This window comes from Rattus norvegicus, chromosome 5, assembly GCF_036323735.1.
Source record: "Rattus norvegicus strain BN/NHsdMcwi chromosome 5, GRCr8, whole genome shotgun sequence".
Taxonomy (NCBI): domain Eukaryota; kingdom Metazoa; phylum Chordata; class Mammalia; order Rodentia; family Muridae; genus Rattus; species Rattus norvegicus.
The window spans coordinates 1,243,376-1,315,464 of NC_086023.1; positions in this window are offsets into that span (position 1 = coordinate 1,243,376).

Consider the following 72,089-nt stretch of genomic DNA (forward strand, 5'->3'; position numbering starts at 1 on the left):
GTTCGTTAAATGTTGCTCTATCTTGAATAACAATCTTATTACATGTGAATCCTATTGGGAACCTACTGATTTCACCATGATACTTAGATTCCTTTCCTTAAAATGTTGCTCTGTATTGAAAAGCAAACTCATACAAGCATGTCCCATTGGGAACTCACTGAATTCGCCTAGAAATTTTGATTCCATTCGTGAAAATTTTTCTATATCCCGAACAGTCCACTTATTACTACTGCGTCGAATTTGGAACTAACTGAACTCACCATGTTACTCAGATTCGGCTCGCCAAATTTTGATAAATCTTTAAAAGTACACATATTATAAGAGCCTGCTACTGGGAACTAACTGAATTCACAAAGAAACAGTGTTTCAGTTCGTTAAAACGTTGCTCTATCTTGAATAACAAGCCTATTACATGCGAATACTATTGGGAACATACTGAATTCACAATGATACTTATATTCCTCTCCTTAAAGTGTTGCTCTATATTGAAAAGCAAACACATACAAGTATGTCCCATTGGGATCTCACTGAATTCGAGTAGAAATTTTGATTCCATTCGTGATATTTTTTCTATATCCCAACATACCACTTTTACTACTGCGGCCTATTGGGAACTAACCGAATTCACCATGTTACTCAGATTCGGCTCACCAAATTTCGATAAATCTTTAAAAGTACACATATTACAAGAGCTTGCTACTGGGAACTAACTGAGTTCACAAAGAAACAGTTTTTAAGTTCGTTAAAACGTTGCTCTATCTTGAATAACTAGCTTATTACATGCGAATCCTATTGGGAACATACTGAATTCACCATGATACTTAGATTCCGTTCCTTAAACTGTTGCTCTATATTGAAAAGCAAACTAATACAAGCATGTCCCATAGGGAACTCACTGAATTCGCCTAGAAATTTTGATTCCATTCGTGAACAATTTTCTATATCCCAAACAGTCCACTTATTACTAATGCGGCCCATTGTGAACTAACCGATTTCACCATGTTACTCAGATTCAGCTAACCAAATTTTGATAAATCTTTAAAAGTACACATATTACAAGAGCCTGCTACTGGGAACTAACTGAATTCACAAAGAAACAGTGTTTCAGTTCGTTAAAACGTTGCTCTATCTTGAATTACAAGCTTATTACATACGAATCCTATTGGGAACCTACTAAATTCACCATGATACTTAGATTCCATTCCTTAAAATGTTGCTCTATATTGAAAAGCAAACTCATACAAGCATGTCCCATTGGGAACTCACTGAATTCGCCTAGAAATTTTGATTCCATTCGTGAAAATTTTTCTATATCCCGAACAGTCCACTTATTACTAATGGGGCCCATTGTGAACTAACCGAATTCACCATGTTACTCAGATTCAGCTAACCAAATTTTGATAAATCTTTAAAAGTACACATATTACAAGAGCCTGCTACTGGGATCTAACTGAATTCACAAAGAAGCAGTGTTTCAGTTCGTTAAAACGTTGCTCTATCTTGAATAACTAGTTTATTACATGTGATTCCTATTGGGAACCAACTGAATTCACCATGATACATAGATTCCTTTCCTTAAAATATTGCTCTGTATTGAAAAGCAAACTCATACAAGGATGTCCCATTGGGAACTCACTGAATTCGCCTAGAAATTTTGATTCCATTCGTGAAATTTTTTCAATATCCCGAACAGTCCACTTTTACTACTGTGGCCTATTGGGAATTAACCGAATTCACCATGTTACTCCGATTCAGTTCACCAAATTTCGATAAATCTTTAAAAGTACACATATTACAAGAGCCTGCTACTGGGAACTAACTGACTTCACAAAGAAACAGTGTTTCAGTTCGTTAAAACGTTGCTCTATCTTGAATAACAAGCCTATTACATGCGAATACTATTGGGAACATACTGAATTCACAATGATACTTAGATTCCTCTCCTTAAGGTGTTGCTCTATATTGAAAAGCAAACTCATACAAGTATGTCCCATTGGGATCTCACTGAATTCGAGTAGAAATTTTGATTCCATTCGTGAAATTTTTTCTATATCCCAACAAACCACTTTTACTACTGCGGCCTATTGGGAACTAAACGAATTCACCATGTTACTCATATTCGGCTCACCAAATTTCGATAAATCTTTAAAAGTACACATATTACAAGAGCTTGCTACTGGGAACTAACTGAGTTCACAAAGAAACAGTTTTTAAGTTCGTTAAAACGTTGCTCTATCTTGAATAACTAGCTTATTACATGCGAATCCTATTGGGAACATAATGAATTTACCATGATTCTTAGATTCCGTTCCTTAAAATGTTGCTCTATATTGAAAAGCAAACTAATACAAGCATGTCCCATTGGGAACTCACTGAATTCGCATAGAAATTTTGATTCCATTCGTGAACAATTTTCTATATCCCGAACAGACCACTTTTACTACTGTGGCCTATTGGGAACTAACCGAATTCACCATGTTACTCAGATTCAGCTCAACAAATTTCGATAAATCTTTAAAAGTACACATATTACAAGAGCCTGCTACTGGGAACTAACTGACTTCACAAAGAAACAGTGTTTCAGTTCGTTAAAACGTTGCTCTATCTTGAATAACAAGCTTATTACATGCGAATCCTATTGGGAACCTACTGAATTCACCTTGATACTAAGATTCCGTTCCTTAAAATGTTGCTCTATATTGAAAAGCAAACTAATACAAGCATGTCCCATTGGGAACTCACTGAATTCGCCTAGAAATTTGGATTCCATTCGTGAACAATTTTCTATATCCCGAACAGTCCACTTATTACTAACGCGGCCCATTGTGAACTAACCGAATTCACCATGTTACTCAGATTAGGCTCACCAAATTTTGATGAATCTTTAGAAGTACACATATTACAAGAGCCTGCTACTGAGAAATAACGGAATTCACAAAGAATCAGTGTTTCAGTTCGTTAAATGTTGCTCTATCTTGAATAACAAGCTTATTACATGTGAATCCTATTGGGAACCTACTGATTTCACCATGATACTTAGATTCCGTTCCTTAAATGTTGCTCTGTATTGAAAAGCAAACTCATACAAGCATGTCCCATTGGGAACTCACTGAATTCGAGTAGAAATTTTGATTCCATTCGTGAAAATTTTTCTATATCCCGAACAGTCCACTTATTACTACTGCGTCCAGTTTGGAACTAACTGAACTCACCATGTTACTCAGATTCGGCTCGCCAAATTTTGATAAATCTTTAAAAGGACACATATTACAAGAGCAGGCTACTGGGAACTAACTGAATTCACAAAGAAACAGTGTTTCAGTTCGTTAAAACGTTGCTCTATCTTGAATAACAAGCCTATTACATGCAAATACTATTGGGAACATACTAAATTCACAATGATACATAGATTCCTCTCCTTAAAGTGTTGCTCTATATTGAAAAGCAAACTCATACAAGTATGTCCCATTGGGATCTCACTGAATTCGAGTAGAAATTTTGATTCCATTCGTGAAATTTTTTCTATATCCCAACATACCACTTTTACTACTGCGGCCCATTGTGAACTGACCGAATTCACCATGTTACTCAGATTCGGTCACCAAATTTTGATAAATCTTTAAAAGTACACATATTACAAGAGCCTGCTACTGGGAACTAACTGAATTCACAAAGAAACAGTGTTTCAGTTCGTTAAACGTTGCTCTATCTTGAATAACAAGCTTATTACATGCGAATCCTATTGGGAACCTACTGAATTCACCATGATACTTAGATTCCGTTCCTTAAAATGTTGCTCTATATTGAAAAGCAAACTCATACAAGCATGTCGCATTGGGAACTCACTGAATTCGCCTAGAAATTTTGATTCTATTCGAGAAAATTTTTCTATATCCCGAGCAGTCCACTTATTACTACTGCGGCCCATTGTGAACTAACCGAATTCACCATGTTACTCAGATTCGGCTCACCAAACTTTGATAAATCTTTAAAAGTACACATATTACAAGAGCCTGCTACTGGGATCTAACTGAATTCACAAAGAAGCAGTGTTTCAGTTCGTTAAAACGTTGCTCTATCTTGAATAACTGGTTTATTACATGTGATTCCTATTGGGAACCTACTGAATTCACCAAGATACATAGATTCCCTTCCTTAAAATGTTGCTCTGTATTGAAAAGCAAACTCATACAAGCATGTCCCATTGGGAACTCACTGAATTCGCCTAGAAATTTTGATTCCATTCGTGAAATTTTTTCTATATCCCGAACAGTCCACTTTTACTACTGTGGCCTATTGGGAACTAACCGAATTCACCATGTTACTCGGAATCAGCTCACCAAATTTCGATAAATCTTTAAAAGTACACATATTACAAGAGCCTGCTACTGGGCACTAACTGACTTCACAAAGAAACAGTGTTTCAGTTCGTTAAAACGTTGCTCTATCTTGAATAACAAGCTTATTACATGCGAATCCTATTGGGAACCTACTGAATTCACCATGATACTAAGATTCCGTTCCTTAAAATGTTGCTCTATATTGAAAAGCAAACTAATACAAGCATGTCCCATTGGGAACTCACTGAATTCGCCTAGAAATTTTGATTCCATTAATGAACAATTTTCTATATCCCGAACAGTCCACTTATTACTAATGCGGCCCATTGTGAACTAACCGAATTCACCATGTTACTCAGATTAGGCTCACCAAATTTTGATAAATCTTTAAAAGTACACATATTACAAGAGCCTGCTACTGAGAAATAACGGAGTCACAAAGAATCAGTGTTTCAGTTCGTTAAATGTTGCTCTATCTTGAATAACAATCTTATTACATGTGAATCCTATTGGGAACCTACTGATTTCACCATGATACTTAGATTCCCTTCCTTAAAATGTTGCTCTGTATTGAAAAGCAAACTCATACAGCATGTCCCATTGGGAACTCACTGAATTCGAGTAGAAATTTTGATTCCATTCGTGAAAATTTTTCTATATCCCGAACAGTCCACTTATTACTACTGCGTCTAGTTTGGAACTAACTGAACTCACCATGTTACTCAGATTCGGCTCGCCAAATTTTGATGAATCTTTAAAAGGACACATATTACAAGAGCAGGCTACTGGGAACTACCTGAATTCACAAAGAAACAGTGTTTCAGTTCGTTAAAACGTTGCTCTATCTTGAATAACAAGCCTATTACATGCAAATACTATTGGGAACATACTGAATTCACAATGATACTTAGATTCCTCTCCTTAAAGTGTTGCTCTATATTGAAAAGCAAACTCATACAAGTATGTCCCATTGGGATCTCACTGAATTCGAGTAGAAATTTTGATTCCATTCGTGAAAATTTTTCTATATCCCAACATACCACTTTTACTACTGCGGCCTATTGGAAACTAACCGAATTCACCATGTTACTCAGATTCGGCTCACCAAATTTCGATAAATCTTTAAAAGTACACATATTACAAGAGCTAGCTACTGGGAACTAACTGAGTTCACAAAGAAACAGTTTTTAAGTTCGTTAAAACGTTGCTCTATCTTGAATAACTAGCTTATTACATGCGAATCCTATTGGGAACATACTGAATTCACCATGATACTTAGATTCCGTTCCTTAAAATGTTGCTTTATATTGAAAAGCAAACTAATACAAGCATGTCCCATAGGGAACTCACTGAATTCGCCTAGAAATTGTGATTCCATTCGTGAACAATTTTCTATATCCCAAACAGTCCACTTATTACTAATGGGGCCCATTGTGAACTAACCGAATTCACCATGTTACTCAGATTCAGCTAACCAAATTTTGATAAATCTTTAAAAGTACACATATTACAAGAGCCTGCTACTGGGAACTAACTGACATCACAAAAAAACAGTGTTTCAGTTCGTTAAAACTTTGCTCTATCTTGAATAACAAGCTTATTACATACGAATCCTATTGGGAACCTACTGAATTCACCATGATACTTAGAATCCATTCCTTAAAATGTTGCTCTATATTGAAAAGCAAACTCATACAAGCATGTCCCATTGGGAACTCACTGAATTCGCCTAGAAATTTTGATTCCATTCGTGAAAATTTTTCTATATCCCGAACAGTCCACTTATTACTACTGCGTCCAATTTGGAACTAACTGAACTCACCATGTTACTCAGATTCGGCTCGCCAAATTTTGATAAATCTTTAAAAGTACACATATTATAAGAGCCTGCTACTGGGAACTAACTGAAATCACAAAGAAACAGTGTTTCAGGTCGTTAAACTTTTCACTATCTTGAATAAAAAGCTTATTACATGCGAATCCTATTGGGAACCTACTGAATTCACCATGATACTTAGATTCCGTTCCTTAAAATGTTGCTCTATATTGAAAAGCAAACTCATACAAGCATGTCGCATTGGGAACTCACTGAATTCGCCTAGAAATTTTGATTCTATTCGAGAAAATTTTTCTATATCCCGAGCAGTCCACTTATTACTACTGCGGCCCATTGTGAACTAACCGAATTCACCATGTTACTCAGATTCGGCTCACCAAACTTTGATAAATCTTTAAAAGTACACATATTACAAGAGCCTGCTACTGGGATCTAACTGAATTCACAAAGAAGCAGTGTTTCAGTTCGTTAAAACGTTGCTCTATCTTGAATAACTGGTTTATTACATGTGATTCCTATTGGGAACCTACTGAATTCACCAAGATACATAGATTCCCTTCCTTAAAATGTTGCTCTGTATTGAAAAGCAAACTCATACAAGCATGTCCCATTGGGAACTCACTGAATTCGCCTAGAAATTTTGATTCCATTCGTGAAATTTTTTCTATATCCCGAATAGTCCACTTTTACTACTGTGGCCTATTGGGAACTAACCGAATTCACCATGTTACTCGGAATCAGCTCACCAAATTTCGATAAATCTTTAAAAGTACACATATTACAAGAGCCTGCTACTGGGCACTAACTGACTTCACAAAGAAACAGTGTTTCAGTTCGTTAAAACGTTGCTCTATCTTGAATAACAAGCTTATTACATGCGAATCCTATTGGGAACCTACTGAATTCACCATGATACTAAGATTCCGTTCCTTAAAATGTTGCTCTATATTGAAAAGCAAACTAATACAAGCATGTCCCATTGGGAACTCACTGAATTCGCCTAGAAATTTTGATTCCATTCGTGAACAATTTTCTATATCCCGAACAGTCCACTTATTACTAATGCGGCCCATTGTGAACTAACCGAATTCACCATGTTACTCAGATTAGGCTCACCAAATTTTGATAAATCTTTAAAAGTACACATATTACAAGAGCCTGCTACTGAGAAATAACGGAGTCACAAAGAATCAGTGTTTCAGTTCGTTAAATGTTGCTCTATCTTGAATAACAATCTTATTACATGTGAATCCTATTGGGAACCTACTGATTTCACCATGATACTTAGATTCCCTTCCTTAAAATGTTGCTCTGTATTGAAAAGCAAACTCATACAAGCATGTCCCATTGGGAACTCACTGAATTCGAGTAGAAATTTTGATTCCATTCGTGAAAATTTTTCTATATCCCGAACAGTCCACTTATTACTACTGCGTCTAATTTGGAACTAACTGAACTCACCATGTTACTCAGATTCGGCTCGCCAAATTTTGATGAATCTTTAAAAGGACACATATTACAAGAGCAGGCTACTGGGAACTACCTGAATTCACAAAGAAACAGTGTTTCAGTTCGTTAAAACGTTGCTCTATCTTGAATAACAAGCCTATTACATGCAAATACTATTGGGAACATACTGAATTCACAATGATACTTATATTCCTCTCCTTAAAGTGTTGCTCTATATTGAAAAGCAAACTCATACAAGTATGTCCCATTGGGATCTCACTGAATTCGAGTAGAAATTTTGATTCCATTCGTGAAAATTTTTCTATATCCCAACATACCACTTTTACTACTGCGGCCTATTGGAAACTAACCGAATTCACCATGTTACTCAGATTCGGCTCACCAAATTTCGATAAATCTTTAAAAGTACACATATTACAAGAGCTAGCTACTGGGAACTAACTGAGTTCACAAAGAAACAGTTTTTAAGTTCGTTAAAACGTTGCTCTATCTTGAATAACTAGCTTATTACATGCGAATCCTATTGGGAACATACTGAATTCACCATGATACTTAGATTCCGTTCCTTAAAATGTTGCTTTATATTGAAAAGCAAACTAATACAAGCATGTCCCATAGGGAACTCACTGAATTCGCCTAGAAATTTTGATTCCATTCGTGAACAATTTTCTATATCCCAAACAGTCCACTTATTACTAATGGGGCCCATTGTGAACTAACCGAATTCACCATGTTACTCAGATTCAGCTAACCAAATTTTGATAAATCTTTAAAAGTACACATATTACAAGAGCCTGCTACTGGGAACTAACTGACATCACAAAGAAACAGTGTTTCAGTTCGTTAAAACGTTGCTCTATCTTGAATAACAAGCTTATTACATACGAATCCTATTGGGAACCTACTGAATTCACCATGATACTTAGAATCCATTCCTTAAAATGTTGCTCTATATTGAAAAGCAAACTCATACAAGCATGTCCCATTGGGAACTCACTGAATTCGCCTAGAAATTTTGATTCCATTCGTGAAAATTTTTCTATATCCCGAACAGTCCACTTATTACTACTGCGGCCCATTGTGAACTAACCGAATTCACCATGTTACTCAGATTCGGCTCACCAAACTTTGATAAATCTTTAAAAGTACACATATTACAAGAGCCTGCTACTCGGATCTAACTGAATTCACAAAGAAGCAGTGTTTCAGTTCGTTAAAACGTTGCTCTATCTTGAATAACTAGTTTATTACATGTGATTCCTATTGGGAACCAACTGAATTCACCATGATACATAGATTCCTTTCCTTAAAATGTTGCTCTGTATTGAAAAGCAAACTCATACAAGGATGTCCCATTGGGAACTCACTGAATTCGCCTAGAAATTTTGATTCCATTCGTGAACAATTTTCTATATCCCGAACAGTCCACTTATTACTAATGCGGCCCATTGTGAACTAACCGAATTCACCATGTTACTCAGATTCAGCTAACCAAATTTTGATAAATCTTTAAAAGTACACATATTACAAGAGCCTGCTACTGGGAACTAACTGACATCACAAAGAAACAGTGTTTCAGTTCGTTAAAACGTTGCTCTATCTTGAATAACAAGCTTATTGCATACGAATCCTATTGGGAACCTACTGAATTCACCATGATACTTAGAATCCATTCCTTAAAATGTTGCTCTATATTGAAAAGCAAACTCATACAAGCATGTCCCATTGGGAACTCACTGAATTCGCCTAGAAATTTTGATTCCATTCGTGAAAATTTTTCTATATCCCGAACAGTCCACTTATTACTACTGCGGCCCATTGTGAACTAACCGAATTCACCATGTTACTCAGATTCGGCTCACCAAACTTTGATAAATCTTTAAAAGTACACATATTACAAGAGCCTGCTACTCGGATCTAACTGAATTCACAAAGAAGCAGTGTTTCAGTTCGTTAAAACGTTGCTCTATCTTGAATAACTAGTTTATTACATGTGATTCCTATTGGGAACCAACTGAATTCACCATGATACATAGATTCCTTTCCTTAAAATGTTGCTCTGTATTGAAAAGCAAACTCATACAAGGATGTCCCATTGGGAACTCACTGAATTCGCCTAGAAATTTTGATTCCATTCGTGAACAATTTTCTATATCCCGAACAGTCCACTTATTACTAATGGGGCCCATTGTGAACTAACCGAATTCACCATGTTACTCAGATTCAGCTAACCAAATTTTGATAAATCTTTAAAAGTACACATATTACAAGAGCCTGCTACTGGGAACTAACTGACATCACAAAGAAACAGTGTTTCAGTTCGTTAAAACGTTGCTCTATCTTGAATAACAAGCTTATTACATACGAATCCTATTGGGAACCTACTGAATTCACCATGATACTTAGAATCCATTCCTTAAAATGTTGCTCTATATTGAAAAGCAAACTCATACAAGCATGTCCCATTGGGAACTCACTGAATTCGCCTAGAAATTTTGATTCCATTCGTGAAAATTTTTCTATATCCCGAACAGTCCACTTATTACTACTGCGGCCCATTGTGAACTAACCGAATTCACCATGTTACTCAGATTCGGCTCACCAAACTTTGATAAATCTTTAAAAGTACACATATTACAAGAGCCTGCTACTCGGATCTAACTGAATTCACAAAGAAGCAGTGTTTCAGTTCGTTAAAACGTTGCTCTATCTTGAATAACTAGTTTATTACATGTGATTCCTATTGGGAACCAACTGAATTCACCATGATACATAGATTCCTTTCCTTAAAATGTTGCTCTGTATTGAAAAGCAAACTCATACAAGGATGTCCCATTGGGAACTCACTGAATTCGCCTAGAAATTTTGATTCCATTCGTGAACAATTTTCTATATCCCGAACAGTCCACTTATTACTAATGCGGCCCATTGTGAACTAACCGAATTCACCATGTTACTCAGATTAGGCTCACCAAATTTTGATAAATCTTTAAAAGTACACATATTACAAGAGCCTGCTACTGAGAAATAACGGAATTCACAAAGAATCAGTTTTTCAGTTCGTTAAATGTTGCTCTATCTTGAATAACAAGCTTATTACATGTGAATCCTATTGGGAACCTACTGAATTCACCATGATACTTAGATTCCGTTCCTTAAAATGTTGCTCTGTATTGAAAAGCAAACTCATACAAGCATGTCCCATTGGGAAATCACTGAATTCGAGTAGAAATTTTAATTCCATTCGTGAAAATTTTTCTATATCCCGAACAGTCCACTTATTACTACTGCGTCCAATTTGGAACTAACTGAACTCACCATGTTACTCAGATTCGGCTCTCCAAATTTTGATAAATCTTTAAAAGGACACATATTACAAGAGCAGGCTACTAGGAACTAACTGAATTCACAAAGAAACAGTGTTTCAGTTCGTTAAAGCGTTGCTCTATCTTGAATAACAAGCCTATTACATGCGAATACTATTGGGAAAATACTGAATTCGCAATGATACTTAGATTCCTCTCCTTAAAGTGTTGCTCTATATTGAAAAGCAAACTCATACAAGTATGTCCCATTGGGAACTCACTGAATTCGAGTAGAAATTTTGATTCCATTCGTGAAATTTTTTCTATATCCCAACATACCACTTTTACTACTGCGGGCTATTGGGAACTAACCGAATTCACCATGTTACTCAGATTCGGCTCACCAAATTTCGATAAATCTTTAAAAGTACACATATTACAAGAGCTTGCTACTGGGAACTAACTGAGTTCACAAAGAAACAGTTTTTAAGTTCGTTAAAACGTTGCTCTATCTTGAATAACTAGATTACTACATGTGAATCCTATTGGGAACCTACTGAATTCACCATGATACTTAGATTCCGTTCCTTAAAATGTTGCTCTATATTGAAAAGCAAACTAATACAAGCATGTCCCATAGGGAACTCACTGAATTCGCCTAGAAATTTTGATTCCATTCGTGAACAATTTTCTATATCCCAAACAGTCCACTTATTACTAATGCGGCCCATTGTGAACTAACCGAATTCACCATGTTACTCAGATTCAGCTAACCAAATTTTGATAAATCTTTAAAAGTACACATATTACAAGAGCCTGCTACTGGGAACTAACTGAATTCACAAAGAAATAGTGTTTCAGTTTGTTAAAAGTTGCTCTATCTTGAATAACAAGCTTATTACATGCGAATCCTATTGGGAACCTACTGAATTCACCATGATACTAAGATTCCGTTCCATTAAATGTTGCTCTATATTGAAAAGCAAACTCATACAAGCATGTCCCATTGGGGACTCACTGAATTAGCCTAGATATTTTTATTCCCTTCGTGAAAATATTTCTATATCCCGAAGAGTCCACTTATTACTACTGCGTCCTATTGGGAACTAACCGAATTCACCATGTTACTCAGATTCGGCTCACAAAATTTCGATAAATCTTTAAAAGTACACATATTACAAGAGCCTGCTACTGGGAACTAACTGAATTCACAAAGAAACAGTGTTTCAGTTCGTTAAAACGTTGCTCTATCTTGAATAACAAGCTTATTACATGCGAATCCTATTGGGAACCTACTGAATTCACCATGATACTTAGATTCCGTTCCTTAAAATGTTGCTCTATATTGAAAAGCAAACTCATACAAGCATGTCGCATTGGGAACTCACTGAATTCGCCTAGAAATTTTGATTCTATTCGAGAAAATTTTTCTATATCCCGAGCAGTCCACTTATTACTACTGCGGGCCATTGTGAACTAACCGAATTCACCATGTTACTCAGATTCGGCTCACCAAACTTAGATAAATCTTTAAAAGTACACATATTACAAGAGCCTGCTACTGGGATCTAACTGAATTCACAAAGAAGCAGTGTTTCAGTTCGTTAAAACGTTGCTCTATCTTGAATAACTAGTTTATTACATGTGATTCCTATTGGGAACCTACTGAATTCACCAAGTTACATAGATTCCCTTCCTTAAAATGTTGCTCTGTATTGAAAAGCAAACTCATACAAGCATGTCCCATTGGGAACTCACTGAATTCGCCTAGAAATTTTGATTCCATTCGTGAAATTTTTTCTATATCCCGAACAGTCCACTTTTACTACTGTGGCCTATTGGGAACTAACCGAATTCACCATGTTACTCGGATTCAGCTCACCAAATTTCGATAAATCTTTAAAAGTACACATATTACAAGAGCCTGCTACTGGGCACTAACTGACTTCACAAAGAAACAGTGTTTCAGTTCGTTAAAACGTTGCTCTATCTTGAATAACAAGCTTATTACATGCGAATCCTATTGGGAACCTACTGAATTCACCATGATACTAAGATTCCGTTCCTTAAAATTTTGCTCTATATTGAAAAGCAAACTAATACAAGCATGTCCCATTGGGAACTCACTGAATTCGCATAGAAATTTTGATTCCATTCGTGAACAATTTTCTATATCCCGAACAGTCCACTTATTACTAATGCGGCCCATTGTGAACTAACCGAATTCACCATGTTACTCAGATTAGGCTCACCAAATTTTGATAAATCTTTAAAAGTACACATATTACAAGAGCCTGCTACGGAAAAATAACGGAGTCACAAAGAATTAGTGTTTCAGTTCGTTAAATGTTGCTCTATCTTGAACAACAATCTTATTACATGTGAATCCTATTGGGAACCTACTGATTTCACCATGATACTTAGATTCCGTTCCTTAAAATGTTGCTCTGTATTGAAAAGCAAACTCATACAAGCATGTCCCATTGGGAAATCACTGAATTCGAGTAGAAATTTTGATTCCATTCGTGAAAAGTTTTCTATATCCCGAACAGTCCACTTATTACTACTGCGTCTAATTTGGAACTAACTGAACTCACCATGTTACTCAATTTCGGCTCGCCAAATTTTGATAAATCTTTAAAAGGACACATATTACAAGAGCAGGCTACTGGGAACTAACTGAATTCACAAAGAAACAGTGTTTCAGTTCGTTAAAACGTTGCTCTATCTTGAATAACAAGCCTATTACATGCAAATACTATTGAGAACATACTGAATTCACAATGATAGTTAGATTCCTCTCCTTAAAGTGTTGCTCTATATTGAAAAGCAAACTCATACATGTATGTCCCATTGGGATCTCACTGAATTCGAGTAGAAATTTTGATTCCATTCGTGAAATTTTTTCTATATCCCAACATACCACTTTTACTACTGCGGCCTATTGGAAACTAACCGAATTCACCATGTTACTCAGATTCGGCTCACCAAATTTCGATAAATCTTTAAAAGTACACATATTACAAGAGCTAGCTACTGGGAACTAACTGAGTTCACAAAGAAACAGTCTTTAAGTTCGTTAAAACGTTGCTCTATCTTGAATAACTAGCTTATTACATGCGAATCCTATTGGGAACATACTGAATTCACCATGATACTTAGATTCCGTTCCTTAAAATGTTGCTTTATATTGAAAAGCAAACTAATACAAGCATGTCCCATAGGGAACTCACTGAATTCGCCTAGAAATTTTGATTCCATTCGTGAACAATTTTCTATATCCCAAACAGTCCACTTATTACTAATGGGGCCCATTGTGAACTAACCGAATTCACCATGTTACTCAGATTCAGCTAACCAAATTTTGATAAATCTTTAAAAGTACACATATTACAAGAGCCTGCTACTGGGAACTAACTGACATCACAAAGAAACAGTGTTTCAATCGTTAAAACGTTGCTCTATCTTGAATAACAAGCTTATTACATACGAATCCTATTGGGAACCTACTGAATTCACCATGATACTTAGATTCCATTCCTTAAAATGTTGCTCTATATTGAAAAGCAAACTCATACAAGCATGTCCCATTGGGAACTCACTGAATTCGCCTAGAAATTTTGATTCCATTCGTGAAAATTTTTCTATATCACGAACAGTCCACTTATTACTACTGCGGCCCATTGTGAACTAACCGAATTCACCATGTTACTCAGATTCGGCTCACCAAACTTTGATAAATCTTTAAAAGTACACATATTACAAGAGCCTGCTACTGGGATCTAACTGAATTCACAAAGAAGCAGTGTTTCAGTTCGTTAAAACGTTGCTCTATCTTGAATAACTTGTTTATTACATGTGATTCCTATTGGGAACCAACTGAATTCACCATGATACATAGATTCCTTTCCTTAAAATGTTGCTCTGTATTGAAAAGCAAACTCATACAAGGACGTCCCATTGGGAACTCACTGAATTCGCCTAGAAATTTTGATTCCATTCGTGAAATTTTTTCTATATCCCGAACAGTCCACTTTTACTACTGTGGCCTATTGGGAACTAACCGAATTCACCATGTTACTCAGATTCAGCTCACCAAATTTCGATAAATCTTTAAAAGTACACATATTACAAGAGCCTGCTACTGGGAACTAACTGACTTCGCAAAGAAACAGTGTTTCAGTTCGTTAAAACGTTGCTCTATCTTGAATAACAAGCTTATTACATGCGATTCCTATTGGGAACCTACTGAATTCACCATGATACTTAGATTCCGTTCCTTAAAATGTTGCTCTATATTGAAAAGCAAGCTCATACAACCATGTCCCATTGGGAAATCACTGAATTCGCCTAGAAATTTTGATGCCATTCGTGAAAATTTTTCTATATCCCGAACAGTCCACTTATTACTACTGCGGCCCATTGTGAACTAACCGAATTCACCATGTTACTCAGATTCGGCCTCCCAAATTTTGATAAATCTTTAAAAGTACACATATTACAAGAGCCTGCTACTGGGAACTAACTGAATTCACAAAGAAACGGTGTCAGTTCGTTTAACTTTTCACTGTCTTGAATAACAAGCTTATTACATGCGAATCCTATGGGAACCTACTGAATTCACCATGATACTTAGATTCCGTTGCTTAAAATGTTGCTCTATATTGAAAAGCAAACTCATACAAGCATGTCCCATTGGGAACTCACTGAATTCGCCTAGAAATTTTGATTCCATTCGTGAACATTTTTCTCTATCCCGAACAGTCCACTTAACACTACTGAGGCCTATTGTGAACTAACCGAATTCACCATGTTACTCAGATTCGGCTCACCAAATTTTGATAAATCTTTAAACGTAACCATATTACAAGATCCTGCTACTGGGATCTAACTGACTTCACAAAGAAACAGTGTTTCAGTTCGTCAAAACGTTGCAGTATCTTGAATAACAAGCTTATTACATGCGAATCCTACTGGGAACTTACTGAATTCACTTTGATGCTTAGATTTCGTTCCTTAAAATGTTGCTCTATAAGGAAAAGCAAACTCTTTCAAGCATGTCCCATTGGGAACTCACTGAATTCGCCTAGAAATTTTGATTCCATTCGTGAAAATTTTTCTATATCCCGAACAGTCCACTTATTACTACTGCGTCCCATTGGGAACTAACCGAATTCACCATGTTACTCAGATTCGGGTCTCCAAATTTTGATAAATCTTTAAAAGTAGACATATTACAAGAGCCTGCTACTGGGAACTAACTGAATTCACAAAGAAACAGTGTTTCAGTTCGTTAAAACGTTGCTCTATCTTGAATAACAAGCTTATTACATCCATATCCTATTGGGAACCTACTGAATTCACCATGATACTTAGATTCCGTTCCTTAAAATGTTGCTCTGTATTGAAAAGCAAACTCATACAGCATGTCCTATTGGGAACTCACTGAATTCGCCTAGAAATTTTGATTCCATTCGTGAAAATTTTCTATATCCCGAACAGTCCACTTATTACTACTGCGGCCCATTGTGAACTAACCGAATTCACAATGTTACTCAGATTCGGCTCACCAAATTTTGATAAATCTTTAAAAGTACACATATTACAAGAGCCTGCTACTGGGAAGTAACTGAATTCACAAAGAAACAGTGTTTCATTTCGTTAAACGTTGCTCTATCTTGAATAACAAGCTTATTACATGCGAATCCTATTGGGAACTTACTAAATTCACCATGATACTTAGATTCCGTTCCTTTAAATGTTGCTCTATATTGAAAAGCAAACTCATACAAGCATGTCCCTTTGGGAAATCACTGAATTCGCCTAGAAATTTTGATGTCATTCGTGAAAATTTTTCTATATCCCGAACAGTCCACTTATTACTACTGCGGCCCATTGTGAACTAACCGAATTCACAATGTTACTCAGATTCGGCTCACCAAATTTTGATAAATCTTTAAAAGTACACATATTACAAGAGCCTGCTACTGGGAAGTAACTGAATTCACAAAGAAACAGTGTTTCATTTCGTTAAACGTTGCTCTATCTTGAATAACAAGCTTATTACATGCGAATCCTATTGGGAACCTACTGAATTCACCATGATACTTAGATTCCGTTCCTTAAATGTTGCTCTATATTGAAAAACAAACTCATACAAGCATGTCCCATTGGGAACTCACTGAATTCGCCTAGAAATTTTGATTCCATTCGTGAACATTTTTCTATATTCCGAACAGTCCACTTATTACTACTGAGGCCCATTGGGAACTAACCGAATTCACCATGTTACTCAGATTCGGCTCGCCTAATTTTGATAAATCTTTAAACGTACACATATTACAAGAGCCTGCTACTGGGATCTAACTGACTTCACAAAGAAACACTGTTTCAGTTCGTTAAAACGTTGCTGTATCTTGAATAACAAGCTTATTACATGCGAATCCTATTGGGAACTTACTGAATTCACTTTCATACTTAGATTTCGTTCCTTAAAATGTTGCTCTATATTGAAAAGCAAACTCTTTCAAGCATGTCCCATTGGGAACTCACGGAATTCGAGTAGAAATTTTGATTCCATTCTTGAAAATTTTTCTATATCCCGAACAGTCCACTTATTACTACTGCGTCCCATTGGGAACTAACCGAATTCACCATGTTACTCAGATTCGGGTCACCAAATTTTGATAAATCTTTAAAAGTACACATATTACAAGAGCCTGCTACTGGGAACTAACTGAATTCACAAAGAAACAGTGTTTCAGTTCTTGAAAACGTTGCTCTATCTTGAATAACAAGATTATTACATGCGAATCCTATTGGGAACCTACTGAATTCACCATGATACTTAGATTCCATTCCTTAAAATGTTGCTCTGTATTGAAAAGCAAACTCATACAGCATGTCCCATTGGGAACTCACTGAATTCGCCTAGAAATTTTGATTCCATTCGTGAATTTTTTTTTATATCCCGAACAGTCCACTTATTACTACTGCGGCCCATTGTGAACTAACCGAAATCACCATGTTACTCAGATTCGGCTCACCAAACTTTGATAAATCTTTAAAAGTACACATATTACAAGAGCCTGCTACTGGGATCTAACTGAATTCACAAAGAAGCAGTGTTTCAGTTCGTTAAAACGTTGCTCTATCTTGAATAACTAGTTTATTACATGTGATTCCTATTGGGAACCAACTGAATTCACCATGATACATAGATTCCTTTCCTTAAAATGTTGCTCTGTATTGAAAAGCAAACTCATACAAGGATGTCCCATTGGGAACTCACTGAATTCGCCTAGAAATTTTGATTCCATTCGTGAAATTTTTCTATATCCCGAACAGTCCACTTTTACTACTGTGGCCTATTGGGAACTAACCGAATTCACCATGTTACTCAGATTCAGCTCACCAAATTTCGATAAATCTTTAAAAGTACACATATTACAAGAGCCTGCTACTGGGAACTAACTGACTTCGCAAAGAAACAGTGTTTCAGTTCGTTAAAACGTTGCTCTATCTTGAATAACAAGCTTATTACATGCGAATCCTATTGGGAACCTACTGAATTCACCATGATACTAAGATTCCGTTCCTTAAAATGTTGCTCTATATTGAAAAGCAAACCAATACAAGCATGTCCCATTGGGAACTCACTGAATTCGCCTAGAAATTTTGATTCCATTCGTGAACAATTTTCTATATCCCGAACAGTCCACTTATTACTAATGCGGCCCATTGTGAACTAACCGAATTCACCATGTTACTCAAATTAGGCTCACCAAATTTTGATAAATCTTTAAAAGTACACATATTACAAGAGCCTGCTACTGAGAAATAACGGAATTCACAAAGAATCAGTGTTTCAGTTCGTTAAATGTTGCTCTATTTTGAATAACAAGCTTATTATATGTGAATCCTATTGGGAACCTACTGATTTCACCATGATACTTAGATTCCGTTCCTTAAAATGTTGCTCTGTATTGAAAAGCAAACTCATACAAGCATGTCCCATTGGGAAATTACTGAATTCGAGTAGAAATTTTAATTCTATTCGTGAAAATTTTTCTATATCCCGAACAGTCCACTTATTACTACTGCGTCCAATTTGGAACTAACTGAACTCACCATGTTACTCAGATTCGGCTCTCCAAATTTTGATAAATCTTTAAAAGGACACAAATTACAAGAGCAGGCTACTAGGAACTAACTGAATTCACAAAGAAACAGTGTTTCAGTTCGTTAAAGCGTTGCTCTATCTTGAATAACAAGCCTATTACATGCGAATACTATTGGGAACATACTGAATTCACAATGATACTTAGATTCCTCTCCTTAAAGTGTTGCTCTATATTGAAAAGCAAGCTCATACAAGTATGTCCCATTGGGAACTCACTGAATTCGAGTAGAAATTTTGATTCCATTCGTGAAATTTTTTCTATATCCCAACATACCACTTGTACTACTGCGGCCTATTGGGAACTAACCGAATTCACCATGTTACTCAGATTCGGCTCACCAAAATTCGATAAATCTTTAAAAGTACACATATTACAAGAGCCTGCTACTGGGAACTAACTGAATTCACAAAGAAACAGTGTTTCATTTCGTTAAACGTTGCTCTATCGTGAATATCAAGCTTATTACATGCGAATCCTATTGGGAACCTACTGAATTCACCATGATACTTAGATTCCGTTCCTTAAAATGTTGCTCTATATTGAAAAGCAAGCTCATACAACCATGTCCCATTGGGAAATCACTGAATTCGCCTAGAAATTTTGATGCCATTCGTGAAAATTTTTCTATATCCCGAACAGTCCACTTATTACTACTGCGGCCCATTGTGAACTAACCGAATTCACCATGTTACTCAGATTCGGCCTCCCAAATTTTGATAAATCTTTAAAAGTACACATATTACAAGAGCCTGCTACTGGGAACTAACTGAATTCACAAAGAAACGGTGTCAGTTCGTTTAACTTTTCACAGTCTTGAATAACAAGCTTATTACATGCGAATCCTATGGGAACCTACTGAATTCACCATGATACTTAGATTCCGTTGCTTAAAATGTTGCTCTATATTGAAAAGCAAACTCATACAAGCATGTCCCATTGGGAACTCACTGAATTCGCCTAGAAATTTTGATTCCATTCGTGAACATTTTTCTCTATCCCGAACAGTCCACTTAACACTACTGAGGCCTATTGTGAACTAACCGAATTCACCATGTTACTCAGATTCGGCTCACCAAATTTTGATAAATCTTTAAACGTAACCATATTACAAGATCCTGCTACTGGGATCTAACTGACTTAACAAAGAAACAGTGTTTCAGTTCGTCAAAACGTTGCAGTATCTTGAATAACAAGCTTATTACATGCGAATCCTACTGGGAACTTACTGAATTCACTTTGATACTTAGATTTCGTTCCTTAAAATGTTGCTCTATAAGGAAAAGCAAACTCTTTCAAGCATGTCCCATTGGGAACTCACTGAATTCGCCTAGACATTTTGATTCCATTCGTGAAAATTTTTCTATATCCCGAACAGTCCACTTATTACTACTGCGTCCCATTGGGAACTAACCGAATTCACCATGTTACTCAGATTCGGGTCTCCAAATTTTGATAAATCTATAAAGGTAGACATATTACAAGAGCCTGCTACTGGGAACTAACTGAATTCACAAAGAAACAGTGTTTCAGTTCGTTAAAACGTTGCTCTATCTTGAATAACAAGCTTATTACATCCATATCCTATTGGGAACCTACTGAATTCACCATTATACTTAGATTCCGTTCCTTAAAATGTTGCTCTGTATTGAAAAGCAAACTCATACAGCATGTCCCATTGGGAACTCACTGAATTCGCCTAGAAATTTTGATTCCATTCGTGAAAATTTTCTATATCCCGAACAGTCCACTTATTACTACTGAGGTTCATTGGGAACTAACAGAATTCACCATGTTACTCAGATTCGGCTCACCAAATTTTGATAAATCTTTAAAAGTACACATATTACAAGAGCCTGCTACTGGGAAGTAACTGAATTCACAAAGAAACAGTGTTCATTTCGTTAAACGTTGCTCTATCTTGAATAACAAGCTTATTACATGCGAATCCTATTGGGAACCTACTGAATTCACCATGATACTTAGATTCCGTTCCTTAAATGTTGCTCTATATTGAAAAACAAACTCATACAAGCATGTCCCATTGGGAACTCACTGAATTCGCCTAGAAATTTTGATTCCATTCGTGAACATTTTTCTATATTCCGAACAGTCCACTTATTACTACTGAGGCCCATTGGGAACTAACCGAATTCACCATGTTACTCAGATTCGGCTCGCCTAATTTTGATAAATCTTTAAACGTACACATATTACAAGAGCCTGCTACTGGGATCTAACTGACTTCACAAAGAACCACTGTTTCAGTTCGATAAAACGTTGCTGTATCTTGAATAACAAGCTTATTACATGCGAATCCTATTGGGAACTTACTGAATTCACTTTCATACTTAGATTTGTTCCTTAAAATGTTGCTCTATATTGAAAAGCAAACTCTTTCAAGCATGTCCCATTGGGAACTCACGGAATTCGAGTAGAAATTTTGATTCCATTCTTGAAAATTTTTCTATATCCCGAACAGTCCACTTATTACTACTGCGTCCCATTGGGAACTAACCGAATTCACCATGTTACTCAGATTCGGGTCTCCAAATTTTGATAAATCTTTAAAAGTACACATATTAAAAGAGCCTGCTACTGGGAACTAACTGAATTCACAAAGAAACAGTGTTTCAGTTCTTGAAAACGTTGCTCTATCTTGAATAACAAGCTTATTACATGCGAATCCTATTGGGAACCTACTGAATTCACCATGATACTTAGATTCCATTCCTTAAAATGTTGCTCTGTATTGAAAAGCAAACTCATACAGCATGTCCCATTGGGAACTCACTGAATTCGCCTAGAAATTTTGATTCCATTCGTGAAAATTTTTCTATATCCCGAACAGTCCACTTATTACTACTGAGGTTCATTGGGAACTAACCGAATTCACCATGTTACTCAGATTCGCCTCCCTAAATTTTGATAAGTCTTTAAAAGCACACAATTACAAGAGCCTGCTGCTGGGAACTAACTGAATTCACAAAGAAACAGTGTTTCAGTTCGTAAAAACGTTGCTGTATCTTGAATAACAAGCTTATTACATGCGAATCCTATTGGGAACCTACGGAATTCACCATGATACGTAGATTCCGTTCCATAAAATGTTGCTCTATATTGGAAAGCAAACTCATACAAGCATGTCCCATAGGGAACTCATTGAATTCGCCTAGATATTTTGATTTTATTCGTGAAAATTAGTCTATATCCCGAACAGTCCACTTATTACTATGTGGCCTATTGGGAACTATCCGAATTCATCAAGTTACTGAGATTCGACTCACCAAATTTTGATAAATCTTTAAAAGTACACATATTACAAGAGCCTGCTACTGGGAACTAACTGAAATCACAAAGAAACAGTGTTTCAGTTCGTTTAACTTTTCACTGTCTTGAATAACAAGCTTATTACATGCGAATCCTATTGGGAACCTACTGAATTCACCATGATACTTAGATTCCGTTGCTTAAAATGTTGCTCTATATTGAAAAGCAAACTCATACAAGCATGTCCCATTGGGAACTCACTGAATTCGCCTAGAAATTTTGATTCCATTCGTGAACATTTTTCTCTATCCCGAACAGTCCACTTAACACTACTGAGGCCTATTGTGAACTAACCGAATTCACCATGTTACTCAGATTCGGCTCACCAAATTTTGATAAATCTTTAAACGTAACCATATTACAAGATCCTGCTACTGGGATCTAACTGACTTCACAAAGCAACAGTGTTTCAGTTCGTCAAAACGTTGCAGTATCTTGAATAACAAGCTTATTACATGCGAATCCTACTGGGAACTTACTGAATTCACTTTGATACTTAGATTTCGTTCCTTAAAATGTTGCTCTATAAGGAAAAGCAAACTCTTTCAAGCATGTCCCATTGGGAACTCACTGAATTCGCCTAGAAATTTTGATTCCATTCGTGAAAATTTTTCTATATCCCGAACAGTCCACTTATTACTACTGCGTCCCATTGGGAACTAACCGAATTCACCATGTTACTCAGATTCGGCTCACCAAATTTTGATAAATCTTTAAAAGTACACATATTACAAGAGCCTGCTACTGGGAAGTAACTGAATTCACAAAGAAACAGTGTTCATTTCGTTAAACGTTGCTCTATCTTGAATAACAAGCTTATTACATCCATATCCTACTGGGAACCTACTGAATTCACCATGATACTTAGATTCCGTTCCTTTAAATGTTGCTCTATATTGAAAAGCAAACTCATACAAGCATGTCCCTTTGGGAAATCACTGAATTCGCCTAGAAATTTTGATGTCATTCGTGAAAATTTTTCTATATCCCGAACAGTCCACTTATTACTACTGCGGCCCATTGTGAACTAACCGAATTCACAATGTTACTCAGAATCGGTTCACCAAATTTTGATAAATCTTTAAAAGTACACATATTACAAGAGCCTGCTACTGGGAAGTAACTGAATTCACAAAGAAACAGTGTTTCAGTTCGTTAAACGTTGCTCTATCTTGAATAACAAGCTTATTACATGCGAATCCTATTGGGAACCTACTGAATTCACCATGATACTTAGATTCCGTTCCTTAAAATGTTGCTCTATATTGAAACGCAAACTCATGCAAGCATGTCCCATTGGGAAATCACTGAATTCGCCTAGAAATTTGGATTCCATTCGTGAACATTTTTCTATATTGCGAACAGTCCACTTATTACTACTGTGGCCCATTGGGAACTAACCGAATTCACCATGTTACTCAGATTCGGCTCACCAAATTTTGATATATCTTTAAAAGTACACATATTACAAGAACAGATACTGGGATCTAATTGAATTCACAAAGAAACAGTGTTTCAGTTCGTTAAAACATTGCTCTATCTTGAATAACAAGCTTATTACAAGCGAATCCTATCAGGAACCTACTGAATTCACCATGATACTTAGATTCCGTTCCTTAAAATGTTGCTATATATTGAAAAGCAAACTATTTCAAGCATGTCCCTTTGGCAACTCACTGAATTCGACTAGAAATTTTGATTCCATTCGTGAAAATTTTTCTATATCCCGAACAGTCCACTTATTACTACTGCGTCCCATTGGGAACTAACCGAATTCACCATGTTACTCAGATTCGGGTCTCCAAATTTTGATAAATCTTTAAAAGTAGACATATTACAAGAACAGGGTACTGGGAACTAACTGAATTCACAAAGAAACAGTGTTTCAGTTCGTTAAAACTTTGCTCTATCTTGAATAACAAGCTTATTACATGCGAATCCTATTGGGAACCTACTGAATTCACCATGATACTTAGATTCCGTTCGTAAAATGTTGCTCTATATTGAAAAGCACACTCATACAAGTATGTCCCATTGGGAACTCACTGAATTCGCCTAGAAATTTTGATTGCATTCTCGAAAATTTTTCAATATCCCGAATAGTCCACTTATTACTACTGCGGCCTATTGGGAACTAATTGAATTCACCAAGTAACTGAAATTCGGCTCAGCATATTTTGATAAATCTTTAAAAGTACACATATTACAAGAGCCTGCTACTGGGAACTAACTGAATTCTCAAAGAAACAGTGTTTAGGTTCGTTAAAAACGTTGCTCTATCTTGAATAACAAGCATATTACATGCGAATCCTATTGGGAACCTACTGAATTCACGATGATACTTAAATTCCCTTCTTTGAAATGTTGCTATATATTGAAAAGCACTCTCATACAAGCATGTCCCATTGGGAACTCACTGAATTCGCCTAGAAATTTTGATTCCATTCTTGGAAATTTTTCTATATCCTGAACTCTCCACTTATTACTACTACGGCCTACTGGGAACTAACTGAATTCACCAAGTTACTGAGATTCGGCTCACAATATTTTGATAAATCTTTAAAAGTAAACATATTACAAGAGCCTGCTACTGGCAACTAGCTGAATTCACAAAGAAACAGTGTTTCAGTTCGTTAAAACGTTGCTCTATCTAGAAAAACAAGCTTATTACATGAGAATCCTATTGGGAACCTACTGAATCACCATGATACTTAGATTCCGTTCCTTAAAATGTTGCTCTATATTGAAAAGCAAACTCATACAACCATGTCCCATTGGGAAATCACTGAATTCGCCTAGAAATTTGGATTCCATTCGTGAACATTTTTCTCTATCCTGAACAGTCCACTTATTACTACTGAGGCCTATTGTGAACTAACCGAATTCACCATGTTACTCAGATTCGGCTCGCCTAATTTTGATAAATCTTTAAACGTACACATATTACAAGAGCCTGCTACTGGGATCTAACTGACTTCACAAAGAAACACTGTTTCAGTTCGTTAAAACGTTGCTGTATCTTGAATAACAAACTTATTACATGCGAATCCTATTGGGAACTTACTGAATTCACTTTCATACTTAGATTTCGTTCCTTAAAATGTTGCTCTATATTGAAAAGCAAACTCTTTCAAGCATGTCCCATTGGGAACTCACGGAATTCGAGTAGAAATTTTGATTCCATTGTTGAAAATTTTTCTATATCCCGAACAGTCCACTTATTACTACTGCGTCCCATTGGGAACTAACCGAATTCACCATGTTACTCAGATTCGGGTCTCCAAATTTTGATAAATCTTTAAAAGTACACATATTACAAGAGCCTGCTACTGGGAACTAACTGAATTCACAAAGAAACAGTGTTTCAGTTCTTGAAAACGTTGCTCTATCTTGAATAACAAGCTTATTACATGCGAATCCTATTGGGAACCTACTGAATTCACCATGATACTTAGATTCCATTCCTTAAAATGTTGCTCTGTATTGAAAAGCAAACTCATACAGCATGTCCCATTGGGAACTCACTGAATTCGCCTAGAAATTTTGATTCCATTCGTGAAAATTTTTCTATATCCCGAACAGTCCACTTATTACTACTGAGGTTCATTGGGAACTAACCGAATTCACCATGTTACTCAGATTCGCCTCCCTAAATTTTGATAAGTCTTTAAAAGCACACAATTACAAGAGCCTGCTGCTGGGAACTAACTGAATTCACAAAGAAACAGTGTTTCAGTTCGTAAAAACGTTGCTGTATCTTGAATAACAAGCTTATTACATGCGAATCCTATTGGGAACCTACGGAATTCACCATGATACGTAGATTCCGTTCCATAAAATGTTGCTCTATATTGGAAAGCAAACTCATACAAGCATGTCCCATAGGGAACTCATTGAATTCGCCTAGATATTTTGATTTTATTCGTGAAAATTAGTCTATATCCCGAACAGTCCACTTATTACTATGTGGCCTATTGGGAACTATCCGAATTCATCAAGTTACAGAGATTCGACTCACCAAATTCTGATAAATCTTTAAAAGTACACATATTACAAGAGCCTGCTACTGGGAACAAACTGAAATCACAAAGAAACAGTGTTTCAGTTCGTTTAACTTTTCACTGTCTTGAATAACAAGCTTATTACATGCGAATCCTATTGGGAACCTACTGAATTCACCATGATACTTAGATTCCGTTGCTTAAAATGTTGCTCTATATTGAAAAGCAAACTCATACAAGCATGTCCCATTGGGAACTCACTGAATTCGCCTAGAAATTTTGATTCCATTCGTGAACATTTTTCTCTATCCCGAACAGTCCACTTAACACTACTGAGGCCTATTGTGAACTAACCGAATTCACCATGTTACTCAGATTCGGCTCACCAAATTTTGATAAATCTTTAAACGTAACCATATTACAAGATCCTGCTACTGGGATCTAACTGACTTCACAAAGAAACAGTGTTTCAGTTCGTCAAAACGTTGCAGTATCTTGAATAACAAGCTTATTACATGCGAATCCTACTGGGAACTTACTGAATTCACTTTGATACTTAGATTTCGTTCCTTAAAATGTTGCTCTATAAGGAAAAGCAAACTCTTTCAAGCATGTCCCATTGGGAACTCACTGAATTCGCCTAGAAATTTTGATTCCATTCGTGAAAATTTTTCTATATCCCGAACAGTCCACTTATTACTACTGCGTCCCATTGGGAACTAACCGAATTCACCATGTTACTCAGATTCGGCTCACCAAATTTTGATAAATCTTTAAAAGTACACATATTACAAGAGCCTGCTACTGGGAAGTAACTGAATTCACAAAGAAACAGTGTTCATTTCGTTAAACGTTGCTCTATCTTGAATAACAAGCTTATTACATCCATATCCTATTGGGAACCTACTGAATTCACCATGATACTTAGATTCCGTTCCTTTAAATGTTGCTCTATATTGAAAAGCAAACTCATACAAGCATGTCCCTTTGGGAAATCACTGAATTCGCCTAGAAATTTTGATGTCATTCGTGAAAATTTTTCTATATCCCGAACAGTCCACTTATTACTACTGCGGCCCATTGTGAACTAACCGAATTCACAATGTTACTCAGAATCGGTTCACCAAATTTTGATAAATCTTTAAAAGTACACATATTACAAGAGTTTGCTACTGGGAAGTAACTGAATTCACAAAGAAACAGTGTTTCAGTTCGTTAAACGTTGCTCTATCTTGAAAAACAAGCTTATTACATGCGAATCCTATTGGGAACCTACTGAATTCACCATGATACTTAGATTCCGTTCCTTAAAATGTTGCTCTATATTGAAACGCAAACTCATGCAAGCATGTCCCATTGGGAACTCACTGAATTCGCCTAGAAATTTTGATTCCATTCGTGAACATTTTTCTATATTCCGAACAGTCCACTTATTACTACTGTGGCCCACTGGGAACTAACCGAATTCACCATGTTACTCAGATTCGGCTCACCAAATTTTGATATATCTTTAAAAGTACACATATTACAAGAACAGATACTGGGATCTAATTGAATTCACAAAGAAACAGTGTTTCAGTTCGTTAAAACATTGCTCTATCTTGAATAACAAGCTTATTACAAGCGAATCCTATCAGGAACCTACTGAATTCACCATGATACTTAGATTCCGTTCCTTAAAATGTTGCTATATATTGAAAAGCAAACTATTTCAAGCATGTCCCTTTGGGAACTCACTGAATTCGCCTAGAAATTATGATTCCATTCGTGAAAATTTTTCTATATCCCGAACAGTCCACTTATTACTACTGCGTCCCATTGGGAACTAACCGAATTCACCATGTTACTCAGATTCGGGTCTCCAAATTTTGATAAATCTTTAAAAGTAGACATATTACAAGAACAGGGTACTGGGAACTAACTGAATTCACAAAGAAACAGTGTTTCAGTTCGTTAAAACGTTGCTCTATCTTGAATAACAAGCTTATTACATGCGAATCCTATTGGGAACCTACTGAATTCACCATGATACTTAGATTCCGTTCGTAAAGTGTTGCTCTATATTGAAAAGCACACTCATACAAGTATGTCCCATTGGGAACTCACTGAATTCGCCTAGAAATTTTGATTGCATTCTCGAAAATTTTTCAATATCCCGAATAGTCCACTTATTACTACTGCGGCCTATTGGGAACTAATTGAATTCACCAAGTAACTGAAATTCGGCTCAGCATATTTTGATAAATCTTTAAAAGTACACATATTACAAGAGCCTGCTACTGGGAACTAACTAAATTCTCAAAGAAACAGTGTTTAGGTTCGTTAAAAACGTTGCTCTATCTTGAATAACAAGCATATTACATGCGAATCCTATTGGGAACCTACTGAATTCACGATGATACTTAAATTCCCTTCTTTGAAATGTTGCTATATATTGAAAAGCACTCTCATACAAGCATGTCCCATTGGGAACTCACTGAATTCGCCTAGAAATTTTGATTCCATTCTTGGAAATTTTTCTATATCCTGAACTCTCCACTTATTACTACTGCGGCCTACTGGGAACTAACTGAATTCACCAAGTTACTGAGATTCGGCTCACAAAATTTTGATAAATCTTTAAAATAAACATATTACAAGAGCCTGCTACTGGCAACTAGCTGAATTCACAAAGAAACAGTGTTTCAGTTCGTTAAAACGTTGCTCTATCTTGAAAAACAAGCTTATTACATGAGAATCCTATTGGGAACCTACTGAATCACCATGATACTTAGATTCCGTTCCTTAAAATATTGCTCTATATTGAAAAGCAAACTCATACAACCATGTCCCATTGGGAAATCACTGAATTCGCCTAGAAATTTGGATTCCATTCGTGAACATTTTTCTCTATCCCGAACAGTCCACTTATTACTACTGAGGCCTATTGTGAACTAACCGAATTCACCATGTTACTCAGATTCGGCTCGCCTAATTTTGATAAATCTTTAAACGTACACATATTACAAGAGCCTGCTACTGGGATCTAACTGACTTCACAAAGAAACACTGTTTCAGTTCGTTAAAACGTTGCTGTATCTTGAATAACAAGCTTATTACATGCGAATCCTATTGGGAACTTACTGAATTCACTTTCATACTTAGATTTCGTTCCTTAAAATGTTGCTCTATATTGAAAAGCAAACTCTTTCAAGCATGTCCCATTGGGAACTCACGGAATTCGAGTAGAAATTTTGATTCCATTCTTGAAAATTTTTCTATATCCCGAACAGTCCACTTATTACTACTGCGTCCCATTGGGAACTAACCGAATTCACCATGTTACTCAGATTCGGGTCTCCAAATTTTGATAAATCTTTAAAAGTACACATATTACAAGAGCCTGCTACTGGGAACTAACTGAATTCACAAAGAAACAGTGTTTCAGTTCTTGAAAACGTTGCTCTATCTTGAATAACAAGCTTATTACATGCGAATCCTATTGGGAACCTACTGAATTCACCATGATACTTAGATTCCATTCCTTAAAATGTTGCTCTGTATTGAAAAGCAAACTCATACAGCATGTCCCATTGGGAACTCACTGAATTCGCCTAGAAATTTTGATTCCATTCGTGAAAATTTTTCTATATCCCGAACAGTCCACTTATTACTACTGAGGTTCATTGGGAACTAACCGAATTCACCATGTTACTCAGATTCGCCTCCCTAAATTTTGATAAGTCTTTAAAAGCACACAATTACAAGAGCCTGCTGCTGGGAATTAACTGAATTCACAAAGAAACAGTGTTTCAGTTCGTCAAAACGTTGCTGTATCTTGAATAACAAGCTTATTACATGCGAATCCTATTGGGAACCTACGGAATTCACCATGATACGTAGATTCCGTTCCATAAAATGTTGCTCTATATTGGAAAGCAAACTCATACAAGCATGTCCCATAGGGAACTCATTGAATTCGCCTAGATATTTTGATTTTATTCGTGAAAATTAGTCTATATCCCGAACAGTCCACTTATTACTATGTGGCCTATTGGGAACTATCCGAATTCATCAAGTTACTGAGATTCGACTCACCAAATTTTGATAAATCTTTAAAAGTACACATATTACAAGAGCCTGCTACTGGGAACTAACTGAAATCACAAAGAAACAGTGTTTCAGTTCGTTTAACTTTTCACTGTCTTGAATAACAAGCTTATTACATGCGAATCCTATTGGGAACCTACTGAATTCACCATGATACTTAGATTCCGTTGCTTAAAATGTTGCTCTATATTGAAAAGCAAACTCATACAAGCATGTCCCATTGGGAACTCACTGAATTCGCCTAGAAATTTTGATTCCATTCGTGAACATTTTTCTCTATCCCGAACAGTCCACTTAACACTACTGAGGCCTATTGTGAACTAACCGAATTCACCATGTTACTCAGATTCGGCTCACCAAATTTTGATAAATCTTTAAACGTAACCATATTACAAGATCCTGCTACTGGGATCTAACTGACTTCACAAAGAAACAGTGTTTCAGTTCGTCAAAACGTTGCAGTATCTTGAATAACAAGCTTATTACATGCGAATCCTACTGGGAACTTACTGAATTCACTTTGATACTTAGATTTCGTTCCTTAAAATGTTGCTCTATAAGGAAAAGCAAACTCTTTCAAGCATGTCCCATTGGGAACTCACTGAATTCGCCTAGAAATTTTGATTCCATTCGTGAAAATTTTTCTATATCCCGAACAGTCCACTTATTACTACTGCGTCCCTTTGGGAACTAACCGAATTCACCATGTTACTCAGATTCGGGTCTCCAAATTTTGATAAATCTTTAAAAGTAGACATATTACAAGAGCCTGCTACTGGGAACTAACTGAATTCACAAAGAAACAGTGTTTCAGTTCGTTAAAACGTTGCTCTATCTTGAATAACAAGCTTATTACATCCATATCCTATTGGGAACCTACTGAATTCACCATGATACTTAGATTCCGTTCCTTAAAATGTTGCTCTGTATTGAAAAGCAAACTCATACAGCATGTCCCATTGGGAACTCACCGAATTCGCCTAGAAATTTTGATTCCATTCGTGAAAATTTTCTATATCCCGAACAGTCCACTTATTACTACTGAGGTTCATTGGGAACTAACCGAATTCACCATGTTACTCAGATTCGGCTCACCAAATTTTGATAAATCTTTAAAAGTACACATATTACAAGAGCCTGCTACTGGGAAGTAACTGAATTCACAAAGAAACAGTGTTCATTTCGTTAAACGTTGCTCTATCTTGAATAACAAGCTTATTACATGCGAATCCTACTGGGAACTTACTGAATTCACCATGATACTTAATTCCGTTCCTTTAAATGTTGCTCTATATTGAAAAGCAAACACATACAAGCATGTCCCTTTGGGAAATCACTGAATTCGCCTAGAAATTTTGATGTCATTCGTGAAAATTTTTCTATATCCCGAACAGTCCACTTATTACTACTGCAGCCCATTGTGAACTAACCGAATTCACAATGTTACTCAGATTCGGCTCACCAAATTTTGATAAATCTTTAAAAGTACACATATTACAAGAGCCTGCTACTGGGAAGTAACTGAATTCACAAAGAAACAGTGTTTCATTTCGTTAAACGTTGCTCTATCTTGAATAACAAGCTTATTGCATGCGAATCCTATTGGGAACCTACTGAATTCACCATGATACTTAGATTCCGTTCCTTAAATGTTGCTCTATATTGAAAAACAAACTCATACAAGCATGTTCCATTGGGAACTCACTGAATTCGCCTAGAAATTTTGATTCCATTCGTGAACATTTTTCTATATTCCGAACAGTCCACTTATTACTACTGAGGCCCATTGGGAACTAACCGAATTCACCATGTTACTCAGATTCGGCTCACCAAATTTTGATAAATCTTTAAAAGTACACATAATACAAGAGCCTGCTACTGGGAAGTAACTGAATTCACAAAGAAACAGTGTTCATTTCGTTAAACGTTGCTCTATCTTGAATAACAAGCTTATTACATCCATATCCTATTGGGAACCTACTGAATTCACCATGATACTTAGATTCCGTTCCTTTAAATGTTGCTCTATATTGAAAAGCAAACTCATACAAGCATGTCCCTTTGGGAAATCACTGAATTCGCCTAGAAATTTTGATGTCATTCGTGAAAATTTTTCTATATCCCGAACAGTCCACTTATTACTACTGCGGCCCATTGTGAACTAACCGAATTCACAATGTTACTCAGAATCGGTTCACCAAATTTTGATAAATCTTTAAAAGTACACATATTACAAGAGTTTGCTACTGGGACGTAACTGAATTCACAAAGAAACAGTGTTTCAGTTCGTTAAACGTTGCTCTATCTTGAATAACAAGCTTATTACATGCGAATCCTATTGGGAACCTACTGAATTCAGCATGATACTTAGATTCCGTTCCTTAAAATGTTGCTCTATATTGAAACGCAAACTCATGCAAGCATGTCCCATTGGGAACTCACTGAATTCGCCTAGAAATTTTGATTCCATTCGTGAACATTTTTCTATATTCTGAACACTCCACTTATTACTACTGTGGCCCATTGGGAACTAACCGAATTCACCATGTTACTCAGATTCGGCTCACCAAATTTTGATATATCTTTAAAAGTACACATATTACAAGAACAGATACTGGTTTCTAATTGAATTCACAAAGAAACAGTGTTTCAGTTCGTTAAAACATTGCTCTATCTTGAATAACAAGCTTATTACAAGCGAATCCTATCAGGAACCTACTGAATTCACCATGATACTTAGATTCCGTTCCTTAAAATGTTGCTATATATTGAAAAGCAAACTATTTCAAGCATGTCCCTTTGGGAACTCACTGAATTCGCCTAGAAATTATGATTCCATTCGTGAAAATTTTTCTATATCCCGAACAGTCCACTTATTACTACTGCGTCCCATTGGGAACTAACCGAATTCACCATGTTACTCAGATTCGGGTCTCCAAATTTTGATAAATCTTTAAAAGTAGACATATTACAAGAACAGGGTACTGGGAACTAACTGAATTCACAAAGAAACAGTGTTTCAGTTCGTTAAAACGTTGCTCTATCTTGAATAACAAGCTTATTACATGCGAATCCTATTGGGAACCTACTGAATTTACCATGATACTTAGATTCCGTTCGTAAAATGTTGCTCTATATTGAAAAGCACACTCATACAAGTATGTCCCATTGGGAACTCACTGAATTCGCCTAGAAATTTAGATTGCATTCTCAAAAATTTTTCAATATCCCGAATAGTCCACTTATTACTACTGCGGCCTATTGGGAACTAATTGAATTCACCAAGTAACTGAAATTCGGCTCAGCATATTTTGATAAATCTTTAAAAGTACACATATTACAAGAGCCTGCTACTGGGAACTAACTGAATTCTCAAAGAAACAGTGTTTAGGTTCGTTAAAAACGTTGCTCTATCTTGAATAACAAGCATATTACATGCGAATCCTATTGGGAACCTACTGAATTCACGATGATACTTAAATTCCCTTCTTTGAAATGTTGCTATATATTGAAAAGCACTCTCATACAAGCATGTCCCATTGGGAACTCACTGAATTCGCCTAGAAATTTTGATTCCATTCTTGGAAATTTTTCTATATCCTGAACTCTCCACTTATTACTACTACGGCCTACTGGGAACTAACTGAATTCACCAAGTTACTGAGATTCGGCTCACAAAATTTTGATAAATCTTTAAAAGTAAACATATTACAAGAGCCTGCTACTGGCAACTACCTGAATTCACAAAGAAACAGTGTTTCAGTTCGTTAAAACGTTGCTCTATCTTGAAAAACAAGCTTATTACATGAGAATCCTATTGGGAACCTACTGAATCACCATGATACTTAGATTCCGTTCCTTAAAATGTTGCTCTATATTGAAAAGCAAACTCATACAACCATGTCCCATTGGGAAATCACTGAATTCGCCTAGAAATTTGGATTCCATTCGTGAACATTTTTCTCTATCCCGAACAGTCCACTTATTACTACTGAGGCCTATTGTGAACTAACCGAATTCACCATGTTACTCAGATTCGGCTCGCCTAATTTTGATAAATCTTTAAACGTACACATATTACAAGAGCCTGCTACTGGGAACTAACTGACTTCACAAAGAAACACTGTTTCAGTTCGTTAAAACGTTGCTGTATCTTGAATAACAAGCTTATTACATGCGAATCCTATTGGGAACTTACTGAATTCACTTTCATACTTAGATTTCGTTCCTTAAAATGTTGCTCTATATTGAAAAGCAAACTCTTTCAAGCATGTCCCATTGGGAACTCACGGAATTCGAGTAGAAATTTTGATTCCATTGTTGAAAATTTTTCTATATCCCGAACAGTCCACTTATTACTACTGCGTCCCATTGGGAACTAACCGAATTCACCATGTTACTCAGATTCGGGTCTCCAAATTTTGATAAATCTTCAAAAGTACACATATTACAAGAGCCTGCTACTGGGAACTAACTGAATTCACAAAGAAACAGTGTTTCAGTTCTTGAAAACTTTGCTCTATCTTGAATAACAAGCTTATTACATGCGAATCCTATTGGGAACCTACTGAATTCACCATGATACTTAGATTCCATTCCTTAAAATGTTGCTCTGTATTGAAAAGCAAACTCATACAGCATGTCCCATTGGGAACTCACTGAATTCGCCTAGAAATTTTGATTCCATTCGTGAATTTTTTTTTATATCCCGAACAGTCCACTTATTACTACTGCGGCCCATTGTGAACTAACCGAATTCACCATGTTACTCAGATTAGGCTCACCAAATTTTGATAAATCTTTAAAAGTACACATATTACAAGAGCCTGCTACTGAGAAATAACGGAATTCACAAAGAATCAGTGTTTCAGTTCGTTAAATGTTGCTCTATTTTGAATAAGAAGCTTATTATATGTGAATCCTATTGGGAACCTACTGATTTCACCATGATACTTAGATTCCGTTCCTTAAAATGTTGCTCTGTATTGAAAAGCAAACTCATACAAGCATGTCCCATTGGGAAATTACTGAATTCGAGTAGAAATTTTAATTCCATTCGTGAAATTTTTTCTATATCCCAACATACCACTTGTACTACTGCGGCCTATTGGGAACTAACCGAATTCACCATGTTACTCAGATTCGGCTCACCAAAATTCGATAAATCTTTAAAAGTACACATATTACAAGAGCCTGCTACTGGGAACTAACTGAATTCACAAAGAAACAGTGTTTCATTTCGTTAAACGTTGCTCTATCGTGAATATCAAGCTTATTACATGCGAATCCTATTGGGAACCTACTGAATTCACCATGATACTTAGATTCCGTTCCTTAAAATGTTGCTCTATATTGAAAAGCAAGCTCATACAACCATGTCCCATTGGGAAATCACTGAATTCGCCTAGAAATTTTGATGCCATTCGTGAAAATTTTTCTATATCCCGAACAGTCCACTTATTACTACTGCGGCCCATTGTGAACTAACCGAATTCACCATGTTACTCAGATTCGGCCTCCCAAATTTTGATAAATCTTTAAAAGTACACATATTACAAGAGCCTGCTACTGGGAACTAACTGAATTCACAAAGAAACGGTGTCAGTTCGTTTAACTTTTCACTGTCTTGAATAACAAGCTTATTACATGCGAATCCTATGGGAACCTACTGAATTCACCATGATACTTAGATTCCGTTGCTTAAAATGTTGCTCTATATTGAAAAGCAAACTCATACAAGCATGTCCCATTGGGAACTCACTGAATTCGCCTAGAAATTTTGATTCCATTCGTGAACATTTTTCTCTATCCCGAACAGTCCACTTAACACTACTGAGGCCTATTGTGAACTAACCGAATTCACCATGTTACTCAGATTCGGCTCACCAAATTTTGATAAATCTTTAAACGTAACCATATTACAAGATCCTGCTACTGGGATCTAACTGACTTCACAAAGAAACAGTGTTTCAGTTCGTCAAAACGTTGCAGTATCTTGAATAACAAGCTTATTACATGCGAATCCTACTGGGAACTTACTGAATTCACTTTGATACTTAGATTTCGTTCCTTAAAATGTTGCTCTATAAGGAAAAGCAAACTCTTTCAAGCATGTCCCATTGGGAACTCACTGAATTCGCCTAGACATTTTGATTCCATTCGTGAAAATTTTTCTATATCCCGAACAGTCCACTTATTACTACTGCGTCCCATTGGGAACTAACCGAATTCACCATGTTACTCAGATTCGGGTCTCCAAATTTTGATAAATCTATAAAGGTAGACATATTACAAGAGCCTGCTACTGGGAACTAACTGAATTCACAAAGAAACAGTGTTTCAGTTCGTTAAAACGTTGCTCTATCTTGAATAACAAGCTTATTACATCCATATCCTATTGGGAACCTACTGAATTCACCATGATACTTAGATTCCGTTCCTTAAAATGTTGCTCTGTATTGAAAAGCAAACTCATACAGCATGTCCCATTGGGAACTCACTGAATTCGCCTAGAAATTTTGATTCCATTCGTGAAAATTTTCTATATCCCGAACAGTCCACTTATTACTACTGAGGTTCATTGGGAACTAACAGAATTCACCATGTTACTCAGATTCGGCTCACCAAATTTTGATAAATCTTTAAAAGTACACATATTACAAGAGCCTGCTACTGGGAAGTAACTGAATTCACAAAGAAACAGTGTTCATTTCGTTAAACGTTGCTCTATCTTGAATAACAAGCTTATTACATGCGAATCCTATTGGGAACCTACTGAATTCACCATGATACTTAGATTCCGTTCCTTAAATGTTGCTCTATATTGAAAAACAAACTCATACAAGCATGTCCCATTGGGAACTCACTGAATTCGCCTAGAAATTTTGATTCCATTCGTGAACATTTTTCTATATTCCGAACAGTCCACTTATTACTACTGAGGCCCATTGGGAACTAACCGAATTCACCATGTTACTCAGATTCGGCTCACCAAATTTTGATAAATCTTTAAAAGTACACATATTACAAGAGCCTGCTACTGGGAAGTAACTGAATTCACAAAGAAACAGTGTTCATTTCGTTAAACGTTGCTCTATCTTGAATAAGAAGCTTATTACATCCATATCCTACTGGGAACCTACTGAATTCACCATGATACTTAGATTCCGTTCCTTTAAATGTTGCTCTATATTGAAAAGCAAACTCATACAAGCATGTCCCTTTGGGAAATCACTGAATTCGCCTAGAAATTTTGATGTCATTCGTGAAAATTTTTCTATATCCCGAACAGTCCACTTATTACTACTGCGGCCCATTGTGAACTAACCGAATTCACAATGTTACTCAGAATCGGTTCACCAAATTTTGATAAATCTTTAAAAGTACACATATTACAAGAGCCTGCTACTGGGAAGTAACTGAATTCACAAAGAAACAGTGTTTCAGTTCGTTAAACGTTGCTCTATCTTGAATAACAAGCTTATTACATGCGAATCCTATTGGGAACCTACTGAATTCACCATGATACTTAGATTCCGTTCCTTAAAATGTTGCTCTATATTGAAACGCAAACTCATGCAAGCATGTCCCATTGGGAAATCACTGAATTCGCCTAGAAATTTGGATTCCATTCGTGAACATTTTTCTATATTGCGAACAGTCCACTTATTACTACTGTGGCCCATTGGGAACTAACCGAATTCACCATGTTACTCAGATTCGGCTCACCAAATTTTGATATATCTTTAAAAGTACACATATTACAAGAACAGATACTGGGATCTAATTGAATTTACAAAGAAACAGTGTTTCAGTTCGTTAAAACATTGCTCTATCTTGAATAACAAGCTTATTACAAGCGAATCCTATCAGGAACCTACTGAATTCACCATGATACTTAGATTCCGTTCCTTAAAATGTTGCTATATATTGAAAAGCAAACTATTTCAAGCATGTCCCTTTGGCAACTCACTGAATTCGACTAGAAATTTTGATTCCATTCGTGAAAATTTTTCTATATCCCGAACAGTCCACTTATTACTACTGCGTCCCATTGGGAACTAACCGAATTCACCATGTTACTCAGATTCGGGTCTCCAAATTTTGATAAATCTTTAAAAGTAGACATATTACAAGAACAGGGTACTGGGAACTAACTGAATTCACAAAGAAACAGTGTTTCAGTTCGTTAAAACGTTGCTCTATCTTGAATAACAAGCTTATTACATGCGAATCCTATTGGGAACCTACTGAATTCACCATGATACTTAGATTCCGTTCGTAAAATGTTGCTCTATATTGAAAAGCACACTCATACAAGTATGTCCCATTGGGAACTCACTGAATTCGCCTAGAAATTTTGATTGCATTCTCGAAAATTTTTCAATATCCCGAATAGTCCACTTATTACTACTGCGGCCTATTGGGAACTAATTGAATTCACCAAGTAACTGAAATTCGGCTCAGCATATTTTGATAAATCTTTAAAAGTACACATATTACAAGAGCCTGCTACTGGGAACTAACTGAATTCTCAAAGAAACAGTGTTTAGGTTCGTTAAAAACGTTGCTCTATCTTGAATAACAAGCATATTACATGCGAATCCTATTGGGAACCTACTGAATTCACGATGATACTTAAATTCCCTTCTTTGAAATGTTGCTATATATTGAAAAGCACTCTCATACAAGCATGTCCCATTGGGAACTCACTGAATTCGCCTAGAAATTTTGATTCCATTCTTGGAAATTTTTCTATATCCTGAACTCTCCACTTATTACTACTACGGCCTACTGGGAACTAACTGAATTCACCAAGTTACTGAGATTCGGCTCACAATATTTTGATAAATCTTTAAAAGTAAACATATTACAAGAGCCTGCTACTGGCAACTAGCTGAATTCACAAAGAAACAGTGTTTCAGTTCGTTAAAACGTTGCTCTATCTAGAAAAACAAGCTTATTACATGAGAATCCTATTGGGAACCTACTGAATCACCATGATACTTAGATTCCGTTCCTTAAAATGTTGCTCTATATTGAAAAGCAAACTCATACAACCATGTCCCATTGGGAAATCACTGAATTCGCCTAGAAATTTGGATTCCATTCGTGAACATTTTTCTCTATCCTGAACAGTCCACTTATTACTACTGAGGCCTATTGTGAACTAACCGAATTCACCATGTTACTCAGATTCGGCTCGCCTAATTTTGATAAATCTTTAAACGTACACATATTACAAGAGCCTGCTACTGGGATCTAACTGACTTCACAAAGAAACACTGTTTCAGTTCGTTAAAACGTTGCTGTATCTTGAATAACAAGCTTATTACATGCGAATCCTATTGGGAACTTACTGAATTCACTTTCATACTTAGATTTCGTTCCTTAAAATGTTGCTCTATATTGAAAAGCAAACTCTTTCAAGCATGTCCCATTGGGAACTCACGGAATTCGAGTAGAAATTTTGATTCCATTCTTGAAAATTTTTCTATATCCCGAACAGTCCACTTATTACTACTGCGTCCCATTGGGAACTAACCGAATTCACCATGTTACTCAGATTCGGGTCTCCAAATTTTGATAAATCTTTAAAAGTACACATATTACAAGAGCCTGCTACTGGGAACTAACTGAATTCACAAAGAAACAGTGTTTCAGTTCTTGAAAACGTTGCTCTATCTTGAATAACAAGCTTATTACATGCGAATCCTATTGGGAACCTACTGAATTCACCATGATACTTAGATTCCATTCCTTAAAATGTTGCTCTGTATTGAAAAGCAAACTCATACAGCATGTCCCATTGGGAACTCACTGAATTCGCCTAGAAATTTTGATTCCATTCGTGAAAATTTTTCTATATCCCGAACAGTCCACTTATTACTACTGAGGTTCATTGGGAACTAACCGAATTCACCATGTTACTCAGATTCGCCTCCCTAAATTTTGATAAGTCTTTAAAAGCACACAATTACAAGAGCCTGCTGCTGGGAACTAACTGAATTCACAAAGAAACAGTGTTTCAGTTCGTAAAAACGTTGCTGTATCTTGAATAACAAGCTTATTACATGCGAATCCTATTGGGAACCTACGGAATTCACCATGATACGTAGATTCCGTTCCATAAAATGTTGCTCTATATTGGAAAGCAAACTCATACAAGCATGTCCCATAGGGAACTCATTGAATTCGCCTAGATATTTTGATTTTATTCGTGAAAATTAGTCTATATCCCGAACAGTCCACTTATTACTATGTGGCCTATTGGGAACTATCCGAATTCATCAAGTTACTGAGATTCGACTCACCAAATTTTGATAAATCTTTAAAAGTACACATATTACAAGAGCCTGCTACTGGGAACTAACTGAAATCACAAAGAAACAGTGTTTCAGTTCGTTTAACTTTTCACTGTCTTGAATAACAAGCTTATTACATGCGAATCCTATTGGGAACCTACTGAATTCACCATGATACTTAGATTCCGTTGCTTAAAATGTTGCTCTATATTGAAAAGCAAACTCATACAAGCATGTCCCATTGGGAACTCACTGAATTCGCCTAGAAATTTTGATTCCATTCGTGAACATTTTTCTCTATCCCGAACAGTCCACTTAACACTACTGAGGCCTATTGTGAACTAACCGAATTCACCATGTTACTCAGATTCGGCTCAACAAATTTTGATAAATCTTTAAACGTAACCATATTACAAGATCCTGCTACTGGGATCTAACTGACTTCACAAAGAAACAGTGTTTCAGTTCGTCAAAACGTTGCAGTATCTTGAATAACAAGCTTATTACATGCGAATCCTACTGGGAACTTACTGAATTCACTTTGATACTTAGATTTCGTTCCTTAAAATGTTGCTCTATAAGGAAAAGCAAACTCTTTCAAGCATGTCCCATTGGGAACTCACTGAATTCGCCTAGAAATTTTGATTCCATTCGTGAAAATTTTTCTATATCCCGAACAGTCCACTTATTACTACTGCGTCCCTTTGGGAACTAACCGAATTCACCATGTTACTCAGATTCGGGTCTCCAAATTTTGATAAATCTTTAAAAGTAGACATATTACAAGAGCCTGCTACTGGGAACTAACTGAATTCACAAAGAAACAGTGTTTCAGTTCGTTAAAACGTTGCTCTATCTTGAATAACAAGCTTATTACATCCATATCCTATTGGGAACCTACTGAATTCACCATGATACTTATTCCGTTCCTTAAAATGTTGCTCTGTATTGAAAAGCAAACTCATACAGCATGTCCCATTGGGAACTCACCGAATTCGCCTAGAAATTTTGATTCCATTCGTGAAAATTTTCTATATCCCGAACAGTCCACTTATTACTACTGAGGTTCATTGGGAACTAACCGAATTCACCATGTTACTCAGATTCGGCTCACCAAATTTTGATAAATCTTTAAAAGTACACATATTACAAGAGCCTGCTACTGGGAAGTAACTGAATTCACAAAGAAACAGTGTTCATTTCGTTAAACGTTGCTCTATCTTGAATAACAAGCTTATTACATGCGAATCCTACTGGGAACTTACTGAATTCACCATGATACTTAATTCCGTTCCTTTAAATGTTGCTCTATATTGAAAAGCAAACACATACAAGCATGTCCCTTTGGGAAATCACTGAATTCGCCTAGAAATTTTGATGTCATTCGTGAAAATTTTTCTATATCCCGAACAGTCCACTTATTACTACTGCGGCCCATTGTGAACTAACCGAATTCACAATGTTACTCAGATTCGGCTCACCAAATTTTGATAAATCTTTAAAAGTACACATATTACAAGAGCCTGCTACTGGGAAGTAACTGAATTCACAAAGAAACAGTGTTTCATTTCGTTAAACGTTGCTCTATCTTGAATAACAAGCTTATTGCATGCGAATCCTATTGGGAACCTACTGAATTCACCATGATACTTAGATTCCGTTCCTTAAATGTTGCTCTATATTGAAAAACAAACTCATACAAGCATGTTCCATTGGGAACTCACTGAATTCGCCTAGAAATTTTGATTCCATTCGTGAACATTTTTCTATATTCCGAACAGTCCACTTATTACTACTGAGGCCCATTGGGAACTAACCGAATTCACCATGTTACTCAGATTCGGCTCACCAAATTTTGATAAATCTTTAAAAGTACACATAATACAAGAGCCTGCTACTGGGAAGTAACTGAATTCACAAAGAAACAGTGTTCATTTCGTTAAACGTTGCTCTATCTTGAATAACAAGCTTATTACATCCATATCCTATTGGGAACCTACTGAATTCACCATGATACTTAGATTCCGTTCCTTTAAATGTTGCTCTATATTGAAAAGCAAACTCATACAAGCATGTCCCTTTGGGAAATCACTGAATTCGCCTAGAAATTTTGATGTCATTCGTGAAAATTTTTCTATATCCCGAACAGTCCACTTATTACTACTGCGGCCCATTGTGAACTAACCGAATTCACAATGTTACTCAGAATCGGTTCACCAAATTTTGATAAATCTTTAAAAGTACACATATTACAAGAGTTTGCTACTGGGACGTAACTGAATTCACAAAGAAACAGTGTTTCAGTTCGTTAAACGTTGCTCTATCTTGAATAACAAGCTTATTACATGCGAATCCTATTGGGAACCTACTGAATTCAGCATGATACTTAGATTCCGTTCCTTAAAATGTTGCTCTATATTGAAACGCAAACTCATGCAAGCATGTCCCATTGGGAACTCACTGAATTCGCCTAGAAATTTTGATTCCATTCGTGAACATTTTTCTATATTCCGAACACTCCACTTATTACTACTGTGGCCCATTGGGAACTAACCGAATTCACCATGTTACTCAGATTCGGCTCACCAAATTTTGATATATCTTTAAAAGTACACATATTACAAGAACAGATACTGGTTTCTAATTGAATTCACAAAGAAACAGTGTTTCAGTTCGTTAAAACATTGCTCTATCTTGAATAACAAGCTTATTACAAGCGAATCCTATCAGGAACCTACTGAATTCACCATGATACTTAGATTCCGTTCCTTAAAATGTTGCTATATATTGAAAAGCAAACTATTTCAAGCATGTCCCTTTGGGAACTCACTGAATTCGCCTAGAAATTATGATTCCATTCGTGAAAATTTTTCTATATCCCGAACAGTCCACTTATTACTACTGCGTCCCATTGGGAACTAACCGAATTCACCATGTTACTCAGATTCGGGTCTCCAAATTTTGATAAATCTTTAAAAGTAGACATATTACAAGAACAGGGTACTGGGAACTAACTGAATTCACAAAGAAACAGTGTTTCAGTTCGTTAAAACGTTGCTCTATCTTGAATAACAAGCTTATTACATGCGAATCCTATTGGGAACCTACTGAATTTACCATGATACTTAGATTCCGTTCGTAAAATGTTGCTCTATATTGAAAAGCACACTCATACAAGTATGTCCCATTGGGAACTCACTGAATTCGCCTAGAAATTTAGATTGCATTCTCAAAAATTTTTCAATATCCCGAATAGTCCACTTATTACTACTGCGGCCTATTGGGAACTAATTGAATTCACCAAGTAACTGAAATTCGGCTCAGCATATTTTGATAAATCTTTAAAAGTACACATATTACAAGAGCCTGCTACTGGGAACTAACTGAATTCTCAAAGAAACAGTGTTTAGGTTCGTTAAAAACGTTGCTCTATCTTGAATAACAAGCATATTACATGCGAATCCTATTGGGAACCTACTGAATTCACGATGATACTTAAATTCCCTTCTTTGAAATGTTGCTATATATTGAAAAGCACTCTCATACAAGCATGTCCCATTGGGAACTCACTGAATTCGCCTAGAAATTTTGATTCCATTCTTGGAAATTTTTCTATATCCTGAACTCTCCACTTATTACTACTACGGCCTACTGGGAACTAACTGAATTCACCAAGTTACTGAGATTCGGCTCACAAAATTTTGATAAATCTTTAAAAGTAAACATATTACAAGAGCCTGCTACTGGCAACTACCTGAATTCACAAAGAAACAGTGTTTCAGTTCGTTAAAACGTTGCTCTATCTTGAAAAACAAGCTTATTACATGAGAATCCTATTGGGAACCTACTGAATCACCATGATACTTAGATTCCGTTCCTTAAAATGTTGCTCTATATTGAAAAACAAACTCATACAACCATGTCCCATTGGGAAATCACTGAATTCGCCTAGAAATTTGGATTCCATTCGTGAACATTTTTCTCTATCCCGAACAGTCCACTTATTACTACTGAGGCCTATTGTGAACTAACCGAATTCACCATGTTACTCAGATTCGGCTCGCCTAATTTTGATAAATCTTTAAACGTACACATATTACAAGATCCTGCTACTGGGAACTAACTGACTTCACAAAGAAACACTGTTTCAGTTCGTTAAAACGTTGCTGTATCTTGAATAACAAGCTTATTACATGCGAATCCTATTGGGAACTTACTGAATTCACTTTCATACTTAGATTTCGTTCCTTAAAATGTTGCTCTATATTGAAAAGCAAACTCTTTCAAGCATGTCCCATTGGGAACTCACGGAATTCGAGTAGAAATTTTGATTCCATTCTTGAAAATTTTTCTATATCCCGAACAGTCCACTTATTACTACTGCGTCCCATTGGGAACTAACCGAATTCACCATGTTACTCAGATTCGGGTCACCAAATTTTGATAAATCTTTAAAAGTACACATATTACAAGAGCCTGCTACTGGGAACTAACTGAATTCACAAAGAAACAGTGTTTCAGTTCTTGAAAACGTTGCTCTATCTTGAATAACAAGCTTATTACATGCGAATCCTATTGGGAACCTACTGAATTCAACATGATACTTAGATTCCATTCCTTAAAATGTAGCTCTGTATTGAAAAGCAAACTCATACAGCATATCCCATTGGGAACTCACTGAATTCGCCTAGAAATTTTGATTCCATTCGTGAAAATTTTTCTATATCCCGAACAGTCCACTTATTACTACTGAGGTTCATTGGGAACTAACCGAATTCACCATGTTACTCAGATTCGCCTCCCTAAATTTTGATAAGTCTTTAAAAGCACACAATTACAAGAGCCTGCTACTGGGAACTAACTGAATTCACAAAGAAACAGTGTTTCAGTTCGTAAAAACATTGCTGTATCTTGAATAACAAGCTTATTACATGCGAATCCTATTGGGAACCTACTGAATTCACCATGATACGTAGATTCCGTTCCATAAAATGTTGCTCTATATTGGAAAGCAAACTCATACAAGCATGTCCCATAGGGAACTCATTGAATTCGCCTAGATATTTTGATTTTATTCGTGAAAATTAGTCTATATCCCGAACAGTCCACTTATTACTATGTGGCCTATTGGGAACTATCCGAATTCATCAAGTTACTGAGATTCGACTCACCAAATTTTGATAAATCTTTAAAAGTACACATATTACAAGAACAGGCTACTGGGATCTAACTGACTTCACAAAGAAACAGTGTTTCAGTTCGTTAAAACGTTGCAGTATCTTGAATAACAAGCTTATTACATGCGAATCCTACTGGGAACTTACTGAATTCACTTTGATACTTAGATTCCGTTCCTTAAAATGTTGCTCTATATTGAAAAGCAAACTAATACAAGCATGTCCCATTGGGAACTCACTGAATTCGCCTAGAAATTTTGATTCCATTCGTGAACAATTTTCTATATCCCGAACAGTCCACTTATTAATACTGCGGCCCATTGTGAACTAACCGAATTCACCAAGTTACTCAGATTAGGCTCAACAAATTTTGATAAATCTTTAAAAGTACACATATTACAAGAGCCTGCTACTGGGAAATAACGGAATTCACAAAGAATCAGTGTTTCAGTTCGTTAAATGTTGCTCTATCTTGAATAACAAGCTTATTACATGTGAATCCTATTGGGAACCTACTGATTTCACCATGATACTTAGATTCTGTTCCTTAAAATGTTGCTCTGTATTGAAAAGCAAAATCATACAAGCATGTCCCATTGGGAACTCCCTGAATTCGCCTAGAAATTTTGAATCCATTCGTGAACATTTTTCTATATCCCGAACAATCCACTTATTTCTACTGCGGCCCATTGTGAACTAACCGAATTCAACATGTTACACAGATTCGGTCACCAAATTTTGATAAATCTTTAAAAGTACACATATTACAAGAGCCTGCTATGGGAACTAACTGAATTCACAAAGAAACAGTGTTTCAGTTCGTTAAACATTGCTCTATCTTGAATAACAAGCTTATTACATGCGAATCCTATTGGGAACCTATTGAATTCACCATGATTCTTAGATCCCGTTCCTTAAAATGTTGCTCTATATTGGAAAGCAAACTCATAAATGCATATCCCATAGGGAACTCACTGAATTCGCCTAGATATTTTATTTTTATTCGTGAAAATTAGTCTATATCCCGAACAGTCCACTTATTACTATGTGGCCTATTGGGAACTATCCGAATTCACCAAGTTACTGATATTCGACTCACCAAATTTTGATAAATCTTTAAAAGTACACATATTACAAGAACAGGTACTGGGATCTAACTGAATTCACAAAGAAACAGTGTTTCAGTTCGTTAAAACATTGCTCTATCTTGAATAACAAGCTTATTACAAGCGAATCCTATCGGGAACCTACTGAATTCACCATGATACTTAGATTCCGTTCCTTATAATGTTGCTATATATTGAAAAGCAAACTCATACAAGCATGTCCCATTGGGAATTCCCTGAATTCGCCTAGAAATTTTGATTCCATTCGTGAAATTTTTCTTGTCCCCAACAGTCCACTTATTACTACTACGGCTTATTGGGAACTAAAAGAATTCACCAAGTTACTGAGATTCGGCTCACCAAATTTTGATAAACCTTTAAAAGTACACATATTACAAGAGCCTGCTACTGGGAACTAACTGATTTCACAAAGAAACAGTGTTTCAGTTTGTGAAAACGTTGCTCTATCTTGAAAAACAAGCTTATTACATGCGAATCTTATTCGGAACCTCTTGAAAGACCATGATATTTAGACCCGTTCCTTAAAATGTTGCTATATATTGAAAAGCACTCATATGCAAGCATGTCCCATTTGCAACTCATGAATTCGCCTAGAAATTTTGATTCCATTCGTGAAAACTTTTCAATATCCCGAACAGTCCACTTATTACTAACGTGGCCCATTCGGAACTAACCGAATTCACCATGTTACTCAGATTCGGCTCTCCAAATTTTGATAAATCTTTAAAAGTCCACATATTACAAGGGCCTGCAACTGGGAACTAACTGAATTCACAAAGAAACAGTGTTTCAGTTCGTTAAACGTTCCTCATCTTTAATAGCAAGCTTATTACATGTGATTCCTATTGGGAACCTCCTGAATTCACCATGATACTTAGATTCCCTTCCTTAAAATGTTGCTCTATATAGAAAAGCAAACTCATACAAGCATGTCGCATTGGGATCTCACTGAATTCGCCTAGAAATTTTGATTCCATTCGTGAACATTTTTCTATATCCCGAACAGTCCACTTATTTCTACTGTGGCCTATTGGGAACTAACGTAATTCACCATGTTACTCAGATTCGGCTCAACAAATTTTGATAAAGCTTTAAAAGTACACATATTACAAGAGCCTGCTACTGGGAACTAACTGAAATCACAAAGAAACAGTGTTTCAGTTCGTTTAACTTTTCACTATCTTGAATAACAAGCTTATTACATGCGAATCCTATTGGGAACTTACTGAATTCACCATGATACTTAGATTCCGTTCCTTAAAATGTTGCTCTATATTGAAAAGCAAACTCATACAAGCTTGTCCCATTGGGAACTCACTGAATTCACCTAGAAATTTTGATTCCATTTGTGAACATTTTTCTCTATCCCGAACAGTCCACTTATTACTACTAAGGCCTATTGTGAACTAACCGAATTCACCATGTTACTCAGATTCGGCTAAACATATTTTGATAAATCTTTAAACTTACACATATTACAAGAGCCTGCTACTGGGATCTAACTGACTTCACAAAGAAACAGTGTTTCAGTTCGTTAAAACGTTGCAGTATCTTGAATAACAAGCTTATTACATGCGAATCCTACTGGGAACTTACTGAATTCACCTTGATACTTAGATTTTGTTCCTTAAAATGTTGCTCTATATTGAAAAGCAAACTCTTTCAAGCATTTCCCATTGGGAACTCACTGAATTCGCCTATAAATTTTGATTCCATTCGTGAAAATTTTTCTATATCCCAAACAGTCCACTTATTACTACTGAGGTTCATTGGGAACTAACCGAATTCACCATGTTACTCAGATTCGGCTCACCAAATTTTGATAAATCTTTAAAAGTACACATATTACAAGAGCCTGCTACTGGGAAGTAACTGAATTCACAAAGAAACAGTGTTCATTTCGTTAAAAGTTGCTCTATCTTGAATAACAAACTTATTACATGCGAATAATATTGGGAACATACTGAATTCACCATGATACTTAGATTCCGTTCCTCTAAAAGTTGCTCTATATTGAAAAGCAAACTCATACAAGCATGTCCCTTTGGGAAATCACTGAATTCGCCTAGAAATTTTGATGTCATTCGTGAAAATTTTTCTATATCCCGAACAGTCCACTTATTACTACTGCGGCCCATTGTGAACTAACCGAATTCACAATGTTACTCAGATTCGGCTCACCAAATTTTCATAAATCTTTAAAAGTACACATATTACAAGAGCCTGCTACTGGGAACTAACTGAATTCACAAAGAAACAGTGTTTCAGTTCGTTAACCGTTGCTCTATCTTGAATAACAAGCTTATTACATGCGAATCCTATTGGGAACCTACTGAATTCACCATGATACTTAGATTCCGTTCCTTAAAATGTTGCTCTATATTGAAACGCAAACTCATACAAGCATGTCCCATTGGGAACTCACTGAATTCGCCTAGAAATTTTGATTCCATTCGTGAACATTTTTCTATATTCCGAACAGTCCACTTATTACTACTGAGGCCCATTGGGAACTAACCGAATTCACCATGTTACTCAGATCCGGCTCACCAAATCTTGATAAATCTTTAAAAGTACACATATTACAAGAACAGATACTGGGATCTAATTGAGTTCACAAAGAAACAGTGTTTCAGTTCGTTAAAACGTTGCTCTATCTTGAAAAAAAGCTTATTACATGTGAATCCTATTGGGAACTTACTGAATTCAACTTGATACTTAGATTTCGTTCCTTAAAATGTTGCTCTATATTGAAAAGCAAATTATTTCAAGCATGTCCCATTGGGAACTCACTGAATTCGCCTAGAAATTTTGATTCCATTCGTGAAAATTTTTCTATATCCCGTACAGTCCACTTATTACTACTGCGTCCCATTGGGAACTAACCGAATTCACCACGTTACTCAGATTCGGGTCTCCAAATTTTGATAAATCTTTAAAAGTAGACATATTACAAGAGCCTGCTACTTGGAACTAACTGAATTCACAAAGAAACAGTGTTTCAGTTCATTAAAACGTTGCTCTATCTTGAAAAACAAGCTTATTACATGTGAATCCTATTGGGATTCGTTAAACTTTGCTCTATCTTGAATAACAAACTTATTACATGCGAATAATATTGGGAACATACTGAATCACCATGATACTTAGATTCCGTTCCTTAAAATGTTGCTCTATATTGAAAAGACTCTTATAAAACATGTCCCATTTTGAACTCACTGAATTAGCCTAGAAATTCTGATTCCATTCGTGAAAACTTTTCTATATCCCGAACAGTCCACTTATTACTACTGTGGCCCCTTGGGAACTAACTGAATTCACGATGTTACTCAGATTAGGCTCAACAAATTTTGATAGATCTTTAAAAGTCCACATATTACAAGAGCCTGCTACTGGGAACTAACTGAATTCACAAAGAAACAGTGTTTCAGTTCGTTAAACCTTGCACTATCTTGAATAACAAGCTTATTACATGCAATTCCTATTGGGAACCTACAGAATTCACCATGATACTTAGATTCCCTTCCTTAAAATGTGGCTCTATATAGAAAACCACCTCATACAAGCATGTCGCATTGGGAACTCACTGAATTCGCCTAGAAATTTTGGGTCCATTCGTGAACATTTTTCTATATACCGAACAGTCCACTTATTTCTAGTGTGGCCTATTGGGAACTAACGGAATTCACCATTTTACTCAGATTCGGCTCAACAAATTTGATAAATCTTTAAAACTACACATATTACAAGAGCCTGCTACTGGGAACTAACTGAAATCACAAAGATACAGTGTTTCAGTTCGTAAAACTTTGCACTATCTTGAAAAACAAGCTTATTACATGTGAATCCTATTGGGAAAATACTGAATTCACCATGATACTTAGATTCCGTTCCTTAAACTGTTGCTCTATATTGAAAAGCAAACTCATACATGCATGTCCCATTGGGAACTCACTGAATTCGCCTAGAAATTTTGATTCCATTCGTGAAAATTTTTCTATATCCCGAACAGTCCACTTGTTACTACTGCGTCCCATTGGGAACTAACCGAATTCACCATGTTACTCAGATTCGGGTCTCCAAATTTTGATAAATCTTTAAAAGGACACATATTACAAGAGCCTGGAACTGGGAACTAACTGAATTCACAAAGAAACAGTGTTTCAGTTCGTTTAACTTTTCACTATCTTGAATAACAAGCTTATTACAAGCGAATCCTATCGGGAACCTACTGAATTCACCATGATACTTAGATTCTGTTCCTTAAAATGTTGCTATATATTGAAAAGCAAACTCATACAAGCATGTCCCACTGTGAATTCCCAGAATTCGCCTAGAAATTTTGATCCATTCGTGAAATTTTTCTAGTCCCAAACAGTCCACTTATTACTACTGCGGCTTATTGGGAACTAAAAGAATTCACCAAGTTACTGAGATTCGGCTCACCAAATTTTGATAAACCTTTAAAAGTACACATATTACAAGAGCCTGCTACTGGGAACTAACTGATTTCACAAAGAAACAGTGTTTCAGTTCGTTAAAACGTTGCTCTATCTTGACAAACAAGCTTATTACATGCGAATCCTATTGGGAACCTACTGAATCACCATGATACTTAGACCCGTTCCTTAAAATGTTGCTATATAGTGAAAAGCACTCTTATGCCAGCATGTCCCATTTGGGACTCATGATTCGCCTAGAAATTTTGATTCCATTCGTGAAAACTTTTCAATATCCCGAACAGTCCACTTATTACTACTGTGGCCCATTGGAAACTAACCGAATTCACCATGTTACTCAGATTCGGCTCTCCAAATTTTGATACATCTTTAAAAGTCCACATATTACAAGAGCCTTCAACTGGGAACTAACTGAATTCACAAAGAAACAGTGTTTCAGTTCGTTAAAAGTTGCTCTATCTTTTATAACAAGCTTATTACAAGTGATTCCTATAGGGAACCTACTGAATTCACCATGATAATTAGATTCCCTTCCTTAAAATGTTGCTCTATATAGAAAAGCAAACTCAAAGAAGCATGTCGCATTGGGATCTCACTGAATTCGCCTAGAAATTTTGATTCCATTCGTGAACATTTTTCTATATCCCGAACAGTCCACTTATTACTACTGAGGTTCATTGGGAACTAACCGAATTCACCATGTTACTCAGATTCGGCTCCCCAAATTTTGATAAATCTTTAAAAGTACACATATTACAAGAGCCTGCTACTGGGAACTAACTGAATTCACAAAGAAACAGTGTTTCATTTCGTTAAACGTTGCTCTATCTTGAATAACAAGCTTATTACATGGGAATCCTATTGGGAACCTACTGAATTCACCATGATACTTTGATTCCGTTCCTTTAAATGTTGCTCTATATTGAAAAGCAAACTCATACAACCATGTCCCATTGGGAAATCTCTGAATTCGCCTAGAAATTTTGATGCCATTCGTGAAAATTTTTCTATATCCCGAACAGTCCACTTATTACTACTGCATCCCATTGGGAACTAACCGAATTCACCATGTTACTCAGATTCGGCTCTCCAAATTTTGATAAATCTTTAAAAGTCCACATATTACAAGAGCCTGGAACTGGGAACTAACTGAATTCACAAAGAAACAGTGTTTCAGTTCGTTTAACTTTTCACTATCTTGAATAACAAGCTTATTACAAGCGAATCCTATCGGGAACCTACTGAATTCACCATGATACTTAGATTCTGTTCCTTAAAATGTTGCTATATATTGAAAAGCAAACTCATACAAGCATGTCCCATTGGGAATTCCCGGAATTCACCTAGAAATTTTGATTCCATTCGTGAAATTTTTCTAGTCCCAAACAGTCCACTTATTACTACTGCGGCTTATTGGGAACTAAAAGAATTCACCAAGTTACTGAGATTCGGCTCACCAAATTTTGATAAACCTTTAAAAGTACACATATTACAAGAGCCTGCTACTGGGAACTAACTGAAATCACAAAGATACAGTGTTTCAGTTCGTAAAACTTTGCACAATCTTGAAAAACAAGCTTATTACATGTGAATTCTATTGGGAAAATACTGAATTCACCATGATACTTAGATTCCGTTCCTTAAACTGTTGCTCTATATTGAAAAGCAAACTCATACATGCATGTCCCATTGGGAACTCACTGAATTCGCCTAGAAATTTTGATTCCATTCGTGAAAATTTTTCTATATCCCGAACAGTCCACTTGTTACTACTGCGTCCCATTGGGAACTAACCGAATTCACCATGTTACTCAGATTCGGGTCTCCAAATTTTGATAAATCTTTAAAAGTACACATATTACAAGAGCCTGCTACTGGGAACTAACTGAATTCACAAAGAAACAGTGTTTCAGTTCGTTTAACTTTTCACTATCTTGAATAACAAGCTTATTACAAGCGAATCCTATCGGGAACCTACTGAATTCACCATGATACTTAGATTCTGTTCCTTAAAATGTTGCTCTATATTGAAAAGCAAACTCATACAAGCATGTCCCATTGGGAATTCCCAGAATTCGCGTAGAAATTTTGATTCCATTCGTGAAATTTTTCTAGTCCCAAACAGTCCACTTATTACTACTGCGGCTTATTGGGAACTAAAAGAATTCACCAAGTTACTGAGATTCGGCTCACCAAATTTTGATAAACCTTTAAAAGTACACATATTACAAGAGCCTGCTACTGGGAACTAGCTGAATTCACAAAGAAACAGTGTTTCAGTTCGTTAAAACGTTGCTCTATCTTGAAAAACAAGCTTATTACATGCGAATCCTATTGGGAACCTACTGAATCACCATGATACTTAGACCCGTTCCTTAAAATGTTGCTATATAGTGAAAAGCACTCTTATGCAAGCATGTCCCATTTGGGACTCATGAATTCGCCTAGAAATTTTGATTCCATTCGTGAAAACTTTTCAATATCCCGAACAGTCCACTTATTACTACTGTGGCCCATTGGAAACTAACCGAATTCACCATGTTACTCAGATTCGGCTCTCCAAATTTTGATACATCTTCAAAAGTCCACATATTACAAGAGCCTGCAACTGGGAACTAACTGAATTCACAAAGAAACAGTGTTTCAGTTCGTTAAAAGTTGCTCTATCTTTTATAACAAGCTTATTACAAGTGATTCCTATAGGGAACCTACTGAATTCACCATGATAATTAGATTCCCTTCCTTAAAATGTTGCTCTATATAGAAAAGCAAACTCATACAAGCATGTCGCATTGGGATCTCACTGAATTCGCCTAGAAATTTTGATTCCATTCGTGAACATTTTTCTATATCCCGAACAGTCCACTTATTACTACTGAGGTTCATTGGGAACTAACCGAATTCACCATGTTCTCAGATTCGGCTCCCCAAATTTTGATAAATCTTTAAAAGTACACATATTACAAGAGCCTGCTACTGGGAAATAACTGAATTCACAAAGAAACAGTGTTTCATTTCGTTAAACGTTGCTTTATCTTGAATAACAAGCTTATTACATGGGAATCCTATTGGGAACCTACTGAATTCACCATGATACTTTGATTCCGTTCCTTTAAATGTTGCTCTATATTGAAAAGCAAACTCATACAACCATGTCCCATTGGGAAATCTCTGAATTCGCCTAGAAATTTTGATGCCATTCGTGAAAATTTTTCTATATCCCGAACAGTCCACTTATTACTACTGCATCCCATTGGGAACTAACCGAATTCACCATGTTACTCAGATTCGGCTCTCCAAATTTTGATAAATCTTTAAAAGTCCACATATTACAAGAGCCTGGAACTGGGAACTAACTGAATTCACAAAGAAACAGTGTTTCAGTTCGTTTAACTTTTCACTATCTTGAATAACAAGCTTATTACATGCGAATCCTATTGGGAACCTACTGAATTCACCATGATACTTAGATTCCGTTCCTTAAAATGTTGCTCTATATTGAAAAGCAAACTCATACAAGCATGTCCCATTGGGAACTCCCTGAATTCGCCTAGACATTTTGATTCCATTCGTAAACATTTTTCTCTATCCCGAACAGTCCACTTATTACAACTGAGGCCTATTGTGAACTAACCGAATTCACCATGTTACTCAGATTCGGCTCTCCAAATTTTGATAAATCTTTAAAAGTACACATATTACAAGAGCCTGGAACTGGGAACTAACTGAATTCACAAAGAAACAGTGTTTCAGTTCGTTTAACTTTTCACTATCTTGAATAACAAGCTTATTACAAGCGAATCCTATCGGGAACCTACTGAATTCACCATGATACTTAGATTCTGTTCCTTAAAATGTTGCTATATATTGAAAAGCAAACTCATACAAGCATGTCCCATTGGGAATTCCCGGAATTCACCTAGAAATTTTGATTCCATTCGTGAAATTTTTCTAGTCCCAAACAGTCCACTTATTACTACGGCGGCTTATTGGGAACTAAAAGAATTCACCAAGTTACTGAGATTCGGCTCACCAAATTTTGATAAACCTTTAAAAGTACACATATTACAAGAGCCTGCTACTGGGAACTAACTGAAATCACAAAGATACAGTGTTTCAGTTCGTAAAACTTTGCACAATCTTGAAAAACAAGCTTATTACATGTGAATCCTATTGGGAAAATACTGAATTCACCATGATACTTAGATTCCGTTCCTTAAACTGTTGCTCTATATTGAAAAGCAAACTCATACATGCATGTCCCATTGGGAACTCACTGAATTCGCCTAGAAATTTTGATTCCATTCGTGAAAATTTTTCTATATCCCGAACAGTCCACTTGTTACTACTGCGTCCCATTGGGAACTAACCGAATTCACCATGTTACTCAGATTCGGGTCTCCAAATTTTGATAAATCTTTAAAAGTACACATATTACAAGAGCCTGCTACTGGGAACTAACTGAATTCACAAAGAAACAGTGTTTCAGTTCGTTTAACTTTTCACTATCTTGAATAACAAGCTTATTACAAGCGAATCCTATCGGGAACCTACTGAATTCACCATGATACTTAGATTCTGTTCCTTAAAATGTTGCTATATATTGAAAAGCAAACTCATACAAGCATGTCCCATTGGGAATTCCCAGAATTCGCGTAGAAATTTTGATTCCATTCGTGAAATTTTTCTAGTCCCAAACAGTCCACTTATTACTACTGCGGCTTATTGGGAACTAAAAGAATTCACCAAGTTACTGAGATTCGGCTCACCAAATTTTGATAAACCTTTAAAAGTACACATATTACAAGAGCCTGCTACTGGGAACTAGCTGAATTCACAAAGAAACAGTGTTTCAGTTCGTTAAAACGTTGCTCTATCTTGAAAAACAAGCTTATTACATGCGAATCCTATTGGGAACCTACTGAATCACCATGATACTTAGACCCGTTCCTTAAAATGTTGCTATATAGTGAAAAGCACTCTTATGCAAGCATGTCCCATTTGGGATTCATGAATTCGCCTAGAAATTTTGATTCCATTCGTGAAAACTTTTCAATATCCCGAACAGTCCACTTATTACTACTGTGGCCCATTGGAAACTAACCGAATTCACCATGTTACTCAGATTCGGCTCTCCAAATTTTGATACATCTTCAAAAGTCCACATATTACAAGAGCCTGCAACTGGGAACTAACTGAATTCACAAAGAAACAGTGTTTCAGTTCGTTAAAAGTTGCTCTATCTTTTATAACAAGCTTATTACAAGTGATTCCTATAGGGAACCTACTGAATTCACCATGATAATTAGATTCCCTTCCTTAAAATGTTGCTCTATATAGAAAAGCAAACTCATACAAGCATGTCGCATTGGGATCTCACTGAATTCGCCTAGAAATTTTGATTCCATTCGTGAACATTTTTCTATATCCCGAACAGTCCACTTATTACTACTGAGGTTCATTGGGAACTAACCGAATTCACCATGTTCTCAGATTCGGCTCCCCAAATTTTGATAAATCTTTAAAAGTACACATATTACAAGAGCCTGCTACTGGGAACTAACTGAATTCACAAAGAAACAGTGTTTCATTTCGTTAAACGTTGCTTTATCTTGAATAACAAGCTTATTACATGGGAATCCTATTGGGAACCTACTGAATTCACCATGATACTTTGATTCCGTTCCTTTAAATGTTGCTCTATATTGAAAAGCAAACTCATACAACCATGTCCCATTGGGAAATCTCTGAATTCGCCTAGAAATTTTGATGCCATTCGTGAAAATTTTTCTATATCCCGAACAGTCCACTTATTACTACTGCATCCCATTGGGAACTAACCGAATTCACCATGTTACTCAGATTCGGCTCTCCAAATTTTGATAAATCTTTAAAAGTCCACATATTACAAGAGCCTGGAACTGGGAACTAACTGAATTCACAAAGAAACAGTGTTTCAGTTCGTTTAACTTTTCACTATCTTGAATAACAAGCTTATTACATGCGAATCCTATTGGGAACCTACTGAATTCACCATGATACTTAGATTCCGTTCCTTAAAATGTTGCTCTATACTGAAAAGCAAACTCATACAAGCATGTCCCATTGGGAACTCCCTGAATTCGCCTAGACATTTTGATTCCATTCGTAAACATTTTTCTCTATCCCGAACAGTCCACTTATTACAACTGAGGCCTATTGTGAACTAACCGAATTCACCATGTTACTCAGATTCGGCTCTCCAAATTTTGATAAATCTTTAAAAGTACACATATTACAAGAGCCTGCTACTGGGAACTAACTGAATTGACAAAGAAACAGTGTTTCAGTTCGTTTAACTTTTCACTATCTTGAATAACAAGCTTATTACAAGCGAATCCTATCGGGAACCTACTGAATTCACCATGATAATTAGATTCCGTTCCTTAAAATGTTGCTATATATTGAAAAGCAAACTCATACAAACATGTCCAAAAGGGAATTCCCAGAATTCGCCTAGAAATTTTGATTCCATTCGTGAACATTTTTCTATATCCCGAACAGTCCACTTATTACTACTGAGGTTCATTGGGAACTAACCGAATTCACCATGTTACTCAGATTCGGCTCCCCAAATTTTGATAAATCTTTAAAAGTGCACATATTACAAGAGCCTGCTACTGGGAACTAACTGAATTCACAAAGAAACAGTGTTTCATTTCGTTAAACGTTGCTCTATCTTGAATAACAAGCTTATTACATGGGAATCCTATTGGGAACCTACTGAATTCACCATGATACTTTGATTCCGTTCCTTTAAATGTTGCTCTATATTGAAAAGCAAACTCATACAACCATGTCCCATTGGGAAATCACTGAATTCGCCTAGAAATTTTGATGCCATTCGTGAAAATTTTTCTATATCCCGAACAGTCCACTTATTACTACTGCATCCCATTGGGAACTAACCGAATTCACCATGTTGCTCAGATTCGGCTCTCCAAATTTTGATAAATCTTTAAAAGTCCACATATTACAAGAGCCTGGAACTGGGAACTAACTGAATTCACAAAGAAACAGTGTTTCAGTTCGTTTAACTTTTCACTATCTTGAATAACAAGCTTATTACATGCGAATCCTATTGGGAACCTACTGAATTCACCATGATACTTTGATTCCGTTCCTTAAAATGTTGCTCTATATTGAAAAGCAAACTCATACAAGCATGTCCCATTGGGAACTCCCTGAATTCGCCTAGAAATTTTGATTCCATTCGTAAACATTTTTCTCTATCCCGAACAGTCCACTTATTACAACTGAGGCCTTTTGTGAACTAACCGAATTCACCATGTTACTCAGATTCGGCTCTCCAAATTTTGATAAATCTTTAAAAGTACACATATTACAAGAGCCTGGAACTGGGAACTAACTGAATTCACAAAGAAACAGTGTTTCAGTTCGTTTAACTTTTCACTATCTTGAATAACAAGCTTATTACAAGCGAATCCTATCGGGAACCTACTGAATTCACCATGATAATTAGATTCCGTTCCTTAAAATGTTGCTATATATTGAAAAGCAAACTCATACAAGCAAGTCCAATTGGGAATTCCCAGAATTCGCCTAGAAATTTTGATTCCATTCGTGAAATTTTTCTAGTCCCAAACAGTCCACTTATTACTACTGCGGCTTATTGGGAACTAAAAGAATTCACCAAGTTACTGAGATTCGGCTCACCAAATTTTGATAAACCTTTAAAAGTACACATATTACAAGAGCCTGCTACTGGGAACTAACTGATTTCACAAAGAAACAGTGTTTCAGTTCGTTAAAACGTTGCTCTATCTTGAAAAACAAGCTTATTACATGCGAATCCTATTGGGAACCTACTGAATCACCATGATACTTAGACCCGTTCCTTAAAATGTTGCTATATAGTGAAAAGCACTCTTATGCAAGCATGTCCCATTTGGGACTCATGAATTCGCCTAGAAATTTTGATTCCATTCGTGAAAACTTTTCAATATCCCGAACAGTCCACTTATTACTACTGTGGCCCATTGGAAACTAACCGAATTCACCATGTTACTCAGATTCGGCTCTCCAAATTTTGATACATCTTCAAAAGTCCACATATTACAAGAGCCTGCAACTGGGAACTAACTGAATTCACAAAGAAACAGTGTTTCAGTTCGTTAAAAGTTGCTCTATCTTTTATAACAAGCTTATTACAAGTGATTCCTATAGGGAACCTACTGAATTCACCATGATAATTAGATTCCCTTCCTTAAAATGTTGCTCTATATAGAAAAGCAAACTCATACAAGCATGTCACATTGGGATCTCACTGAATTCGCCTAGAAATTTTGATTCCATTCGTGAACATTTTTCTATATCCCGAACAGTCCACTTATTACTACTGAGGTTCATTGGGAACTAACCGAATTCACCATGTTACTCAGATTCGGCTCCCCAAATTTTGATAAATCTTTAAAAGTACACATATTACAAGAGCCTGCTACTGGAAACTAACTGAATTCACAAAGAAACAGTGTTTCATTTCGTTAAACGTTGCTCTATCTTGAATAACAAGCTTATTACATGGGAATCCTATTGGGAACCTACTGAATTCACCATGATACTTTGATTCCGTTCCTTTAAATGTTGCTCTATATTGAAAAGCAAACTCATACAACCATGTCCCATTGGGAAATCACTGAATTCGCCTAGAAATTTAGATGCCATTCGTGAAAATTTTTCTATATCCCGAACAGTCCACTTATTACTACTGCATCCCATTGGGAACTAACCGAATTCACCATGTTACTCAGATTCGGCTCTCCAAATTTTGATAAATCTTTAAAAGTCCACATATTACAAGAGCCTGGAACTGGGAACTAACTGAATTCACAAAGAAACAGTGTTTCAGTTCATTAAAACGTTGCTCTACCTTGAATAACAAGCTTATTACATGCGAATCCTATTGGGAACCTAGTGAATTCACTATGATACTTAGATTCCGTTCCTTAAAATGTTGCTATATATTGAGCAGTACACTCATACAAGCATATCCCATTGGGAACTGACTGAATTCGCCAAGAAATTTTGATTCCATTCGTAAAAATTTTTCTATGTCGCAAACAGTCCACTTATTACTACTGCGGCCTATGGGAACTAACCGAATTCACCTAGTTACTCAGATTCGTCTCAGGAGATTTTGATAAATCTTTAAAAGTACACATATTACAAGAGCCTGCTACTGGGAACTATGTGAAATCACAAAGAAACTGTGTTTCAGTTCGTTAAAACGTTGCTCTATCTTGAATAACAAGCTTATTACTAGCGAATCCTATTGGGATCATACTGAATTCACCATGATACTTAGATTCCGTTCCTTAAAATGTTGCTATATATAGAAAAGCACACTCATACAAGCATATCCCATTGGGAACTCACTGAAATTGCCTAGAAATTTTGATTCCATTCGTAAAATTTGTCTATATCCTGAACAGTCTATTTATTACGACCGCGGCATATTGGGAACTAACAGAATTCTCCACGTTATTGAGATTCGGCTCACCAAATTTTGATAAATCTTTAAAAGTACACATATTACAAGATCCTGCTACTGGGAACTAACTGAATTCACAAGGAAACAGTGTTTCAGTCGGTAAACCGTTGCTCTCTCTTGAATAACAAGCTTATTACATGCGAATCCTATTAGCAACCTACTGAATTCACCATGATACTTAGATTCCGTTCCTTAAAATGTTGCTATATATTGAAAAGCACACTCATACAAGCATTTCCATTGGGAACTCACTGAATTCGCCTAGAAATTTTGATTCTACTCGTGAAAATTTTTCTATATCCCGAACAGTCCACTTATTACTACTGCCGTCTATTGGGAAATAACCGAATTCACAAAGTTACACAGATTTGGCTCCTCAAATTTTGATAAATCTTTAAAAGTACACATATTACAAGAGCAGGATATTGGGAACTAACAGAATTCACAAAGAAACAGTGTTTCAGTTCGTTCAAACGTTGCTCTATCATGAATAACAAGCTTATTACATGCGAATCCTACTGGGAACCTACTGAATTCAACATGATACTTAGATTCCCTTCCTTAAAATGTTGCTCTATATTGATAGGCACACTCATACAATCATGTCCAATGCGGAACTCACTGAATTCCCCTAGAAATTTTGATTCCATTCGTGAAAATTTATCTATAACCCGAACAATCCACTTATTCCACTTAGGCCTATTATGGACTAACTGAATTCACCAAGTTACTGAGATTTGGCTCACCAAAGTTTGATAAATCTTTAAAAGTACACATATTACAAGAGCCGGCTACTGGCAACTAACTGAATTCACAAAGAAACAGTGTTTCATTTCGTTAAAACGTTGCTCTATCTTGAAAAACAATCTTATTACATCCGAATCCTAATGGGAACCTAGTGAATTCAAAATGATACTTAGATCCATTCTTTAAATGTTGCTATATATTGAAATGCACACTCATAAAAGCATGTCCCATTGGGAACTCACTGTATTCGCCTAGAAATTTTGATTCCATTCGTGTAAATTTTTCTATATCGCGAACAGTCCACTTAATACTACTGCGGCCTATTGGGAACCTACTGAATTCACAAAGTATTGAGATTAGGCTCACCAAATTGTGATAAATATTTAATAGTACACACATTACAAGAGCCTGCTACTGGGAACTATTTGAATTCACAAAGAAACAGTGTTTCACTTCGTAAAAACGTTGCTCTATCTTGAATAACAAGCTTATTACATGAATCCTATTGGGAACCTACTGAATTCACCGTGATACTTAGATTCCGTTCTTAAAATGTTGCTATATATTGAATAGCACACTCATGCAAGCCTGTCCCACTGGGAAGTCACTGAATTCACCTAGAAATTTTGATTCCATTAGTGAAAATTTTTCTATATCCCGAACAGTCCACTTTTTACTACTGCGGCCCTTTGGGAACTAACCGAATTCACCAAGTTACTGAGATTCGGGTCACCAAATTTTGATAAATCTTTAAAAGTACACACATTACAAGAACCTCCTACTGGGAACTAATTGAATTCACAAAGAAACAGTGTTTCACTTCGTTAAAACGTTGCTCTATCTTGAATAAAAAGCTTATTACATGCAAATCCTATTGGAAACCTATTGAATTCACCATGATACTTAGATTCCGTTCTTTAAAATGTTGCTATATATTGAAAAACACACTCATACAAGCATGTCCCACTGGGAACTCACTGAATTCGCCTAGAAATTTTGATTCCATTCGTGAACATTTTTCTATATCCCGAACAGTCCACTTATTACTACTGCGGCCTATTGGGAACTAACCGAATTCACCAAGTTACTGAGATTCGGCTCACCAAATTTTGATAAATCTTTACATGTACACATATTACAAGAACAGGGTACTGGGAACTAACTGAATTCTCAAAGAAACAGTGTTTCAGTTCGTTAAAACGTTGCTCTATCTTGAATAACAAGCATATTACATGCGAATCCTATTGGGAACCTACTGAATTCACCATGATACTTAGATTCCGTTCCGTAAAATGTTGCTCCGTATTGAAAAGCACACTCATACAAGCATGTCCCATTTGGAACTCACTGAATTCGCCTAGAAATTTTGATTCCATTCGTGAAAATTTTTCTATATCCCGAACAGTCTATTACTACTGCGTGCGATGGGAACTAAACGAATTCTCAACGTTATTTGAGATTCGGCTCACCAAATTTTGATAAATCTTTAAAAGTACACATATTACAAGATCCTGCTACTGGAAACTAACTGAATTCACAAAGAAACAGTGTTTCAGTCGTTAAAACGTTGCTCTATCTTGAATAACAAGCTTATTACATGCGAATCCTATTGGGAACCTACTGAATTCACCATGATACTTAGATTCCGTTCCTTAAAATGTTGCTATATGTTGAATAGCACACTCATACAAGCATGTCCCACTGGGAAGTCACTGAATTCGCCTAGGAATTTTGATTCAATTCGTGAAAATTTTTCTATATCCGGAACAGTCCCCTTATTACTCCTGCTGCCTATTGTGAACCTAACGAATTCACCAAGTTACTGATATTCGGTTCAGCAAATTTTGAGAAATCTTTAAAAGTACACACATTACAAGAGCCTGCTACTGGGAACTAATTGAATTCACAAAGAAACAGTATTTCATTTCGTTAAAACGTTGCTCTATCTTGAATAACAAGCTTATTACATGCAAATCCTATTGGGTACCTACTGAATTCACAATGATACTTAGATTCCGTTCCTTAAAATGATGCTATATATTGAAAAGCACACTCATACAAGCATGTCCCATTTGGAATTCAGTGAATTCGCCTAGAAATTTTGATTCCATTCGTGAAAATTTTTCTATATCCCGAACAGTCTATTTATTACTACTGCGGGCTATTGGGAACTAAACGAATTCTCCACGTTATTGAGTTTCGGCTAACCAAATTTTGATAAATATTTAAAAGTACACATATTACCAGATCCTTCTACTGGGAACTAACTGAATTCACTAGGAAACAGTGTTTCAGTCGTTAAAACGTTGCACTATCTTGAATAAAAAGCTTATTACATGCGAATCCTATTGGGAACCTACTGAATACAATATGATACTTAGATTCCGTTCCTTCAAATGTTGCTATATATTGAAAAGCACACTCATACAAGCATGTCCCATTGGGAACTCACTGAATTCGCCTAGAAATTTTGATTCCATTCGTGAACATTTTTCTATATCCCGAACAGTCCACTTATTACTACTGCGGCCTATTGGGAACTAACCGAATTCAACATGTTACTCAGATTCGGCTCACCAAATTTTGATAAATCTTTAAAATTACACATATTTCAAGAGCCTGGTACTGGGATCTAACTGAATTCACAAAGAAACACTGTTTCAGTTCGTTAAAACGTTGCTCTATTTTGAATAACAAGCTTATTACATCCGAATCCTATTGGGAACCTAGTGAATTCACAATGATACTTAGATCCGTTCTTTAAATGTTGCTATATATTGAAAGGCACACTCATACAAGCATGTCCCATTTGGAACTCACTGAATTCGTCTAGAAATTTTGACTCCATTAGTGAAATTTTTTCTATATCCCGAACAGTCCACTCATTACTACTGCGGTCTATTGGGAACTAACTGAATTCACCAAGTTACTTAGATTGGGCTCACCAAATTTTGATAAATCTTTAAAAGTACACATATTACAAAAGCCTGCTACTGTGAACTAACGGAATTCACAAGGAAACAGTGTTTCAGTCGTTAAAACGTTGCTCTATCTTGAATAATAAGCTTATTACATTCGCATCCTATTGGGAACCTACTAAATTCACCAAGATACATAGATTCCGTTCCTTAAAATATTGCTATATATTGAAAAGCACACTCATACAAGCATGTCCCATTGGGAACTCACTGAATTCGCCTAGAAATTTTGATTCCATTCGTGAAAATTTTACTATATCCCGAAGAGTCCACTTATTACTACTGCGGCCTATTGGGAACTAAGTGAACTCACCAAGTTCCTGAGATTCGGGTCACCAAAATTTGATAAATCTTTAAAAGTACACATATTACAAGATCCTGCAACTGGGAACTAACTGAATTCACAAAGAAACAGTGTTTCAGTTCGTTAAAACGTTGCTCTATCTTGAAAAACAAGCTTATTACATGCGAATCGTATTGGGAACGTACTGAATTCACGATGATACTTAGATTCCCTTCCTTGAAATGTTGGTATATATTGAAAAGCACTCTCATACAAGTATGTCCCATTGGGAACACACTGAATTCGCCTAGAAATTTTGATTCCATTCGTGGAAATTTTTCTATATGCTGAACTCGCCACTTATTACTACTGCGGCATACTGGGAACTAACCTAATTCACCAAGTTACTGAGATTCGGCTCACCAAATTTTGATAAATCTTTAAAAGTACACATATTACGAGCACCTGCTACTGGGAACTAACTGAATTCACAAAGGAACAGTGTTTCAGTTCGTTAAAACGTTGCTCTATATTGAATAACAAGCTTAATACATGCCAATCCTATTTGGTACCTATGGAATTCATGATGATACTTAGATGCCCTTCCTTAAAATGTTGCTATATATTGAAAAGCACACTCATACAAGATGTCCCATGGGGAACTCACTGAATTCCCCTAGAAATTTTGATTCCATTCGTGAAATTTTTCTATAACCCGAACAATCCACTTATTCCACTTAGGCCTATTGGGGACTAACTGAATTCACCAAGTTACTGAGATTCGGCTCACCAAATTTTGATAAATCTTTAAAAGTACACATATTACAAGAGCCTGCTACTGGCAAATAACTGAATTCACAAAGAAACAGTGTTTCAGTTCGTTAAAACGTTGCTCTATCTTGAAAAACAAGCTTATTACATTTGAATCCTATTGGGAACCTACTGAATTCACCATGATACTTAGATTCCCTTCCTTAAAATGTTGCTATATATTGAAAAGCACTCTTATGCAAGCATGTTCCATTGGGAACTCACTGAATTCGCCTAGAAATTCTGATTCCATTCATGAAAATTTTTCTATATTCTGAACAGTCCACTTATTACTACTGCCGCCTATTGGGAACTAACCGAATTCACAAATTTACTCAGATTCGGCTCACCAAATTTTGATAAATCTTTAAAAGTACACATATTACAAGAGCCTGCTACTGGGAACTAACTGAATTCACAAAGAAACAGTGTTTCAGTTCGTTAAAACGTTGCTCTATCTTGTAATTCAAGCTTATTACATGCAAATCCTATTGGGAACCTAGTGAATTCACAATGATACTTAGATTCCGTTCCTTAAAATGTTGCTATATATTGAAAAGCACACTCATACAAGCATGTCCCATTGGGAAATCACTGAATTCGCCTAGAAATTTTGATTCCATTCGTGAAAATTTTTCTATATCCCGAACAGTCCACAAATTACTACTGCGGCCTATTGGGAAATAACCGAATTCACCAATTTCCTGAGATTTGGCTAACCAAATTTTTATAAATCTTTAAAAGTACACATATTACAGGAGCCTGCTACTGGGAACTAACTGACTTCACAAAGAAACAGTGTTTCAGTTCGTTAAAACGTTGCTATACCTTGATTAACAAGCTTATTACATCTGAATCCTATTGGGAACCTAGTGAATTCACAATGATACTTAGATTCCGTTCCTTAAAATGTTGCTATGTATTGAAACCACACTCATACAAGCATATCCCATTGGGAAAACACTGAATTCGCCCAGAAATTTTGATTCCATTCGTGAAAATTTTTCTATAACCCGAACAATCCACTTATTCCACTTAGGCCTCACTCAAACAAGCATGTCCCATTGGGAACTCACGAAATTCGCCTAGAAATTCTGATTCCCTTTATGAAAATTTTCCATATTCCGAACAGTCCACTTATTACTACTGACGCATACTGGTAACTAACTGAATTCACAAAGTTACTCTGATTCAGCTCACCAAATTTTGATAAATCTTTAAAAGTATACATATTACAAGAGCCTGCTACTGGGAACTAACGGAATTCACAAAGAAACAGTGTTTCAGTTCGTTAAAACGTTGCTCTATCTTGAATTACATGCATATTACATGCGCATTCTATTGTGAACCTACTGAATTCACCATGATTCTTAGATTCCGTTCCTCATAATGTTGCTATATATTGAAAAGCACACTCATACAAGCATGTCCTATCGGGAACTCACTGAATTCGCCTAGAAATTTTGATTCCATTCGTGAAAATTTTTCTATATCCCGAACAGTCTATTTATTACTACTGCGGCCTATTGGGAACTAACCGAATTCTCCACTTGATTGAGATTCGGCTCACCAAATTTTGATAAATCTTTAAAGGTACACATATTACAAGAGCCTGCTACTGGGTACTAACTGAATTCACAAAGAAACAGTGTTTCAATTCGTTAAAACGTTGCTCTATCTTGAATAACAAGCTTATTACATGCGAATCCTATTGGGAACCTACTGAATTCGCCATGATACTTAGATTCCGTTCCTTAAAATGTTGCCATATATTGAAAAGCATACTCAAACAAGCATGTCCCATTGGGAACTCACTGAATTCACCTAGAAAATTAGATTCAATTCGTAAAAATTTTTCTATATCCTGAACAGTCCACTTATTACTACTGCGGCCAATTGGGAACAAACTGAATTCACCAAGTTACTGAGATTCGGGTCACCAAATTTTGATAAATCTTTAAAAGTACACATATTACAAGAGCCTGCTTCTGGGAACTAACTGAATTCACAGAGAAACAGTGTTTCAGTTCGTTAAAACGTTGCTCTATCTTGATAACAAGCTTATTACATGCGAATCCTATTGGGAACCTACTGAATTCACCGTGATACTTAGATTCTGTTCCTTAAAATGTTGCTATATATTGAAAAGCACACTCATACAAGCATGTCCCATTGGGAACTCACTGAATTCGCCTAGAAATTTTGATTCCATTCGTGAAAATTTTTCTATATCCCGAACAGTCTATTTATTCCTACAGAGGCCTATTGGGAACTAACCGAATTATCCACGTGACTGAGATTCGGCTCACCATATTTTGATAAATCTTTAAAAGTACACATATTACAAGAGTCTGCTACTGGGAACTAACTGAATTCACAAGGAAACAGTGTTTCATTCTTTAAAACGTTGCTCTATCTTGAATTAAAAGCTTATTACATGCAAATCCTATTGGGGACCTACTGAATTCACCATGATACTTAGATTCCGTTCCTTAAAATGTTGCTCTATATTGAAAAGCACACTCATACAAGCATGTCCCTTTGGGAACTCACTGAATTCGCGTTGAAATTTTGATTCCATTCGTGAAAATTTTTATATATCCCGAACAGTCTATTTATTACTACTGCGGCCTATTGGGAACTAACCGAATTCTCCACTTGATTGAGATTCGGCTCACCAAATTTTGATCAATCTTTAAAAGTACACATATTACAAGAGCCTGCTACTGGGAACTAACTGAATTCAAAAAGAAACAGTGTTTCAGTTTGTTAAAACGTTCCTCTATCTTGAATAACAAGCTTATTACATGCGCATTCTATTGGGAACCTACTGAATTCACCATGATACTTAGATTCCGTTCCTTGAAATATTGCTATATATTCAAAGGCACACTCATACAAGCATGTCCCATTGGGAACTCACTGAAATCGCCTACAAATTTTGATTCCATTCGTGAAAATTTTTCTATATCCTGAATAGTCCACTTATTACTAGTGCGGCCTATTGGGAACTAACCTAATTCACCAAGTTAGTGAGATACGGCTTACCAAATGTTGATAAATCTTTAAAAGAACACATATTACAAGAGCCTGCAACTGGGAACTAACTGAATTCTCAAAGAAACAGTGTTTAGTTTCGTTAAGAACGTTGCTCTATCTTGAATAACAAGCATATTACATGCGAATCCTATTGGGAACCTACTGAATTCACGATGATACTTAGATTCCGTTACTAAAAATGTTGCTATATATTGAAAAGCACTCTTATGTAAGCATGTCCCATTGGGAACTCACGAAATTCCCCTAGAATTTCTGATTCCATTTATGAAAATTTTTCTATATTCCGAACAGTCCACTTATTACTTCTGCTGCCTACTGTGAACTAACCGAATTCACAAAGTTACTCAGTTTCAGCTCACCAAATTTTGATAAATGTTTAAAAGTACACATATTACAAGAGCCTGCTACTGGGAACTAACTGAATTCACAAAGAAACAGTGTTTCAGTTCGTTAAAACGTTGCTCTATCTAGAATAACAAGCTTATTACATCCGAATCCAATTGGGAACCTACTGAATTCACAATGATACTTAGATACGTTCTTTAAATGTTGCTATATATTGAAAGGCACACTCATACAAGCATGTCCCATTGGGAACTCACTGAATTCGCCTAGAAATTTTGATTCCATTCGTGAAAATTTTTCTATATCCTGAACAGTCCCCTTAATACTACTGCGGTCTATTGGGAACAAACTGAATTCACCAACTTACTGAGATTCGGGTCACCAAATTTTGATAAATCTTTAAAAGTACACATATTACAAGAGCCTGCTACTGGGAACTAACTGAATTCACAAAGAAACAGTGTTTCAGTTCGTTAAAACGTTGCTCTATCTTGATAACAAACTTATTACCGGCGAATCCTACTGTGAACCTACTGAATTCACCGTGATACTTAGATTCTGTTCCTTAAAATGTTGCTATATATTGAAAATCACACTCATACAAACATGTCCCATTGGGAACTCACTGAATTCGCCTAGAAATTTTGATTCCATTCGTGGAAATTTTTCTATATGCTGAACTCTCCACTTATTACTACTGCGGCCTACAGGGAACTAACCAAATTCACCAAGTTACTGAGATTGGGCTCACCAAATTTTGATAAATCTTTAAAAGTACACATATAACAAGACCCTGCTACTGGGAACTAACTGAATTCACAAAGGAACAGTGTTTCAGTTCGTTAAAACGTTGCTCTATATTGCATAACAAGCTTAATACATGCGATTCCTATTTGGAACCTATCGAATTCACGATGATTCTTAGATTCCCTTCCTTAAAATGTTGCTATATATTGAAAAGCACACTCATACAAGCATGTCCCATTGGGAACTCACTGAATTCACCAAGAAATTTTGATTCCATTGGTGAAAATTTTTCTATATCCCGAACAGTCCACTTATTACTACTGCGGCCTATTGGGAACCTACCGAATTCACCAAGGTACTGAGATTCGGCTCACCAAATTTTGATAAATCTTTAAAAGTACACACATTACAAGAGCCTGCTACTGGGAACTAACTGAATTCACAAAGAAACAGTGTTTCAGTTCGTTAAAACTTTGCTCTATCTTGAATTACAAGCTTATTACATGCAAATCCTATTGGGAACCTAGCGAATTCACAATGATACTTAGATTCCATTCCTTAAAATGTTGCTATATATTGAAAAGCACACTCATACAAGCATGTCCCATTGGGAAATCACTGAATTTGCCTAGAAATTTTGATTCCATTCGTAAAATTTTTCTATATCCCGAACAGTCCACTTATTACTACTGCGGCCTTTTGGGAAATAACAGATTTCACCAAGTTACTGAGATTCGGCTCACCAAATTTTGATAAATCTTTAAAAGTACACATATTACAAGAGCCTGCTACTGGGAACTAACTGAATTCACAAAGAAACAGTGTTTCAGTTTGTTAAAACGTTCCTCTATCTTGAATAACAAGCTTATTACATGCGCATTCTATTGGGAACCTACTGAATTCACCATGATACTTAGATTCCGTTCCTTGAAATATTGCTATATATTCAAAGGCACACTCATACAAGCATGTCCCATTGGGAACTCACTGAAATCGCCTACAAATTTTGATTCCATTCGTGAAAATTTTTCTATATCCCGAGTAGTCCACTTATTACTCGTACGGCCTATTGGGAACTAACCTAATTCACCAAGTTAGTGAGATACGGCTTACCAAATGTTGATAAATCTTTAAAAGAACACATATTACAAGAGCCTGCAACTGGGAACTAACTGAATTCTCAAAGAAACAGTGTTTAGTTTCATTAAGAACGTTGCTCTATCTTGAATAACAAGCATATTACATGCGAATCCTATTGGGAACCTACTGAATTCACGATGATACTTAGATTCCGTTACTTAAAATGTTGCTATATATTGAAAAGCACTCTTATGTAAGCATGTCCCTTGGGAACTCACGAAATTCGCCTAGAATTCCTGATTCCATTTATGTAAATTTTTCTATATTCCGAAAAGTCCACTTATTACTTCTGCTGCCTACTGTGAACTAACCGAATTCACAAAGTTACTCAGTTTCAGCTCACCAAATTTTGATAAATGTTTAAAAGTACACATATTACAAGAGCCTGCTACTGGGAACTAACTGAATTCCCAAAGAAACAGTGTTTCAGTTCGTTAAAACGTTGCTCTATCTTGAATAACAGGCTTATTACATCCGAATCCTATTGGGAACCTACTGAATTCACAATGATACATAGATACGTTCTTTAAATGTTGCTATATATTGAAAGGCACACTCATACAAGCATGTCCCATTGGGAACTCACTGAATTCGCCTAGAAATTTTGATTCCATTCGTGGAAATTTTTCTATATCCTGAACTCTCCACTTATTACTACTGCGGCCTACAGGGAACTAACCGAATTCACCAAGTTACTGAGATTCGGCTCACCAAATTTTGATAAATCTTTAAAAGTACACATATTACAAGACCCTGCTACTGGGAACTAACTGAATTCACAAAGGAACAGTGTTTCAGTTCGTTAAAAC